Genomic DNA, 72,089 nt, shown 5'->3' with positions numbered 1-72,089 from the left:
TCCCCTGCATAAGACATCAAATTCGAATAAGAATGCGTCCGGGTCTTCTGATGTCAGTCCATGAAATGTAGGAATGTGTTGAAGGGGAATTGCTTTCATAGGAGCATTTGCTGCAGAATCCACTATAGGATATTGTAATGTAGAAGTTTGAGTATTGGGCTGATTCTGCGCCATCAGATCGAATATGTGCCAATAACCTTCAAGGATTTCTAAAAGGGTATTCTTAGGCTGAGAAGGTACGATTTTGGTTGTCTTAATAGCACTTCCTTTGTCCGGAATAATGGAAGCTCCTGCTAATTCAGGAGATTGAATCCCTTCAATGATTTTTACAGCGCTCCCTTTATCTGGGCTTTCTAATTGATGGATTATCCTAGGAGATCTTGGTTCTTCAACTTCTCCTGTTTCCCCTTCTCCTTCACAAAGATTGCTTAGATTCCCTTCCTGCAGTCGTTCTGGAATAGAATTTTCAATTCCTTGAAAGTCCTGTTCATCAGTCTGACTATGCACCTCAGTGAAGGCTACAGATGGTGACCCTGTGGCCTGAAGGGAACCAGTAGGCTGCTTGGAGTTGGTTTTTCTAAAACCTCCTGATGGCTGAGATTCAGTTTTCTTATAGATTTCGTCTATGAAGGTCGTTCGGCCAAGGGTTACCGGCCCTTTGGCTTTTTCGGGTTTGAATGGAGGTTTGATAATTTTTTCTGGCTTTTTCTGCTTAGTCATTCATTCTATAAACTACCAAATTCTATTCAACCCACAATTCTGCCAGGAAAGCGGACGGTGGAGCAGGGCTTTTACATGCTCCGTACGCAGGTTCTTACCTTCCGTTTTTAAAATCCAACTCTCCCCTAGCAGATTCGTACACTACTCTGTAAAAGACAAATGGTTATACTCTTTCCCCGGCAACGGCGCCAAAATGTAGGGCTGTAACAAGGGTCTCTTTCACCTCTAGTTATGCTACATTAATAAGTCAATCCAGGAACGCTTTTTTATTGCAAAGAGTAGCTCAATCCGAGGCTATTCGTCAGAGTAATGCTTCGTAGTACAGTATATAGAAAATACAAGAGTAAATGGATGCTAAGCTATAACTAATTTGCTTTTAAAAGAAAGGAATCACACCAGGCAATTTATCAGTCAAGGGTGCGGAAGCAATAACCCATCCCTCTAGAAACTGATGGAAGGAAAAATAGAGTATGGACCAAAGATCTGGGAGCTAAGCAGCGACTTGCTGACTCACTATAGCTTTCGACCTCCTCTCACGCCAAAACAGTAAATGCAGGAAAATGGAACAGCAGAAAGTGAAATGGAACAGCAAACGGAAAATGGAACAACAAATCTGAAATGGAACAGCAGTAAATGGAACGGCAATAAATGGAACAGCAACTCAGTAAACTAGATCTCGCGAGTTAGAACTGAACTCTCATTCCGCAATCAAACAACAATCGTCAAAAGCAATTCCAATGAACCTTACTTTATGAGGAGATATTCACAAATGAATTATGGAACAACATTTATCATATATACACAACACACTTATTATAGCAATCTGATGCTCCCAAAGAACATGAATTCTGTTTCCAAATGGAATAATATTACTTTCAGGTTCCCACGAATAAGAGTTCAAATGAATCCAATAGCAATATTTAATATGAAAGCTCTGTAATAGAAACAATTGGCTTAAATAGTGAACATGCAATCAACTCTGAAGAGATTCATTTACACGATACAGAGTTACTTACATAAATCTCCTGAATGAAACCATTAATGAAGTAGTCATAACAGAGCATGGAACAGCATATGACAAACACGTCAGATTACCAAATTATACAGACAATCCACACAGAAACCAAATTATAATGATACAAAAGCAAGTGTCCTTCGGAGCCGGGCCCTTAGCTTCCAAGGATACACTGCCTTAGATTACTCCAGTCGCAGAGATGAAATAAAGCACCAAGTCTTTCGTATTAATGCATCAACAAAAGTACAGCAAAACAAGTCTTAACGAGACTCGATGATCAAAGTTCAAACTGAGACTTAAATTTACATATATGAAAAAAGGTCCCCGAGCTTAACACTGCTGCCCCTTTTTATAAGAGAATTGGCGGAGGTATCTAGATAGCAAAAATAAGCAAGACAACGATCCCTCAGGATCAAAGATCCTGAGGGATTCGCCAAGCCGTTACTCCTTGATTTTCCTTTCCCTGCTTCGTCGACTCGATAATTCTTCTTTCTTTCCCGGGTCGTTCTGCTTCGATCCGCTTGATCTTGTTCGCATCCGGTTTCCTTCCAAAGGGACAGCAGTTACTCTTCCTTTGTCTTTTCCTCTTAAACAGTAATCCTTCGTTTCCACCCTTTCCTGCATAGAAAAATAGCAATTATTAATGATTAAGCTTTTCATACTAATTCTCACATATTCTACTAAAAATGCTTTATCTCTTTAAATTCATTATGCCGAAAGGGTTACAATTACTACCGAAAAGTCACTAAATTTTTGGTCAAAAACATACCTTTCCAGAGCTCCACAACCTTGAGAAAGTCAACATGCATTTGGAGAGTCTCTTGGACAAAGCAAACAGGGAGAAAGACATGCTGAGGAACTTGACTCATCACTACTAGGCCCGCAACATGAGTTCCAAGGCAAGAATCAGGAGCCTAAAGGAAAAATTGAGCAAAGCAAGAAAAGAGGCAAAAGAGGCGAAGGAGGCAAAGGAGCAAGATCAGCTTTGAATCTTGGTTGAGGCTTCCTTGGCACAGTAAAGCACTTCATAGGGAACCTCCAGCCCAAATTTCAAAAATTTTGGGCAAATTTTGGTCACAGGCAAAATTTTTGGGCACAAAATAGGAAATTTCTCCCTGTGCGTCGCGCCACTAGCACGACGCTAAAATTAGAACTCATATTGAGGAATGGCTTGCATATTTAGATTCAGCATCAAAAAATACGTCTGTTGGTGTTCGGGATAGAAATTTTGACAAGTTTTGGGTCTCCGAAAGGGCAAAAAAACACCCAAAAATGGCCTCTCTGCCACCTTTTGGACGCACAGAAAGCAGTCTTGGGAGAATGAAGTTTTGGAGGGGAAAATGAGCTTCAAATTCAGAAATTCAAGCTGGGTTGGAAAGTAGACAGGACAGGCTGTCTAACAAGCCCACTTGGGCACATTTTGGGCACCTGCAAGTGCCCCAAAACAGACTCCAAAGTGGCGCGACGCACAGGGAATTTGGCGCGGCGCACAGGGGAAAAAATTGCCAAATTGCTCCCATTTCGTGAAATTTCGTGTCGCGACTTATCCAAGTGGGCCCGGTCATTTACTCTTTAGTTTTTTGGCACCAACGATGCCTTTTAAAGAATTTTCTCTCCAAGTGGGAATCTATCCAAGTGGCAAAAGAATGCAAAGGGTCACCCCAACCAAATGTCATGCTTTAGAGCGCTGCACCTGTAGCTGATGGTTGGCCCTCCATTTCCTTTTCGAAATGATTTGAGTAACTTCCCAACCCCTGGATTTTCCATCTCTTCTCTACACTTTCTATATATTGTATGCATTTTATTTGCAAAGGGTTGGCTAGGTTGTAACTTCTGAGAGACTGTGGGAAAGAAACTTTGTTTCTGCACTGTGTATTTTTGACAGAGAATTAATGAAAGGCAGTGGCTCTGTTTCATGAGATTCTTGTGGTTGTGAGTGTAGCAAATGCTTGAGATCGCTGCACCTGTAGCTGATGGTTGGCTCTCCATTTCCTTTTCGAAATGATTTGAGTAACTTCCCAACCCCTGGGTTTTCCATCTCTTCTCTACACTTTCTATATATTGTATGCATTTTATTTGCAAAGGGTTGGCTGGCTTGTAACTTCTGAGAGACTGTGGGAAAGAAACTCTGTTTCTGCACTGTGTATTTTTGACAGAGAATTAATGAAAGGAAACGGCTCTGTTTCATGAGATTCTTGTGGTTGTGAGTGTAGCAAATGTGTTCTTATGTTCCATATGTATCTTGTTATGTTTCATAATTCATTTCATGTTTCATTTCAGTGAAATTTTCTAAGTGAGATTAGGTAGAATTCAATTTATATTGCTTTTCCTGTGGGAAAATTTCATGTGCAGTGTTATTCTTCTGTTGAAAAGGATTCATGCGACCATGCCCTTTTCACTATCTTCAGCAATCTTTCCATTCTGCGTCACCTTAAGTTGAAATTGCTGTGCTTCCCACCTACCTTGCCTCACGAAATAATCTGTGCCTTCATTCTCAATTCTCTGTTCTTTGCTGAGCGCCAGTCCCATATACATCTCAGAAGTTCAGACACTTCAAAAATCTTTTCCAAAATCCTTTTTCACTTACTAGCCTAAGGTAAACATCGCATTGTAAGTCATCTCAGACCATTTTTCTTATCCATTCGCTGAGTGTGACTCGTAGAGAGCCCTCTCCTACTCTGGTAGGGCTAGCTACCAGACTGAGCGTGGTTTGTGGTTACCCTAAATTTTGCCTTCCTTTAGCCTAAGGCAAATTTAGGTGCTAACATAGTGGCGACCATACTGGGGAGTTAAGTTGAAAATCAAATCCCCTTGTTTCATAAGAATTCTAGGCTCCCGGATGACGAACTTAGGATTGGAAAGGCTGAGTAAGTTGGTTGTGTCCCGTAATTCCTCTCAATAGCACGCTGGATTCAAGAGGATATACTAGAGTGAATCCGGACCCGGACCCTCCTCACATTTACGAAAATCCAAATTTGATCCCAAGACTCCTTCGTCAAGAAAGCACCATAACCCCCGTGTTCAAATCCCATTCATGTCCCTACATTTTTGAGTATCTTGAGGAGCTTGAGTTTGACGAACGATTTGAGATATCACTGTTTGAATCTAAATCCGAAAAGGCTATTGATTGCACCGTCCCCGATCCGCAATTTCTTGTAGACCTTGAGACGGAAATAGCTAATAGATTAATTGATAATTATATTGCCACACAGCCCCAAACTCCAAGTGCAAGCCCCTTGCAAAATGTGCACACTCCTTTAACACCTCCAAGGCCAAATCCACCGAGAATGATGGCTGCCCGTTTCACACCCATTGTTTTGCCCCAAGTCCTAGATGACATGCCAAATGACTATCAAAGTAAAATTCCATTTTTTGATGGCACTACTAACGGTATTACAGCTCAACAACATGTGGATAAAATGGTAGACTTCTATGAACTTCATGAGATCGATGCGGAGAACGTGGCAATGATGCTCTTTGTACAAAAATTTGCAGGTGATGTGAGGAAATGGTTCAGAGGTTTGACGGTTGCAAGCATCACCACCTTGGCTGAGCTACAAAGAGAATTTTTGAACAGGTGGGAAGTGAAAAATAATCCCCTTCAAATTCTGGCCGAGTATGAGCAAATCAAAAGGAATGCCGGTGAGTCGGTCCAAGATTATTGTGTTAGATTTAATGCAGTCTGCAACAACATCCCAGACCATCTAAAGCCACCTATGGGACTAGCAATGATAAAGTTTCCGGATGGTTTTGATGCTGACATGGCGTACCAATTGAGAGAGAGAGAACCGACTACAATGGAAGATATGCAGAAAATTGCAGTCAGCGTTGAGGCTAACCTGCTGTCCAAAAGAGCAAGAGCAAAAGTAGAGAAGAAAACCATGGTGAAAGAAGAATCTTCTTCAATGGATCAGCTACTCAAGAAGGTAGAATAGATGCTTGAAAGGGTAAAACTTGACAAGCCAGAGACACAAGTTAGGAATCCTAACTTTCGTGGCCAACAGCAGCCACTATATAGGATAAGGCAAAGAGATCAGCGAACTCAAGAGTAGGCAGCACAACAGCCGATACAAACACCTTTGTAGCAGAATTTTGTACATGGACCGGAATCGGATGAGGAAGGGAATGTAATAGGCGAGGAAAACCATCTCTTCACTCCAGATGAGCTGCCTACTTACATCACCTAAGAGGAAGAATGTGAAGTAAATTCAGCTACACACCGAGACACTGATTTTATTCTAGCTAACGAAACCGTGTTGGAAGAAGAGTCGGAAGAATACCAAAGGGGGTATATGAATGCATTGTCCACACAACAACATCGATATTCCCTTAGAAACATTGATGTACCGGCCAAACCAATTCAGAAAAAGGAGGGTGAAACAACAATGAATGATCCATTAGCTACACAAAGAAAGGGAAAGGACGCGGTTGTCCCTGAGAGCAGCAAATCGAAATCAGCAGAACAATCACAGCAACCAGCCACCTCAAAAGAGAAGGAAAGGAAAGAGATCCTAGTCAAAGAGGTAGAAAGAACTCCCGCTTTCAGCCTAGAGAATGAGGTTTATAAGCTAAAGGTATCCATCCCTTTGACTGAAATCATGAAAAACAACAGTTATAGAGGACAGATTTCTAAAATGTTGAATTTGGACCCAATGTCCGACATGGTAAACGTGGAAGATGATCAACCCGAGATGATTTTTGGACCAACAAAAAATGGTGAGTCTGTTGGGAGCGAGGTGCCACCCTTCTATATCAGTTTACGCTTGCATGACTTTGTGCTACACAATGCCATGTTCGATTCCGGAACCTCTCACAATCTCATGCCCAAGGCTATCATGGATAAGCTTGGTCTGGACATCACCCGCCAATATCATGATCTCTATTCATTCGACTCCAGCAAAGTAAGGTGCATAGGGCTCATCAAAGACTTAGTTGTGAGTTTGGATCAGCTTAATATGAAAAATGTTCTGATGGACGTAGTGGTAGCAGACATTCCTCCAAGGTTTGGCATGCTTCTTTCCAGGTCTTGGGTAGCAAAATTGAAAGGGACATTACAGCTGGATTTCTCCTATGCAACAATCCCTGTGTTTAGACAAATGAGGATGCTATACCGGGAACAAAAGATGAAGTATATGATCAAAAGCAAGGAGAAACCGATAAATCATCCTGTAAACTATGTACATACAGATTTAGAGTCTTTTGTTTTGTTTTCAGATAGTTTAAATGAGATAGATAGTCAGATAGTAGAAGCAGACAACATTCCAGAGATAACAGAAAATTTTAGAGAGATTTTGAAGAAAGAAAGACAAGAAAAGCAACAAAAGATTAGGCAATCAGCTGAAAACGATGGATAGCAAACAAACAATGGACAGAAAAAAGATTTTCAACACTTGCAAGAAGAAGAAGAAGGCTTATGGAGCATGGATTTCGATGGAGCAGTAGGGAATGATGGAGCTGGTATTGGTATTTGGGTACGCAGTCCTTTCTCCGCCCAAAACAAAGTACCTAGCAGCGTGAGAGTTTGCTCCTACAAGCTGGCCTTCGAATGTTCCAATAATGAAGCTGAATATGAAGCTCTAATTGCTGGCCTGAAGATTCTTAGAAAGCTGAATGCAAAGAGGATTTCAATATATGGTGACTCCGAGTTGGTGATAAAACAGGTCAGAGGTGATTATCAAGCAAAACATCCTAGGATGCGGGCCTATCGTAATGCAGTTTTGGACATATTGAAGCTATTTTCCGAATACACCTTGAAATGTGTGCCACGAATACAAAATAGCATTGTTGATGCTCTTGCCAAGGCAGGGAGCAGCTTGAAGATCCCCATGAACTCCAGCAACAAATTTGAAATCCATGTCAAGCATCGTCCAACCATTCCAGACAATCAGTGACATTGGCAAGTGTTCCAAGATGATGAGGAGATTAAGGATTTTCTGCTCAACGAAGGTAAGTTCAAAGAAACCTTAATCGATGTGGAAAACGATGAGAATAAAGGGAATGGTACAGAAGAAGTACAAATCAATCAAATGGACGTATTGCAGCTAAAGAACAACATCATTCCTAAAGGCTTGATACCCCAGGAAGAACTTTTCGATCAAGATGATGTAGCCCGCAAGCCAACTTTGCAGCCAATAGAGAAAGGAGTGGAAGAAGTCAACATTGGTACAGCTGCAAATCCAAAATTGGTAAATTTGTCCAAAGCATTGCTGCCAAAGATCAATGACAAATATATTAGTTTTATGGCTTCATTTGCAGATGTATTTGCTTGGGATTATTCTGATTTAAAGACCTATGATGCGAACATCATTCAGCACACCATACCTATCAAGCCCAATCAGAAACCATTTAGACAAAATATGAGAAGGATCAATCCAAAGTTGCTGCCATCCATTGAAAAAGAGGTAAATAGGTTGTACAAGTCAGGTATCATTGTGCCTATCAGATTTTCAGATTGGATATCTAACTTAGTGTCTGTACGAAAGAAGACCGGTGAGATCCGCCTATGCATCGATTTCAGAAATCTAAACAAGGTCTCATTGAAGGACAACTATCCGCTGCCCAAGATGGACCATATACTTCAGCGAGTAGTGGGGGCATCTCGTATGTCACTGCTTGATGGTTATTCCAGATATAACCAAATTTCAGTCCATGAAGATGATAGGGATAAGACAGCATTCACAACTCCATGGGGGACATTTCACTATGCCAAAATGTCATTCGGTTTGAAGAATGCAGGTGCCACATTTCAGCGTGCAATGGACTTGGCGTTTTCAAATGAAAAAGATGTGTTTTTGGTGGTGTACTTGGATGACTTGACGGTGTTTTCAAAATCGGATGAAGAGCAAATGCATCACCTAAAAATTGTCTTTCAAAAATGCAGGAAATATGGTTTATTGCTGAATCCTAAGAAGAGCATGCTTGCCATGGAGGAAGGAAAATTACTTGGGCATATCATTTCAAAAGATGGCATCTGTATAGACCCAGCACGTGTCCAAGAAATTCAGCAAATCGATCTGCCTAGGAACAAAAAGGAGATACAGTCATTTAATGGTAAGATGAATTTTCTGCGTCGCTTTGTGCCTAATCTTGCAGAACACTTGAAAGAAATGACCAACATGCTTAAGAAGGAAAACCAGGTGAAATGGACGGATGAGGCTATAAAATCTTTCAACTTAGTCAAATTGGCCCTCTCTTCAGCTCCAGTTCTAGTCAGCCCGGATTACACTCAAGATTTCATATTGTTTTCATTTGCTTCTGAGCACACTATGGCAGCGGTATTGTTGCAGAAGAGGGATGATCATGAAATACCCATTGCATTCTTCAGCAGGGCTATAAGGGATGTAGCTTTGAAGTACAACATCATTGAGAAGCAAGCCCTGGCATTGGTGAAGGCACTGAAGGATTTCCGAGTGTATATCTTACATTCATATTCTGGCCTATGTTCCTAATACTTCTATGAAAGATGTTTTAGTGCAGACCGATCTGGAAGGGAGAAGGGGCAAATGGATCGCAGCCTTGCTAGAATACGATGTGGAGATAAAGCCTACAAAGCTGGTCAAAGGACAGGGGTTGGTGAAGCTAATGTCTGAATCAAATTTGCATGCATTGGACATAAATCTGATCGCTGCATTGTCCGAGGAGAATGATGAAGGAACTTCAGTTCAGGTATCCGAAATGTTTTCTTTGTCCCCATGGTATTCTGATATAATATATGTGTTGAAAAATCTATCACCACCGCCTGACATGGCTAGAAACAAAGCAAGAACACTTAAAATGAAGGCTGCCAAGTTTTGTATCTTGAATTCTGCACTGTATTGGAAAGATCCCAGTGGCATTTTGCTAAATTGTCTGGTGGAAGAGGAGGCAAAGAATGTCATGGAGGACTTCCACGGAGGAGAGTGTGGTGGACATCTTTTTTGGAAGTCAACAATGAACAAAATCTTGAGAGCGGGGTACTACTTGCCTACTCTGTTTGCTGATGTGCATAAGATGGTAAAGCGCTGTCATAAGTGTAAAATTTTCGAAGGAAAACAGAAACTACAACCTTTGCCACTCAAACCTATCGAAGTGAGCACTCCATTCTAGCATTGGGGGATGGATTTCATTGGGGAAATTCATCCCACCTCTTCCAGACATCCTAGGTGGATCCTTACAGTGACGGACTACTTCACAAAATGGATTGAGGCAGCCCCTACCAGACAAGCAACGGATACGGTAATCATCTCATTTCTCGAAAATAACATCTTGTCTCGCTTTGTTTGTCCAAACAAAATAATCACTGATAATGCAACAACTTTTAAATTGAAAAGGATGGTAGAATTTTGTCACAAATATTACATAATTTTGGGTTATTCAACTGCCTATCATCCGCAAGGCAATGGATTGGTGGAATCTTCGAATAAATCTTTGGTCAACATCATCAAAAAGCTACTGGAAATGAATAAGAAGAGCTGGAACAAGAGGCTGGTACATGCACTTTGGGCAGATCGAATCAGTCAGAAGAAGTCCATTGGTATGTCACCGTTTGAGCTGGTTTATGGAGTGGACACAGTATTTCCCGCTTCTCTTGCTGCCCCGGTGGTCAAACTTCTTCAAGAGGCTGGCAGTGAGGAAGATCCCATGTAGAGAAGGCTGAATCAAATGATCCACTTGCAGCAAACAAGAGAAGAAGTTTTCAAAAACACATCCAAGTTACAGGAGAAGATAAAGAAAATCTATGACAGAAAAGTAAAAGCGGATAAATTTCAGTTGGATGATGTGTTGCTGAAGTGGGATGCAAGGAATGAGGAGAAAGGCAAGCACAGAAAGTTCGAAAATCTATGGAAAGGTCCTTTCAAGATTGCAACATACAGGGGTCAAAATGCCTTTCTTTTGAAAGAAATGAATGGGGAAGACTGTCCTGGAGGGCTGATCAATGGTCGGCTGCTCAAGCGGTATCATTGTTGATCTATTAACACTGCTTCCACTATCATTGTAAATACCATTTTTATTTCATTTTGGTTTTAGTATGTACAGCTAGTTTTTGAGTTATTCCAATTTTCAAGTTTGAGTCAATTTCTTGGTTACTCCAGTTTTGTAAATAAGTCAGAGTCTTGTGTTGTTTATCAAAATGATGACTCCATAGCCCAATGGACCAAGAGGCACTGTCTACCTCCTCCAGAGATCTTCTGTTATTGGCACCTCCAAGGAGCTACCATCCCCCATTGGAGCCAATGTTAGAGTCGGTCTAGTCAGCCCTCCATCAGAGATCAAAGCTCTTTGTGCATTTCAAATTTAGGTGTCCCGCTCCATCCACTCAGCTGCATTTCGCTAGGGACATGTCATGGTCTGACGATACAACTGCGGTTCAGAAAGCTTCATCATCACTTGAAGAGACATCGACTCTTCTTCAAAACTCTGTTCTCAAGAAAAGTCAAACAAGGCCAACTATGACAAAATTTTCCGAAAATTGCCAGTTGACATTTTCAGATGCAGTCATGGATTTCAAAGCCAGAGGACCAGTCACACAGTCCCCGCAAAGAACCGCCGAAAATTTCATCATGAGAGCCAAAATTTCAAAGAAAAAGGGAAAAAGCAGATTGTTTTAAAGTCAATAAAAAGTGCAAACATAAACATTATATAGTGGGTTTGCAAAGAAGAAAAAATCAAACTCACCTCTCCCTAGCCTATATATACATGTTATGGCCCAAAACAAAAATCATTTGTGCTTTGGCAAGCTTGGAGAGAAATGGAAAAGTGAGAAATCAAATTCATGAGGGTTTGAGTGGAGGAGAGCTGGTTTCCAAAGGACGGGGCGCATACACCAGGGTGCGCGGCACACACAAAGGGTGCGATGCATTGGCAGCCAGCCCACAGTGCAAAATCCACAAGGGCTCGATGCACTCAGGGTGTGCGGCGCACTGGGCTTGGAGCGGTCGCACACAGCCAGGTGCCTAAAAAACATTGAAATTCATCTCAAATCTCGGTGAAGTCAGCGGATCAAGAGATTTTCAAAGAATTCATCAGTGTCATTGGATTCAAAGGGCATCATTAAACTCAGGGTACAAGCAGCGATGATGGCATCAGAACATTCATCAGATTATGAGGGGGATACACACAGTGACACATCTTCAGGAGAGAGGGCCCATAGGAGACATCACCGGAGTGGTAGACATCTCAGAGATGAGCCCAACACCCTCACAGAGCTACAGGCATGCCCACTTGCCATGTCTTGTTTCCAGCACTTGGAATGTTATGAATTTTGCCAAAGGGTGGCAAATGTCAAAGTACATCATGAGTTGGCCCGCCTTTTTGCACTTCATCTATAGGGAGGCCAATCTGTCCTGGCTGGGGTCACTTTCACCTTGACACCGGAGGCTATATCAGTGGCAACAGGGATACCTAACGTTGGGGAGCAGTGGCATCAGAAAAAGAAGGTGGAGAGGCATCACTATGAGCCCTACATCAAGAACAACTGCTTGAGCCAACTCACTAGAGTGTTTCCATTCAGGTTTTTGAGAGACGAGTATGCCCCACTCATGAGATTGATCATGAAATATTTCAGTTGCGAGGGGAGGTTTTCTTGCCTTTATGCCTATCACATCCGCTTGCTCATGCACTTCACCAGGGTGAAGATGATGAGCCTCCCATTTTTTATCTGCAACAACATTGAGAAGATGAAAAACTTCATGCAGCGCAAGACCCCACAACAGCAGCTAAACAGTGTGTATCATTTTGTTGTCATCCGGATTTTAGTGGACCATCAGTTGAATTGCAGGGTATTGCTTGGGAAGACTTCATCTCCCGTGATTTCTTCAGTGCTCCACCGGTGATATCAGAGGCAGAACATGAGGTAGGAGGTCCTTCACATCAGTTTGAGCATGACACACGAGGTCTGTCACATCAGTTTGAGCGTGAGGTGGAGAGTCCTTCACATTAGTTTGAGAGTCATGAGACTGCCACCATGCCAGTTTTCATCACATATCAGAGAGGCTATCCAAAATGCACCAGACCGTTGTTTGTAGCAGCAAAGCGAGTGTTATCTCCACCCGGGGTGGAAGGGGCCTCGCTTCCGCCATCAGCACCATAGGAGCAGGGTAAGGGCAAGGATTAAGTGTAGGAGGAAGGGCCATCAGGTGAGCAAGAGACTGAGTTTGTTCTCCTCCAGGATGATGAGACAGATGCAGAACCCACCAATGAGGAGCTTATAGAGATCATCAAAGAGCAGCAATCAGAGATTGAAGACTTGACCATTGATCTAGAAAGGGCTAAGTGGAACATGAACTACCTGGAGTGAAGAAACAAATAGCTTGAAGACCAACAGACGATCATGGAGCTGCAGAACATCCACGAGCAGCACCAAGTTGCTCAAAGAAGAAGAGTTCCGCTCACCTTTTTGGAGCAAGAAATCAATGAAGACCGAGAGTCCAACCTTGAGAGAGTCAACATGCATTTGGAGAGGCTGTTGGACAAAGAAAACAGGGAGAAAGACATGCTGAAGTGCTTGACTCATCACTACCAGGCCCACAACATGAGTTCCAAGGCAAGAATCAGGAGCCTAAAGGCAAAATTGAGCAAAGCAAGAAAAGAGGCAAAAGAGGCGAAGGAGGCAAAGGAGCAAGATCGGCTTCGAATCTTGGCTGAGGCTTCATTGGCACAGCAAAGTACTTCATAGGGAACCTCTAGCCCAAATTTCAAAAATTTTGCGCAAATTTTTGGGCACAAAACAAGAAATTTCTCCCTGTGCGCCGCGCCACTGGCGCGACGCTAAAAATATAGAACTAAAATCGAGGAATGGCTTGCATATTTGGATTCAGCATAAAAAAATACGTCTATTGGTGTCTGGACTAGAAATTTTGACAAGTTTTGGGTCTCCTAAAGGGCAAAAAACACCCAAAAACGACCTGTCTGCCAGCTTTTGGACACACAGAAAGCAGTCTTGGGAGAATGAATTTTTGGATGGGAAAATGAGCTTCAAATTCAGAAATTCAAGTTGGGTTCGAAAGTAGACAGGATAGGCTTTCCAAAAAGCCCACTTGGGTACATTTTAGACACATACAAGTGCCCCAAAATAGGCTCCAAAGTGGCGCGACGCACACAGAATTTGGCGCGGTGCACAGGGGAAAAAACTGCCAAATTGCTCCCATTTCATGAAATTTCGGGTCGCGACTTCTCCAAGTGGGCCCGGTCATTTACTCTTCGGTTTTTTGGCACCAAGGACGCCTTTTAAAGAATTTTCTCTCGAAGTGGGCATCTATCCAAGTGGCAAAAGAATGCAAAGGGTCACCCTAGCCAAATGTCATGCTTGAGAGCGCTGCACCTGTAGTTGATGGTTGGCTCTCCATTTCCTTTTCGAAATGATTTGAGTAACTTCCCAAAACCTGGGCATTCCATCTCTTCTTTACACTTTCTATATATTGTATGCATTTTATTTGCAAAGGGTTGGCTGGCTTGTAACGTCTGAGAGACTGTGGGAAAGAAACTCTTTTTCTGCACTGTGTATTTTGACAGAGAATTAATGAAAGGCAGCGGCTCTGTTTCATGAGATTGTTGTGGTTGTGAGTGTAGAAAATGTGCTCTTATGTTCCATATGTATCTTGTTATGTTTCATAATTCATTTCATGTTTCATTTTATTGAAATTTTCTAAGTGAGATTAGGTAGAATTAAATTTATATTGCTCTGCCTGTGGGAAAATTTCATGTGCAGTGTTATTCTTTTGTTGAAAAGGATTCATGTGACCATGCCCTTTTCATTATCTTCATCAATCTTTCCATTCCGCGTCACCTTAAGTTGAAATTGCTGCGTTTCCCGCCTACCTTGCCTCACGAAATAATATGTGCCTTCATTCTCTGTTCTTTGCTGAGCGCCAGTCCCATACACATCTCAGAAGTTCAGTCACTTCAAAAATCCTTTCCAAAATCCTTTTTCACTTACTAGCCTAAGGTAAACATCGCATTGCAAGTCATCTCAGACCATTTTTCTTATCCATTCGCTGAGTGTGACTTGGAGAGAGCCCCCTCCTGCTCTGGTAGGGCTAGCTACCAGACTGAGCGTGATTTGTGGTTACCCTAATTTTTTCCTTCCTTCAGCGTAAGGCAGATTTAGGTGCTAACATAAGGATTGGAGGTGTACATGGACGATTTTACACCCTACGGGGATGACTTTGATCAAACATTGCATATATTGGAGAAAGTCCTAGAACGGTGTATTACTACTAGGCTATGCTTGAGTCATGAGAAAGGTCATATGATGATGACAGAGGGCCTGATTCTGGGTCATTACATTTCAGCAGCTAGAATTCAGGTAGATGCAACAAAGATACATGTAATCCTCTTATTAGCTACCCCCTACACTCAAAGATACGTACGTAGTTTTTTAGGATTTGCCGGATATTATCATAGATTTATAAATAATTTTTCGCACATTTATGCACCTTTATATGTCTTGATAGGGAATGTTGATTTTATATGGGATGATAAATGTGACACTACCTTCACAGATCTTTAACGATTAGTATCGACAACACCAATATTACAAGTCCGAACTAGGATATACCTTTCCAGATTTCATCAGACGCATTAGATACATGTATTGGAGTTGTTCTTAGCCAAGAATATAAGAAACCCTACTCTATATATTACATCAGTAAAAACCTAACTCCTACTTAGTTGAACTATACAGTCACGGAAAAAGAGTTTCTAGTTGTTATTTATGCTATAAACAAATTTAGACACTATATAACTGGATATCTTGTCTTTTTGTATACTGACCAATCTGCTATTAAATATTTAGCCAAAAAACCTATCACAAATGGAAGAGTGACACGTTGGTTACTACTTTTATAGGAATTTGACATAACTATAAGGGATCGACCAGGGAAGGAGAACTTTGTTGCAGACTTCCTCTCCTGAGTACCATGAACAAATGATTCAATCGCGGTGGAGGATCAGTTCCCAGATGAACATTTGTTTATTGTGGCCATAAAAACACCATGGTATGTAGATGTGGTGAACTACTTAGCAGTGCAAAAATTACCCAAACATCTAATGTCCAGAGAAAGGAAATTGATTGTGTAGCGCAAAAATCGTTTCTCCTGGATTGGCAAATATCTTTTCCACACAGGGGCTGATATGCACATCCCTAGGGGCATCAGGGAGGACAAAATTTATGATATCCTAAAAGCTTGCCATGAAGGACCTTGCGGTGGACACTTTGCAGACCGCAGAATTGGACATAAAATTCTACGGATAGGCTACTACTGGCCCACTTCTTTTAAGGATGCTAAGAAATTTTCTCAGGCAGGCGATAACTGCCAAAGGATGGGCCGCCTTGGGCAATCTGATCAAATGCCCCTGCATCCACAGCTGGTGATGGAACCTTTTGAGTGTTGGGCATTAGATTTTGTTGGGCCATGTTGAAGCCCCGAAAATTGGGTCTACAAAAAGGGGGATACCCACCCGGTCCGGACCTTGGTTAGCAGGTCCTTTTCCGTTTGGTATAGTGGGTCCAACTGGAGATATGGGACCAGTTTCCCAGTTTATGTGTGTGTGTGATGGACTGATATTTCTCTTACTAATAGTTTCTAAATGTAATACTTTTACTCTAACTCTAATCTAATAATATAGAAATTGCATTTTAATAAACAGAAATATCTAAGTCTACACTAACCCGGGGTGTAACCTTTCTTTTATGCGATCTAAAATGATTTCAAATAACAACTGGTAATAAAGATCATTCAAATGTTATGAGAAAAGAATTCAATAAAGATGAACCATTTCGTATAAAAAGTTAGACGAAACAGTTGTGAAAAACATATCGCATAGTAAGCTATTCATACATTAAGCATAAATAAATAGCTATCATCATACAAAAGTGCCAAATGATAACTCAGGCATTCATACATCAATATATAAATAACTGAAAATGAAAATCACTTTAACACAAGGGCAGAAATAGTTAAGAGATAGAAGTACCATTTATAACTAGTCCTACTCATGAGATTCAAGCGATAATGATTTATCTCTTCTTGATCTAACATCCACTAAGAGTACAAAAGTGCAACATTAGTAGTAGATATCAAATGCAAATATCAATAAATACTATTCCATTCATTCATCAAAACCTCCTCAGAGGGTACAGAAGTGCAAGTTATGGGGATAAGTTTTTGACAAATTTTAGGACCCTTCTCTAAATGCATGAGAAGGGCTTAAATACTACAAACTAAATCTAAAAATAAATTATTACAAAATGTAGAATGCGGTTTAAATGACTGTCCTCATTTCAGGAACATAAAACAAAATTAAAACTAAAATTTAATCTAAAATTAAAACTACTTCTGTATCTGGTCCTTGAAATCGCACGCATGCAACATCTATTTGAGAAGAGTCGACTGGCTGACTTCCAATTTTAGCTGGGCTGGGAAAACAAAATCGAAAAGAGTTGGTGCCATTTTTTCGGCCGTATTGATAATACACTTAAGAGTCATCCACTGGCTATGTGGCTTTACCAAGTATGCCCAGTAATAATCCCAATTCAACTAGGTTAACCCTTGGATTTCTTCTGCCTTTTCTTGAGCATCCTGCTTCCAATTTGTCTCTATCGTTGCTTTCTTGCAATTTTCGGGGCTTGCAGGTGACTGGGAAATTAGCAGCTTTCATTTTCGAGAAATTTTTCTCAGCGATGCGCGATTAGGCACTAATAGCACATCGGAAACTGCCTATGTTTCTTGGTCCAGACCTCTTTCATGCGTTTTTCGCCTTTTGTGCTTTTTCCCTTTAGCGGATATAAAGCTAAAAAATTGTAAAAATAATAATTCCGTAAGCTCTTGACCCTGAGTTTTAAACTGTCTATTTCTGATATCAACGTTGTCTAGTATCCACTTAACCATCTCCGTATATGGGAGAATTTTGGGCCTTGCTGCTATCCGGTGCAAGAATGAGCAAGCTAGCTCTGTGATGGATGCCTCAGAAGAACTATGTGAGCCCACAGTAGCAATAACTTCCATTACTCTGGGATTCTCCTCCTCAAGCAGATTATACATGCCTTCCCACGTAGCAATTCCTGCGTCTCTGTTACAGGCTGTGTCTGTATACAAGGGCACCATTTCTTTCTCTTCAGAGCTCGAAGCTTTGCTTTTCTTTCCCATTTTATCCTGCGTATTGCTTTGTATCGTTCTCTGTTCTTCGTTCCTGCAATTCACAAGTGAAGTGAAAATAATGACAAGGAAGGGTGATGGGAAAGTTTTAAATGCCGAAGATGCATAAAGTAAACCACCTTATGTGAGATGATTTTTCGATAAGCACAAAACCATATTCCATTAATAACTGGAAACTAACTGATTTATTAGCTTTAAAGCGCATAACCAAGTTTCGTTTTATGGAAAATACTTTTTTAAACCACGCGCCCGAAAGATATGCGATGAAGCGATTTTGCTATTTGCTTCAGAATATCACAAATCGCAACATCGCAGAATCATAACATCACTGAGTTGATCGCTCGTGACATCGCATTATCGCATTGTCGCTGATATCACGAAATCGCAATATCGCAATATCGCAGATTGCAGGAACGTGATATATGACAATCTTTGTTATTCTGTTTTCTGCGAAATGCGATTTGCGATATGCATCATCGCATATCGGCAGTTTAAGATGTTTCAATACAAGTTGTGCTTAATGTATGTGATGTGATATTTTATTATCGCATATCGCGATCTCGCAATGTTGGAATTCGGCTCATAAGGTGGTATCCTGTAATCTTTTTTTTATGATGTGATATTTCCTAAGGAAAGATTTTGTCTTACCTTATCATAAAACTTAGATTTTTAGATTTTCCAAGGGGATTTCCTAAGTTTATGATGGTAAGTTTTATTCGAAAAGGAGATTTAAGCACTAATTGATTTTTGAAGTTTTTAACTAAGGGTCCCCACTTATTTAGCATTAGGAATAATACTAAATAAGAAGGGGGGTTGTTGCTGGCCACAACAATTGGTAATTCACTTGGGAGAACTAGTTATCTCTGCTGTTCTTTTGAATTTTCAAAACTTTCAAAACAGAAAATTTTCCAGAAAATTAAACTTTACTATAGAAAGACTAGGTACATTATGCTTTTGCCTATTAATGATATTTTGATTCTTCTTTTTCCCAGCTTTGATTATTTACTCCCTCAAGCCAGTCTTTGTATCTACATCAGTCATTACTTGGTTTATAAAGATAAAAACAAAGTCTTCTCTGTAAATCAGTTTAAAATATGCTCATTTGTCGTAGGTAGAGCCTCTGCAGCCAGCAAGTGTTTATAGCTTCGACAGGGCTACCTGTTACCTAGCAATGATCCTGTATCATACTTAGAGAAATTTACAATTTTCAAAGAAAAATCCATTTCCACACTTTTTCTTTCATTTTATTTTTAACCTTAAAGAACAATGTCTCGGTTTGGTAGCCAATTCATGACACATTCATTCACTGATTTATAATTTTGCTGAACAAGCTGGCTCGTGATGAGACCCCTTGTCTTTTGATTGCAACAAACTTGAGTCATTGCCCTGTTGTGGTATGCACTAATGGCAAAGTCAGCAAGCTATAATAACTATGATCATGATAATTTGGCTCGTGTTGAGACCTCTTACTCTTTAAGTTAAAGTGTATCTTTGGATCATTGTCTGAATATTGTAGTTTCCTAGATGGGGAGGAAGTCATTGTTTCCTTAAGACAGCTCTCGACGACAATGATAGAGTTTTTTGGAAAGAGCCTTTCTACAGAGAATCTTTATTTTGTTATTGATACCTTTCATTGGACTGAAATAAAACAATTTCTAACTAAAGGTGGCTTTTCGTCAAAATTTACAAAGTCGAAACTAATATCATTTCTAGGTCTAGAGTCTTTAACTGTATCTTTCAATAGTAATGATTAAATTTTTCAAAAAGAATTCTATTTATACAAGTGAAAAGACAAAATCTAGAAGAGAATTTGTGTCTTTTTCGTGAATCTCAAATGTAACCATTTACAACTGGTTTTATTATGAAAAGAAAAACAATTACTTCTACAAAAATAGAAGAATGATCTTCTATGGAAAATATTTTTTAAGATCCTGACCATTAACAGGTAAAGAATCTCTTTTCCTTGTTAAATCTTGTAACATAAAGGTAGATGGACCTATGACTTCTATGATTTGAAAAGGACCAAGCCACATTCTTTGAAATTTTGTATGTTTTCCTTTTTCCTCACGAGCCTTGTCCCATTTTAAAACTAGATCTCCCATTTGAAAATCTTTTCTGGATATCATATTGGAATCAAAAGAGGCTTTTACTAATGCTTGGTGATGAGTGTGAGTTATCTTAGCCCGTTTTCATTGTTCTTCTAACTTAATTAATTACTCCTTCCTTAGTTGTAAGGAAGAAGCTGGTGCTTCATCAATATATTGAACTAAGGCTAAAGAAGGAATCGCCAGATGTGTTGGAAGAACCACTTCTTTCCCATAAACTAAATTAAAGGGAGAAGTGCCGATAGAGGCTTTCTGCATTATTCGATTGCCCATAAAGCATATATTAAAGACTTATGCCAATTTTTATGATTTTGGTCAATGGTTCGCTTAATGATTCTAATTAAGTTCTTATTTGTAGATTCAGCTAACCCATTCCCTTGTGGGTAATAATTGGCAGAGTATTTAAGCTTGAAACCCCTTTTGAGTGCAAATTGAGTCATTGCATTACCAGAAAAATATGATGCATTATCAAACATTAAAGCAGAAGGTAACCCAAACCTGGTGATTATGAACTGATCTATGAACTCGATGATATTTTCAGTGTTATCCGTCTTGAGTGGAACTGCTTCTACCCATTTATTAAAGTAATCTGTTGCTGTAAGGATATATCTATGCTGCTTAGAAGAGTGAGGAACGATCTCACCTATTACGTCTAATCCCCACTGATCGAAAGGTTGTTCAATGTTAACTGGTTGCAGTGGCAAGGATGGTTTCTTTTGCCTCCCAGCAGCAGTTTGACAGACTTGACATTTCCTTACGTAGTTATGTGCATCTTTGAATAATGTAGGCCAGTGATAGTCTGCGCGTAAAATTTTGTGAGAAGTAGCGTCTCCAGCGTAGTGTCCGCCTGCTGGCCCATCGTGGAGTTCCTGCAAGACTTTTTCAGCTTCAGATTTCTCAAGACATCTAAGGAGAACAAAATCATAATTTATCCTCAAAAGAACGTCATTCACGAGTTGATATTGTTTGGCTTTTAACCTTAGAGCTCTTTTCTTGGTATGGTCGAGATTTGAAGGAGCATACCCATTCTTTAGATAATAAATAATATGAGCGTATATTGACTCAACATCATTTAGGCTTACCTCGTACACTTGTACCTCTGTAGATGGATTTTTGGACATTAGCGATGCTCTCGCCAGCATTTTGCAAAAGCCTTGACCTTTTACAATATTTGCTGGTTTGATTTCTACATCATATTCCTGTAAGGCTGTAACCGAATTAGCACTTTTCTCACCCACATCCTTCTGTACTAGAATATTTCTTACCGCTGGAAACGACACTATGATTTTGGTATGTGTTTTGAGTAAAAAATGTCTGAAATATTTAATTGCTTTGAAAATAGCATAAGCTTGTTTCTCCACATCTGAATAATTCAACTCAGCTCCTTGTAAATTGGAACTGAAAAAAGCAATTGGGGCTTCCACCTTTTCTTGATTTTCTTGAGTGAGTATCGCAGCATATGATTTATCCGAGGCAAATGTATAAAAAATAAAAGGATCGGAAAAATTTGGAGTGGCTAAAGATGGAGCATTAATTATTGCTTGTTTGATTAGATTGAATGCCTCATGTTTGTCTTGGCCCCATTTAAAATTTGCATTCTTTTTAATCATTGCTTGTAAAGCAGACACAATTCATGAAAAGTCTAGAACAAATATCTTTACAAAGTTAATCTGGCGAAGGAAAGATTGCATGGCTTTCTTGTTGTGAGGTAAGGGTACTGCGAAAATTTCCTTGATTCTGTCAGGATAAATGTGAATTCCAGATTTTGACACTATGAATCCTAGGAGTTTTCCTTCACTTAACGCAAAAAAGGATTTTTTCGGGTTAAGTGAAATCCCATACCTTAAAGAATGTTGGAAGATTTGTTTTAAATCTCTGAGATGGTTGTTTCGTTTCTTGGAATACACAGCTATATAATCCAAATATATCATCACTGATTTATTAACTAACCCCTTGAATGCGATGTCCATGGCTCTTTGAAATGTTGCACCTGCGTTAATCAATCCAAATGGCATCTGTTGATATGCGTATGTGCCCCATTTAGTTCTAAATGTAGTTTTTAATTGATCATCGGGATGTACCAACACTTGATTGTATCCTAAGAATCCATCCAAGAATGACATTAATTCTAAGCCCGCGACTGCCTGCAGTATTTGTTCCATGGGGGGCAAAGGAAAATTATCCTTTTGGCAGGCCTTGTTAAGATTTCGAAAGTCAATGCAGATTCTAATATCTCCGTTTTTCTTTCTAACATGCACCATATTGGAGACCCATTTAGAATTTCTAATGGGAAATATTATTTTGGCTTTCAATAAGTTAGTGAGTTCAGTTTTGATCTGATTTTCTAAATTGGGATGGATTTTTCTCAACTTTTGTTGGACATGTTTTTCATTATCGTTCATTGGGATAGTATGTTGGATGATGGAGGTGTCGTATGTTTTGAGTTTGTCATAATTCCAAGCAAAGAAACTTTTGTATTGTCTCAAGAGACAAATATACGCTAATTTTTCTTTAGGGGCTAGTCCAATGCCTAGGTTGATATTCTGTAATTTGGCCTCAGTTCCTAGATTTACTAATTCATAATTCAAATTTGAACTTTGGAGTTTTGAATTGGTAGATCTTTTGAATCGATCTTTCAAATCATAAAGGTCTTCTAATTTGACTACTGATTTAGGTATAGCATTGTTAGTACTATCCTGTTGCAATTGTTGGTCATGTTGGTCTTCGTCAATTATTTGATTGGTGTAGGATCCTTTAGATGTTAGAAAACTCACAATATCAGGATCGTCGTTGAAAATCCTCCAATTAGTAATGTTATCATGAATAGATGGTCTAAAATTTAACTCAATTGAAAATCGGTTAGGGCTAAAATCTTCTGAAGGAATGGCCTTGGAAGCTACGTTGGCTAAGCGGTCTGCGCTAGCATTCTAGAGTCTAGGAATTGATGAAATATTAAATGCTATAAAGTGTTCAGTCAGATATTGAACTAAATATTGGTAATGCTTTAAATGACCTGATAAACAGTGTATAGTGTTACGTACCTGTCTGATTACAATTTCAGAATCTTCGAAAACTTGAAGGTATTTGACGTCTAATTTGATTGCCTTGTATACTCCTTGGATTAAAGCCTCATATTCTGCAGTATTGTTGGTGCAATCAAATTCGAGTCTACAAGTTAGCATAGTTTTATCTCCCTCTGGGCTTACTAACACACACCCTGCTCCTGCTCCTTCGTTAGACTTAGAACCATCAAAAAATAGTTTCCAAAACAAAGATTTATTTACAGGACTATCTATAGAATTAATACATTTAGAACTATCTGTTTGAGAGAAATTTTCTACTTGAGATAAAATAGAATGTTCTAAGTAAGGTGAAGTATGAGCATTAAAGTTTCCTAGGAAAAAATCTATTGAATAGTTGCTGATGATGTTAGAATTATATGCTACTGGTTCATTTTCTCCCTCGAGTTCTGTTACTATTTATTTATGATGTCGTTCGCGTTCAACTTTTATTTGGTTGGGTTTACCATTGTAAGGGAGCCACATATGCGACCAATCAGTTGCAAAGTATCCATGAATTTTTTCTGACTAGTCTCTGCTAAGAATTAAGCCATAAAATTCTGGAATATCAGCAACTAAAATGTCGATAACTTGACATACCTTTGGGTTGGATGACAACCTTATGGTAACCTGATTTAATTCGCCAATGACTTCAACTTGCAATCGATCTAGCTAAACTATGTGCACAATGGATTTCTATGGTTGAACGTTCAATTTTGCACATATTGATCTTGGTAAAATATTCGATGAAGCTCCATAATTGACTAAGAAATTATGCACGTTTTTATTGAAAATTTCATAAGTAAGGAGAAATGAGGGAGTATTAGATTTCAATCTTCCTCCAATTAAGGAAATATCATTTGTATCTACTTTATTCATCGCATTAGTTGGAGGTCTTCCCATGTCATGGGAAGCTTGATAGATTACATCGGCTGGTAAAGGTGCAACTGGTACAACATGTAATTCTTTCAAAGTACTTTTTGCTGGTGGTTTAACTTGCTCAATTCAAAAAGAGTAATATTGGCCCTAGTCTTTTTCATATCTTCTATGATATTATACTCCATTTCGTCCAAAATGATTAGCGTTTTAGATGGAGTTGATGTGTCTGTTTGGACTGGCCTGGTTTGAGTCGCTTTAGGTGATGTTTTCTTGGCTGTGACTTTTTCCTTAGTCATCGAGCTTGCGCTCTTTGGCTTAGGTGTAGGTTGAGGAGGATCAAGTTGATTTCTGCTATGAGTACTGACCGTGAATGCCTCTTGATCCTCTTCATTTGGGAGGATGAAATCCCACATACCTTGTAACTCTACAACTTCCTCTTCATCGATATGTTGTTCAGTAGCGATTTCCTCTTCTTCTTCTTCTAATTCAGCACTTGTGATTGCGTTAGGGGGTTTGGAATTAGTTGAAGGATTTCTTTTAAAAGGCCTGTACAGTTTTTTAGAAGAATTTTCTGCTACTTGTTTCTTAATGTCGACCATCTCGTTAGACATGGTCTTCAAAACTTTTTGTAATCCTTCTAAATCGAATGGATCTTTCGGTTGTTTTTTCTTGGGATCTTCTTTGAAATACACCTTCTTATATCTTCGTTCTTCTATCACATTTTTCTTTTCTAGGGCCATAATACATTTCTCTACTACTATCACTTCTTTCATATTTTCAACTAAGGTTGTTTTGTTAGCCTTATCAACAAAGATTGCTATGTTTGATGTGTTAGCGCTTGAATCTGCCTCAGGCTGAAGGAAGGTGAGGTTCAAGGCAACATCAAACCAAGCTCAGCCTCATAGCTAGCCCTAAGAGGACAGGAGAGGGCTCTCTCCGGGTCTATCTCAATAAAATGATCAATAGAGTCCGAGATGACTTAAAATGGGAAATGATTTTAGGCTAGTAAATGAATTTGAATGAGGGATATTTGATTTAATGACTAAGTTGCTGGGCTGTGTGGGAGAAGGACAGCATGAGCAAAGATTTAACCAAAGGCACAGGATATTTCATAAGGCGAGATAAGCATGAGATTTTAGCAATCGAATTGAAATTAAATGGGGTGAAAAGACTGTTTAAGAACGCTGAAAAGGGCATTAATGTATGAATCCTTTCCAGGCAGAAGAAAACACATAAAGGCTGAACACTTCCTTAAGGCAGAGCAATGATTGAATTCTACCTTTCTCACTTAAGAGTATTCAGCTGGAAACGATCATGAATGAACTGCAAAACATCACAGGATACATATGAAATAGAAAAAAAAAAAAGACACATGCCAAAACTCATATCGCAAGAATCTTATAAATCAGAGCTGCACCATTTAGTTATTTCTCTGTCAAAACTGTACAGTGATAGTGCTGGGTTTTCTTTTCCCACACTTTTTCTCATAACTTAGAACCATTTACACATAATTTTCATACAATAAATAGACTCAGGAATGGGAAAACTAATCGATTTGAGAATAGGGGCCGTTTCACCTAAAATCATGAGAATAGGAAAGGTCTGCTCTAAAAAGGAGTAGCGTTACATTTGTTTGTTGATGGCCAATTAAAAGACAGAATCTGGAGTGTAGACCCTTAGAATTTCAACTGCAGTTAAAAATATACCATCGGTTCCTATCTTTCTGCTGCGGTGACTCTTCACCTTACGCTAGCCCTTTGAATCAAAAACTAATTTTCAATAAACGGTTTTCCACTAAAATTTTGCCTTTAATGAACGCACCCAGCTACAATTTGCTAAGCTCAACACGTGTCTCCATTTTTCAGAAATTACTTTTATCACTGATCTAAGAGAGCCGGTCTAATGAAAGTGTAACAATGACCACCTAGCACACCTCCACTGTGAACCAAAACACTATGAAGAGTATATAAATCACGCACACTTCTATCAGCATCTGGAGAGAGATATTTGCCATTGTCTCTGTCTGAGTCAAGTGAAGTAGAAATTCATTTCGATCATTTATCTTGACCATTGTGTCTCGCATGAAATCATATTCAACGCTTCACTGAAGTTGTGGTACGGGGAAAACCGAGGAAAAGAACACCTTTTCTTGCCTTCTGAAGTCCATATTGCTCTACGCGATATTTGTTATCACCATCAAGTTTTTTCAACTTCAACATACTTATCAAATGAAGCATAGACATCTCGGCAGCCTTTAACATCAAGCTGTAGATCATATAATGATTCCTTCCTTGTAGATTTATAATCCACATTTACGCACTCGATGTAGTTCAAATGATGTCTTTCAAATAGATGCTTTATTGTATCCTCACCAGCTATGCCCTTCATTTATCTTCTAATTTCTCGCAAAGTACTTGGTTTAGCTCCTGCAAATCCTCTGTTGTAGTGTGCTCCACTTCCATGCTACAGAGAGGCATAGAGAAATCTATATCATGCTTCTTTAAAAAAGCTCGAAGCCCACGAGTGGATCTTGTGAGATATGCAGCACATGTATTCTACAATTTCGCATTTAAACTACCTCCCACAAACATGACTATAAACTGTTGAGTGCAAAAATAAATTGTATCACATGTCCTTTTCCTAAACATGTAATATATGGAACGAAATGAATCTTCCCAGGCTGATTATCGTTTTGACAGGAACTCATTCTCTGCAACATAGTATTATTCAACATCCGGCACCAGTTTAAGTGAAGAGGAAGAAATTAGGCGCATATTAACTTTGAAGCTCAAATCCGAAGGTACTTTATCTCGAGCCATTGGAAAATCATGTCCACAACTGTTAGCATGCAAGGATGATCCTAAATTTCCCAATAAACCTGTAGAGTCATGAGGTTGAGCGACAATAGTTGAGGCCTTATTATTTGCCAATCCCTTAAACGCCTTGGTCATATCAACAGTCGTTCTTGAAGACCAAGCAGGAGAACTCGAAGAGCGCTCAACAACATTAGGAAAGTTGTTATATTCTTTGACACTCAGCCTTTAATTCAACGTTCTTGTTTGCATATGCACTATTTATGGAGATATCTGGATTACCAGATGAAGCGTGATTTCCATTCGTTCTCCAAATAAATTTTGATGAAAGCTTCACATCAGACGGTGTGGAACATCGGTTGCTCTCTTTTATTTGTTTCTTTGCCACAGTAGATGTCTTTGTGGCATTTCATGCTTTGACTTATCACCTTTCCCGTTTTAATCAAAACCAATTTTTTATACTCAGCATCCAGATGTCTAGTTTTGCAAGCATATCTCCCAATGTGTCCTAAGAGCATTTCATAGCCGCTATATGCTCTATATTATTTCCATTCTTTCTGCTGTGGAAATTCTGTAGCTTCTCCAAATTCCTCTGGAAATTCAACACATCTGTCATTGTGCGACAGCTGTAGTCTTCCCAAATTAGGAAATTTTTTGCAGTCCTTTATAAACATTGGCCATGGAGTCATCGTATTGTAACTCCAGGTCCATGAGGTTCTGAAGTCCAAATATCCATTTGGGTACCACGCATTTAGTCAGACTAACCATTTCAAGGCGTTCCATGACTTCCAAGAAAAAGGATTCTTCCAAAGCTAGGTGCAGTACTATTACCGGTGGCATTGAGGAATACTGTAAGCTTCTGGGTCTCCCAATGTGAAATTGTAAATGATGTGGGTGCAACAGAAATAGAAACTACCAAATGGCGCACTCCAAAGAGCCTTGTAACTCTCATTTACTGCTATATTCAGAAAGCTCCTCTCAATGGTATGAGAATTGATCAAACTAGCTACAGTGATTGAAGGAACGTTGAGGTCAGAACTAATTCCAACGTTTGAACTACATACAGCACCGATGTAATTGAGAACAAGAGGTTCAGATCCATTTATGGTACATAGGAATGCAATATAATTTTCATAACCTGCATCGAAGATGAGTCCAGGATCCAAGGCAGCGGTTGGATTCACAAATCCACTTCCCATGTCAAAAGGTGTGGCTGGAATTGCATCAACATCTGGATTGCTGTAGGAATGGTGTGCCATAATTGGTAACCCTTGATTGTCATTGAGTGATGCAGTGGTGGATAGTACAGAAGCAATGGCTGCTGGGTTAAATTTGGGGTATTTTTATTTCACTAGTGTTGCCACTCCCGCTATATGAGGTGCTGACATGCTTGTTCCCGATAACATTGCAAAATTCTCACCATCAAATTCAGCTGAATCTGTGCCAACAGAGTTTCAAGCAGCCCAGATGAGATTACCAAGAGCTATTATATTTGGTTTCAGTATATCTGCTACATCGAAGATTGTCCTGCGGATTGGGCCCCCTTGAAGAATAATACACGACTTTGGGTGCGTTCTCGCTGTAATCTGCTTTCAATCCTCCAAGGACTCTGGAAACTCCTCCAAACTTAACAATGTTGTTAGATTCATCTCTAGTTATGGAGTCACTGTAGTATTTCAGAAAAGTATTAGAATAATCTGAAGAGGAAATGATCAATCTCGGCATCGTCAAAGGGACTGGATTGAATGGAAACCCAACCACAAAAGGGTCTGTGTAGAAGATGATGTCCACTGCACTCAAATTGTTAGTAGTCATAACTGCTTGTCTCACAGAATACAGACCAAGGAAAAACCTTATTGTGTAGCTACAGATCAAGATGTTTCCTTCAACTAGATGTTGTTCCAGCTCGTTGGGATCTTGGCATTCATTGGCATACATATCATCAGTTCCATTCTTCTGGGCATGAGTTGCAGCAACTAGACTGTACATATCATCATCATCTGTTCCAGGAGCAAGTCCAACTCCTGAGATTGTGAGATTGTTGCCAAGAACTATAGAATTATTATAACTACGATCATCAGCAGCAGCTCCCGCTGTGAATATCCATGGGCCGAAGGACCAAATAATCCTTGGAGAAGGTCCAACGTTTCCTGCAGCTTGAACGACAAATATTCCAACTTTCATAGCGGACATCAAAGCCATGTCTATTGGGTTAAATAAAGTCGCAATCCGAGAAGGTGGCCTGTTAGGTATGATTGCCAGAGACAGTATATCAACCCCATCTTGAGCTGCCTGGAATAAACATGTGCAAAAAATCGCCAATTCATACTGTTGTCTGTCAAGAAGACGTCTACTGATCTATAGCTGCCACAATATCTGCATTCTAATTTTGGCTTTCGGTCCTTTCACCATTTAAACTCTAATGTTTTCGCTTCTAAACACATCATACATGAATAAAATCACTAAACAGGCCCTATCGACTTATTTGGAGAAGAATTGAGCTCAAACAAATTGAGTTTTTGATGAACTTCGGCCTTAGGGCTCTGTGCACCACACGCACTCCCAGTGGGCCGCGCCAAGTGAGTGTGTCACGCCAGCGTTAATTTTACACTGCGGAGGAGCACCCCATGTGCCGCGTGGCCCATGTGCGCCGCGCCTTCTTCCTATGCGCCGCGCAACTCTGTTTCAACACAATTTCGACCTCCAACATTGAATTTGCTTTCTCCATGTTTTCCCTTCAGTTCTTTGACGTTATTTGGTGTGAAAATGAGATGTTAGAACACAAAAATGTCCCTTATGATAGGGATTTGACTTTCGATTTGTGCACACAAACTGAACTTCCGCACTTTTCAATTTTAATACAAACTCTGTTCTGCAAGTTTTCCTTTTCGATTTTATGAAATTGAAGGATAGCCTCTTGGTTGATTCGTGCAAGAATGATGACCTTTGGACTTCGGCAAAGGATCAGGAGAGGCTGCACGCGAAATATTCCATGATAAAATTACCAACTCATTACAAACATTAAAAATTGATGATTTCTTCTTCAAAACAAAGTTTTGAAGAAGAAATATTTGTGAGCATTAATGATGATGCAACTCTTGAAATAAGAAACTTATTGAACCTCCCTCTGGCATGCAAGCGTTATTTCACACTTCTAGAGACAAAATCATGGACTCAAGAATTAAAATGACTCTTTTTGACCAAAATGGCATTTGATGACGAGAAATGAACCTGCGTGAATTTGATTCTGACAGAGGACTGAGAAGACTGAGTCTAACATGATGGTAAACGAGTGATGTACCATTCACTTCACACTTCTTCGCTAGGCTGGGAAGTAGTAGGAATTTTGTTTAAGATTTTATTGAAACGTAAATTGAAATCTTTGATAGGTTCTCTTGACTCGGACCTAAGGTTAGACAAGTCGTTGATCAGTGTTGCCGTAGACCTGTCATCACCGAACTTGGTCAGGAATTGTTCTTGGAAGATATCCCAACTAGTAATAGATCCAGATGGTAATGAGAAATACCATGATTTGGCTGTTCCTTGTAGAGTATAAGGAAAAAGTCGAACAACAACATCTTCGTTAACAACTCCATTGAGATTTATGGATAGCATATAGTTATTTATATGTTCTTCCGCTAGCATGCCTGCCTCAGGATTAAACTTAGGCAGCCATTTTTCAGGATGGTACGGTAGCTGACTCAAGGGTGCAGGCATTAAGACTGCCCCTGGGTTATTCCATGGAGATTGAGCCATCGCTGAACTATTAACAGAGGAAAGCGCAGAAGATGATCCCTGCGGTTGAGAAGATGAGGATATTATGGCTCCAGATGGTTGAGAAGGAGTTGAGGAAGTTCCAGTAGGCTGATGGACAATGATCTGAAGTGGAGGAGTGGATGGTTGACTTCGCGGTGAAGAGGTTGAGATGGATGATGATGATGAAAGAGTCTCACTATCGGACCCTTTAGGAGACTTCCTTGCTCTCTTCCTAGTAGGTAGAGGTAATTCGGTTGGCTGAACACCAAACTTTTCGCTCTTTAACCTGGTAAGAGGATGAGCAGGGTTGTATTGCGAAGTCACGCTGCCTTGAGATTTATCAAATTTCTGAGGAGATATAGAAAATCGCTGAAGTTTGTGAATCAAAGATTCAACGTCAGGAGGTTCAATGGTAGATTGTTCTGAAATGTCAGGGTTTTTGGCAGCGGCTGTTGCTCTAGCGACTTCTGACTCTGGATCTAAAGATTCAAAATGCAATGGAGAAGTCGGGGGAGATGGTGAGGGCGATTTAATCTCAGAATGGTATTTAGATTTAGATTTGCTTGCCATTCACAGTTAGAGGCCCTCCTTCTAGCGCCAAATATGTTGAAGCCCTGAAAGTCGGGTCTACAACAAGGGGGATACCCACCCGGTCCAAACCTTGGTTAGCAGCTCCTTTTCCGTTTGGTATAGTGGGTCTGGCTAGAGATATGGGACCAGTTTCCCAATTTATTGGTGTGTGTGTGTGTGATGGACTGATATTTCTCTTACTAACAGTTTCTAAATGGAATACTTTTACTCTAACTCTAATCTAATAATATAGAAATTGCATTTTAATAAACAGAAATATCTAAGTCTACACTAACCTGGGGTGTAACCTTTCTTTTATGCGATCTAAAATGATTTCAAATAACAACTGGTAATAAAGATCATTCAACTGTTATGAGAAAAGAATTCAATAAAGATGAACCACTTCGTATAAAAAGTTAGACGAAACAGTTCTGAAAAACATATCGCATAATAATCTATTCATACATTAAGCATAAATAAATAGCTATCACCGTACAAAAGTGCCAAATGATAACTCAGGCATTTATACATCAATATATAAGTAACTGAACATGAAAATCACTTTAACACAACGGTAGAAATAGTTAAGAGATAGAAGTACCATTTATAACTAGTCCTACTCATGAGCTTCAAGCGATAAGGATTTATCTCTTTTTGATCTAACATCCACTAAGAGTACAAAAGTGCAACATCAGTAGCAGATATGAAATGCAAATATTAATAAATCTTGTTCCATTCATTCATCAAAACCTCCTTAGATGGTACAGAAGTGCATGTTCTGGGGATAAGTTTTTGAAAATTTTTAGGACCCTTCTCTAAATGCATGAGAAGGGTTTATATACTACTAACTAAATCTAAAAATAAATTATTACAAAAATGTAGGATGCGGTTTAAATGACCGTCCTCATTTTAGGAAAATAAAACAAAATTAAAACTAAAATTGAATCTAAAATTAAAACTACTTCTGTATCTGGTCCTTGAAATCGCACGCATGCAACATCTGTTTGAGAAGGGTCGGCTGGCCGACTTCTGATTTTAGATGGGCTGAGAAAACAAAATCGACAAGAGCTGGCGCCATTTTTTCGGCCGTTTTGATAATACACTTAAGAGTCATCCACTGGCTATGTGGCTTTACCAAGTATGCCCAATAATAATTCCAGTTCAACTTGGTTAACCCTTGGATTGCTTCTGCCTTTTCTTGAGCTTTCTACTTCTAATTTGTCTCTATCGTTGCTTTCTTGCAATTTTCGGGGCTTGCAGGTGACTGGGCAATTAGCAACTTTCCTTTTCGAGAAATTTTTCTCAGCGATGTGCGATTAGCACCTAGGAAACTGCCTCTGTTTCTTGGTCTGGACTTCCTTGATGCGTTTTTTGCCTTTTGCGGTTTTTCCTTTTAGCGGATATAAAGCTAAAAATTTGTAAAAATAATAATTCCGTAAGCTCTTGACCCTAAGTCTTAAACTGTCTATTTCTGATATCAACGTTGTCTAGTATCCACTTAACCATGTCCATATATGGGAGAATTTTGGGCCTTGCTACTATCCGGTGCAAGAATGAGCAAGCTAGCTCTGTGATGGATGCCTCAGTAGCAATAACTTCCATTACTCTGGGATTCTCCTCCTCAAGCAGATTATACATGCCTTCCCACGTAGCAATTCATGCGTCTCTGTTACCGGCCGTGTCTGTATACAAGGGCACCATTTCTTTCTCTTCAGAGCTCGGAGCTTTGCCTTTCTTTCCCATTTTATCCTGTGTATTGCTTTGTATCGTTCTCTGTTCTCCATTCCTGCAATTCACAAGTGAAGTGAAAATAATGACAAGGAAGGGTGATGGGAAAGTTTTAAATTCCGAAGATGCATAAAGTATACCACCTTACGTGAGATGATTTTTCGATAAGAACGAAACCATATTCCATTAATAACTAGCAACTAACTCATTTATTAGCATTAAAGCGCATAACCAGGTGTCATTTTATGGAGAACACTTTTTTGAACCATGCGCCTGAAAGATATACGATGAATCTATTTTGTGATTTGCTTCGCAATATCGCAGATCGCAACATCACAGAATCATAGCGTCACTGAGTTGATCTCTCATGACATCGCATTATCGCATTGTCGTTGATATCGCGAAATCGCAATATCACAATATCGCAGATCGCAGGAACGTGATATATGACAATCTTTGTAATTATGTTTTCTGTGAAATGCGATTTGCGATATGCATCATCGCATATTGGCAGTTTAGGATGTTTCAATATAAGTTGTGCATAATGTATGTGATGCAATATTTTATTATCACGTATCGCGATCTCATAATGTTGGAATTCGGCTCATAAGGTGGTATCCTGTCATTTTTTTTTTGCGATGCGATATTTCCTAAGGAAAGACTTTGTCTTACCTTATCATAAAACTTAGATTTTTAGATTTTCCAAGTGGATTTCCTAAGTTTATGATGGTAAGTTTTATTCGAAAAGGAGATCTAAGCACTAATTGATTTTTGAATTTTTTAACTAAGGGTCCCCACCTATTTAGCATTAGGAATAATACTAAATAAGACGGGGGGTTGTTGTTGGCCACAATAGGCTGACCAAACCATCACCCAACCAGAAATCGTATATATTGGTTGCAACAGAATATTTAACTAAGTGGATGGAAACAATAGCGTTACCAAGAGCAATAGATCAAACTGTTATTAACTTTATTTTCAAAGTTTTTGTGTGGTATGGTTTACCTAGAGAAGTGATTACTGATGGGGGGCCACAATTCATGGGTCACAACATTGCTGCTACACTGAAAAATCATCACATTACACACATAATTACCTCTTCGTATGACCCACAGGCGAATGAGTAGGTATAGAGCACCAACAATGTTATCGAAACTATTCTAACGAAGACAGTCTCATTGCATAGACAAGAATCGACTACTAGACTACTAGAGGCCTTGTGGGCGTATCACAAAACTTGGAGAAACACTACTGGATACTCTCCATATCGGTTGGTATTTGGTAAGGAACCCATTTTCCCCATAAAATTTTAAATACAAACACTAAGGATAGCCTAGGAGGTAGGACTGGAATTAATTGAAGCCTAGGTTAATAGGTTACAACAAATGAATGAATTAGATGAAATTTGTCTATTGGATCTACAACATATTGCACTTATTCAACAGAAAAGAGCCAAATAACACGATGCCCTTATTAAGAAAAAGACATTTCATGAGGGCGACTGGCCACTTCTATATGATTTGAGGTTCCAAAACTTCCCTGGAAAACTGCAGACTAGATGGCTAGGCCCTTATGAAATAAAGAAAGTACATGACAATGGCACCCTTACATTGGCCACCATTGATGAATTTGGTTCTTCTTTTAAAGAAAATGGGCATTGGGTACACCTCTACCAAAAACCATTTACCAGAGAACCTTTCTACCAGTAGATATTTGAGGACCCCACCATGCAAGTTTTAGCTTAAGAGGGAAATCCCTCGGCATCTTCATAATGATAAAAGTTATTTCTTCATTGTACAATATGTAAATATGGTTGCTAATTTGATTTTCTTTTCTTTCTTTTTTCTTTCCTCTATTGTTCAAACTTTTGAACAATACTTTTTTGCACACTTTTGCTGTTCAAACTTTTGAACAACATTTTTCTTTGTGTTTTTGTTCAAAAATTTGAACAACTGTTGTTCAAACTTCTGAACAACACTTTTTTCCGCATTTTTGTTGTTCAAAGTTTTGAACAACATTTTTCCTCGTGTTTTTACTATTCAAACTTTTGAACAACACTTTTTATCGCATTTTTGTTGTTCAAACTTTCGAACAACACTTTTCTTCGAACTTTTGCTGTTCAAACTTTTGAACAGTTGCTGTTCAACCTTTTGAACAACACTTTTTCCCACATTTTTGTTGTTCAAACTTTTGAACATCACTTTTCTTCCATGTGTTGTTGTTCAAACTTTTGAACAACACCTTTTTATTTTTGTTGTTTAACAACACTTTTTGTGTATTTGGCACTGCTATTCAAACTTTTGAACAACACTTTTTCTTTCGACTATGTTGCTGTTCAATGTATTGAACATCACTTCTTTTCCTTTTGTGTGATTTCTCTTAGCTTATCTTAGCCCCATTTTGTTTTCTTTTCATGGCAGAAAGTACACTACTTTCATGAGGGCAAGAAGTATGGATCCCATTGAAGGGAGTTAATATTAATAACGTTATGATCTTTAATAGGACAACCTCTTGATCATAGATTCCTTTCAAGAAAAGGGGCACAATTATCTAGATACTACTCTATTGCATTGTCTTCTCATGTACCTGATATTCATGGATCATCTTGAATACCATGCTGGTTCTACTTCTCCTACTCATAAATTTCTCTGTCTATAATAAATAAGACTATGGGCATATTTTTTTCTATTGTCATATTCAACTTTTCCCACTATCCTTGCTCTTAAGGAGTACTGAGACTTCCTTTACTTATCATAAAAATATGTAGCAATAGTAAAATTTTGTTTGCAGATAGAGGATAGGGGGTTTCATTAAGAGCCAACCTACCATGTTCATAAGGCTATAGAAAAGTGGGATTCCCACTATGGCTACCACATGAGGGTTATGATCCATTGGACAGCTAGAATATCCTTAGAACATGAGGTCTCATCACGAGTTAGACTGAAAAATTTTGCTACATCCCAGTGAATGGAGATGTGGTCATCTGGTTACCACGCCAGCACATTGATCTCTTCTGTAGAACAACAATGGAATTTTCCACTTATGAATTGAGGATCCTAGCTCATAAGGGTTAAAAAGCAATCCTGCCGAGGCTATGGATGCCTGTTAAAGCAGAGGCTTTGCTTATGGTATTGAAGTGATATTTTGATGTCAATAATCATTATAATACCATCTTCTTATTCTTTCTTTTTTGGAGAATTTTTTCCCTAATTTTTTTTACAACCTTTATGCATGAGATAATGTTTTTTTTTATCAATCATATCATTCCTAGCTAAGGTAACGTCAGTATAACATCTCTTTTCCATATTGCTGTCCTTTTTCGCACATCCTATCATCAACCCAAAGTGTCTTATCTTTTATTTCATAACTACATTTTTACACTCCACTCTCATTATAACCATACCTCTTGACGTCCTGCCATTGATATGCATACTCTGTCTCATTTACTACCATACCCTTCACCCTCTTGCCTTGACGTTAGAACAACACATCCCTATCTATTTGGTCATAGGCGACCTCTCATTTGAAGGTGGGGGAGGACTCCCATTACACCCTTGCATGCACTATATTTGTTTTATTGGATTTCATAAGTTGCTACGGTATCCCATGATGAAATGGCATGTGGCAATATGATGGTCCTTGCATTAATAATATTAATTATCAGGGAAATGTCGCTTAATGAAACCTAGCCATTACATCTGCTTCTTGTTCTATCTCACCATTGTTGTTCTCTGTTGTATGTTTCTTGCTATTACTGTTCTCTACTGCGTTTTTCTTTCCTATTAATCTTTTTGAAATTGTAGGAAGAATTCAAGCATTATGGGTGGAAAATCAATACTCCGAGAACCTTTAGTATTGGAAATTTTGGATAGAACTAGGGAGATTCTGGTATGCGCAGGATGGATGTCATACTTCACCAAGCTTTAGGCCCCTAAAAGTGATGTTGCTATCGAATTCTTACAACATTTACGGAATGGGTTGTCCCTGGTGAAAGGAAGAAGAATCACAGTATCAGAAGCTGTGATAGCTGAAGTATCTGGGCTATCGGCGGAAGGAACTGTATGGCCTAAAAACACATAATGTTACAAGATGTGGTGGAGATTTTCAGAGATGTAGATGAGGAATTAACCATAAAAGGAAAGGGCATCCAACCGTCTTCTCTAGGAGAACCATGGTGTGAGTTGGAAAGTGTTGTCTAGAGGTACATTTCCTGTGATGGACGGAGAGATGTGGTAAGACCACGAAAACTCAAACTCTTAGCTATTTAAAACAAAATCTCACTGTTAATCTGCCATCTTTCTTGAATTTATTGCTACATGATACCACTGATAGAAGAAGACAGGCTAGGCACTTGGAAACTGTAGTTATCCACCATGGTTTGATTAGACAAATTGTTATCCATAATATTGTTCAACAAAACTTAACATGGGATGGTCTCATAACACCCTTAGAGATTAGTCAAGACCCTGTAATCCAAAACTCTGCAATCTTGGAAATGAGCCAGCAGAGCCCTGTTCCGAAGAGGAAAAGGATTTCTCACTCAAAAATTGAACCACATAAGCACAGGCGGTCTAAAAGGTTAAAACTAGCCCAGGGGATGTTTGTAAGTCCTCAAGGTAGCGCCGAACGACTAACAGAGCCATCCATACCAATTAATGTACAAGACTCTGAGTCAAAACCAGAGGAACAATGCAATTCTGAGCCAGAACCAGAAGAAAAGGATAATTCAGAGACCAAGGCCAAGGAAGAGTACAATTTTGAACCTGAACAGGGGATAAAATGTCATTCTGAATCGAAAACTAAAGAAGAAGCCAATTCAAAACAAGAATCTGAGGAAGAACATAAGTTAGACTTAGAACAAGAGGGAGCAGAGTATTTTGATGATGAACCAGGAAATGAAGGAGGACCTCCTTAAACACCACCTCTAAACCCCCAAGATGATCTTTTGTAGCATTTTGAGGAAGGGATGGCACAGGTCCTGGCAAATTGAATGCATACATGCAACCTGGAGGATCACTTGATCCTAACCTTATGGAAGCATAATCCTTAGGAGATTCTGGTCATTATAGAATTTATTATAGAATTTAGACTTCTGTGATCCATAATATGTTTGTGAGAATAATTTCGGCAAAATCACATAAAAGGCCTTCTCCAGAAGCTGCAAACCAAGAAGAGGGCGTAAGCATGGAAATTATTCTCAAATCCGATAAACAATCTGGTGACACAATTATACTGGAGCACACCCATGATGAGCACCAAGAGCCCTTAGATACATAGGGTATTGATAAACCCGTTCTTACAAATAAAGCACCTCAGAAACAAAACTAAAGAAGTTGAGGAAGAAATACCAAAAGATCAAGAAGACAGTTAGAAGGCTACGTTAGAAATTGAACAAAACTGCAAATAGAGAAGCCTAAAGCACTGCTCCTGAGGTAGTCACGGTGGCCACACAAACAAAAATATGTGAGCGCAGGGAAACTGAAACCCAGACCAAACCTATTTTTACTCATACAGTAGCCACCCAAACAAATTTGCATGCTGACTTAATTTATACAAATGTTTAGATGGAGGGTTGGTCCCCCCATAATAAGAGAACTCAGACCGAGAGCATAAGCTCTCATAGCACAAGCACCCAAACTAAAGAAAAATTTAAGGACACCCTTTCAAGCAGTGATATACTCTTTGGAAGTTACAGGAGGAACTGACACAAGCCCAGCTTGCTTTAAAGCAATATAGGTATGAGACAATTCCTCTACATAATTATCAAGAGTTGGAAAAGCAATTCAGAATGTTGACTATCACATAGGATGAAACGTTTTCTCGGTTTAGACAGGTGGAAGAAAGGCTAAAGAAGGTAAAGATTAAGCTGGACAAGGTCATGGATCAGATTGACACCATTTTCTCGCTATATTCGATGTCTTATCTTGTAGGTCTCCTGCTATGAACTATGCCTTGTTTCTATTTGAAAGATACTTATTATTGAAGATTAAAGCCATAAAGGCCGGAAAACCAATATAATTAAAAAAAACTGAAGAATTTATAAGTTGTTGTAAAGAACATGGCGTAAAAGTTCATCGAATTATTTGTGAATTTTATTTACATAATTTTGTATTACAAGAATAGGTAGATAAGAATACTAGCCCTTTGTTGGGGACATTCAGTTTCAATCTTTTATTTCCTTCACAGTTAATCAAATTAGGTGTTTTAAAGCCTATAACTCTTTCTAGAGCAAAGAACATGAAATGGATTTATGGGTAAGAAGCGAGCCTACTCACCCATTGCAACTGTTTATTAAGCACAAAAGGCTTATGTCATAGGAGGACGTAACTAAGATTTTTGGGTCTATACATAGGGAAATCGTGCAAACAAGAAGGGCATATTTCCTCTCCATTCAAGAAAGATCCTTGATTGCATCCAAGATGAGATGGAAAATCTGAACTAATAGTGTCATGAAAAGAGAACCATTTAACTATAGGAACTTCAAAGCTACTGCAAGCTGCTTGGTCACATACAACAATATTATCCTAAGAGAAGGACCATATTGGTTATGATGTCGATATAGGAGCCCTATTATTTGGTACCCTCTTGAAGGATATCGTTTCGACTATGAGTTGCCTAAAGGACAGGAAGAAACAACCTTTTCCAGTTGGATACAACAACACGGTTTTAGGTCTGATAAAGAAACAAGTTTTCCATCTTACTCTCTAACTGCACTACATAGGAACTACTTGTTTTTCATGAGGACATGAAACAAGGTAAGAAGGGGAGTATGCTAGGCCATATAATGTGTATAAGTTTACTCTTGATTACACTGTCTTTTTCCTTCTTCCTTTATGCATTTGTGCCATGATATAATAAGATGTTGATAAAACTTCAATGAGAAATGAATAAAATTTCTTTTGATATGGTTCGACTAAGAAAAGCTAACTTTCGTTGTTTTTATGCAGAAATTGGCAAATGGAACAGTTGAAGTTCAGAAGATGGAACAACAAATTATAGACAGAGGAAAAGGAGCACGTCTTATGTAGACGAATCAAGGAATAGATCAAGAGGATCAACACAAGTTGAAATGTTGTCTGATAAGAGAATTTAGTTGCTAATCAAGGGAACTTCTCACCCTTTTGAAGGAGATATATACAAAGTGTAATTTTGAAGAACACAGCAAGTTGTAATGACATTTGAATTCGATGATTAATACATGAATTGAGTTATTGTTCCCTCGTGATATTCTGAAGTAGTTAAGCAGTATTCGCTAGCGGCTTGCGCCCGGTCACTAGTGGATTCCACTGCTATTCCCTGTGTTTTTACTTTTCCTTTACCACAAGTTTAATTACGCTGCTTTACAATTTTACAGATGATTTACTTTCACTGGTGTGGAATTCGTGTATGTATTTTATTGCTTCTTAATTATGTCAATCAATTTCATTTACTTATGTTGTGGATTGAATTAATCATTAGGAGAGAGTTATTTCTAGTTCATTAAAAGATAGAAGCGTTATTGATTGAATTGAATGCTTTATTCCTCCACAGTAGTTTAGAATCAGCTAGAAGAGCTCTATTATTGCTATAGGCACTCAGTGGATGCAATTCCAATTAGAACCTCTTTATTAAGATTGAGTCTTGTTTCTGATTAAAGTTGAGTTTTGATGCTTAGATGGATTATTTTTCCTGAAGTTACAATCTTGAGATTTGTGATTTAATCCATTTATTGTTGTATTGAATTTAATAAACTATCTCAAATCATTACTCTCCATAGTTCTAGCATTTTCATATATTGTGTACACTCTTGGAACATAAAGATGTACCCAGGTTGATGATTAATGTGAGGCAATTAGGAGTTTTTAAAGACACCCTATAACACCCAACAGTGAGCAATCGAAAAAAAAATGGAACCTGACTATCAAGCTTCCAAAGGCTTAGATTCTATGGTACCATTATCTTGGGTTAAGAATGAAGCTATATTGTATTAGGATAGGGTGGAAATATATTCCTTCTAATACAGAGGTAAATAAATCCATATCTTATCCAATTTATTTGGTGCATCATAGGGAGTTCCCTATCCATTTAGAAATTTTGAGACATATTCCAGAATAAAGCAAAATTTGATATTTTTTCTCGGGTAGTGTGGTTATCTAGTAATATTTCCATTCTGTTGGATATCGATTTCCAACTTAGAAAATCGGTTTAGATAGCAGTCAAATCTATCGCATAAGAAATAAAGGTGGTGCTTTTTAGGTCAACTCAGTTTCAACGTATTTCCTCTTCATCTAGCTTGCATCTTGGCATCTTCTATTCATGGATTCCAACTTCGAGTCTAACTCCTCAGCTTCAACTGTCTATGACCTGTGCCGAAAGTCATGTGCAAAAATGAATGCAGAAAGTTATGACTTCTAGGGTCTATTGTATCAACAGTATAATTTGGATATATCATTAGTAGAAATAGTAGAGGTTTAGAAAAAGAGAATCGGTCCTTTGGAGGACACGATGGAAGCCCTGCGTAGCATTATCATGGATTGTTTTTACAAATCAATCATCCAACGAGCCTAACACGGGAAACTCCTAGGGACATGGAGCCTAATCACCTTTCTGAGGTATCTAATCAAATATAATTGTAATGGTCATAGTTAAATGTGTAATGTTGTTGTTCAAATTTCGTCGCATGTATACTTATAGTATAATAAGATTACTTTTATGGTTTGGGGACTTTGTTGTAACCAGGGATGGGGTAAATAGATGTAAATAGAATGTGCAGTAAATTCAGCTACACACCGAGACACTGATTTTATTCTAGCTAACGAAACCATGTTGGAAGAAGAGTCGGAAGAATACCAAAGGGGGTATATGAATGCATTGTCTGCACAACAACAACGATATTCCCTTAGAAACAGAGATGTACCGGCCAAACTAATTCAGAAAAAGAAGGAGGGTGAAACAACAAAGAATGATCCATCAGCTACACAAAGAAAGGGCAAGGAGGTGGTTGTCCCAGAGAGCAGCAAATCGAAATCAGCAGAACAATCACAGCAACCAGCCACCTCAAAAGAGAAGGAAAGGAAAGAGATCCCAGTCAAAGAGGTAGAAAGAACTCCCGCTTTTAGCCTAGAGAATGAGATTTATAAGCTAAAGGTATCCATCCCTTTGACTGAAATCATGAAAAATAGCTAGAGGACAGATTTCTAAAATGTTGAATTTGGACCCAATGTCCGACATGGTAAACGTGGAAGATGATCAACCCGAGATGATTTTTGGACCAGCAAAAAATGGTGAGTCTGTTGACAGCGAGGTGCCACCCTTCTATATCAGTTTACGCTTGCATGACTTTGTGCTACACAATGCCATGTTCGATTCCAGAGCCTCTCACAATCTCATGCCCAAGGCTATTGTTGTGGGGAAAAGTATCCGATGCGGATGACACTAACCCTTTCTAAAGGTGACAGTCTTTAGCAACAACTGAATGATAAAGTTTTCATGTTCCACTTTATGAAAGCACAGAGAGAATGGAAAGAGGGTCAACCAACCTGGTGTCTTGCGCTTAGTCGATCCTTGTCCTTCTCTCTTTATATCCTGCTCCCAGCTCTTTGCTCTCCAAGCCGATCCAGCTACACACAGAACCTGCACAACAAAAGAGAGCAAACTACAAGATACAAGCACTCATAATTGAAGCATGGATTAGGTTGCATCAAATATACATGTAAACACAAAGCATCTATGTAAAACAAGTATATAGGAGAACATGCAAACTTTATTGATAGAAAGTAACAGGGTTCCAGAGGAAGTTACAACCAATGATGTTGGCTCCAATCCAGCAGCACCTCCTCGGCAGCAAGAACTCTCTTCTTCACCTCTAGTAAAACAATCACCCAATAATCCTGGCGGTATACCAACATCACCTCCTTGCTTATACAAAATTCCAGCCTCCCTAGACCTCATAGAAGAGCTCTATATATAGGAGGGAAGAGGAAAGGATGAGTCAGCTGGAGGCTGGCATATAGCTGACTAGTGTCCTCTCCATCTTCAGTTAATCTTCAGTTCCTGTGTCCACTTGGAGATCCTTGCTTACACATGGTGATCAAGAACCTCTTACTCATCACAGGGCGAATCTCATGACCCAAGTGTCAGTTTGGAAGCTTCCTGGGCAATTGACACCTTGCAGGATGACTGTGCCACTTGGCCAATCTCACCCAGCGCAGGTAGCCTTCATTGTTTTTGACTTTCAGCGCAGGTACAGAGTGGGACAGTTGCAATACAGCGCAGAAGCTCAGTTAAGCAGCTGACATGATCCAAAATAAGCCTGTTCTGAAGTGTTTTCAGGTGGAGAACTGATTGGAAGTGCTGTTGATTGATGACCTTGTTCTTTTAGGGGTAAGAACAACATGTTTAGGGACTGAGGATCCCTGTAATTATCAACATTCCCTGCTCCTTGACGAGAGGCACAAAAATGTCTATAACAGTTGCCCCCTAAAGTATGAGGCCGTTAATCGGGTGAAATGCTTTAGCTAGAGGGTCCGAAGTTCGTTCCAGTGCTGAGGAGAGTGCCCTGTAATACAATACAATGCAATACATTATCTTTCATTCAATTTCATGGTCTAGCTAAGGCGGGCATTCCCATGCTCAGCGTTTATAAATACATTTTGATACATATGACAGACGATCGTCTGATGACAGACCGATAATCTTCCGCTGAAATTATCATCCTTTGATAGGATGATCATCTGCTGCAATGATGTACATGGAAAATGTTTTTATATTTCCTGAATATATATCACAGCCCGGATGGATGAAACTAAATCCGGGGTCTTCAAACTCGTTCGATCTTCACTCTAAGTACAAGTCGATCCATGTGAGAATTTCGTTGAAGTCGAACATGGAAAGACATCGCTTGATTACCGGTCAATAATGAAAACCGTTAACAAGCGCGAGAGGAATCACCAATAATGACAATGACCCTCAAGGTACTGCAGTACAATTCACGTGGCGTGAATAAAGGACTTGGCGTCGAACACCACGCAAAATCTTCTGGTCGAAGGTCATTGAGGTATACCTGTCGCCGGAAGTGAGAAACTTGCCATTGAGGCATGCAAGCTTCAAAGTACTGACGGGGGTGTTCCTAGATCAACTTCTTGGATAATGAGCTGATGTCGACAAGAAGCGATCCATCAAAGGAGGGCCTTAATGAATCCCACATCAATGACACGGGACGGAGCTAATGATTTAATGGAGGTGGAAACAAACTGTGACATATGATTCAGGGTGGCGATCATGAAATGGATGAAGGATAATGTATGGCAGTGGATGGGACACGGTTGACACTTTCTGAATGACCCCTCTTGAACATATAACGACACTGATGCGATGGATCGGTAGCATTACCCCAAATGGATGGTGTGGCGAGGACCATGGTGACGAGACCGGTGAATGAAACAACCCAACCCGATGTGGTACGGAGGAAAAGTGTCATGTTCAAGAGTGACTTGCTACCTCTAAACTTTGATGTTTTCCCAATTTTTCCCCAGTCATTTCTGACCAGTACCTCTTTATTTTTGTCAAGCTTGAGGAGGATAACATATGCTTGTTCTATAACCTGCCCTTCGGGCAAGCCCATCGCTAAGATTTAACGAGCCTAGCGATAGGGAAACTCGTTCTCGTCTAAAGACAAGTTTGTCGCTACTTAATTATTTTAACGAGTCTAACGACAAAGAAAACTCGGTCCTTTTCATTTTTAGAGAGTCTGAAAAGGTACAGAAAGCCAACTCCATAATTCCTTTTTCGTCAGCATATCCCTTAAGTCCGAAAAAGTATAAAACAATACAGAAGGGATGGCTGTTCGGTACTTTTAACGAGCCGAACAAGACAAGCGCTCGATCCTTTTGTGCAATAATCCCTCAGGTCCAAAAAGATTAAAATTTAGAGGAGGGATAGCGTTCCGGTCCTTTAATGAGCTGGAAGGCCAAAACTCGGCAAACTTTTCATATTTTACGAGTCAGTGAAAAGAGCTGAAAGAAGACTCGTCTTTTGAGGAACGAGTGATAAACAGGGATAGCTACAGATTCCAGGTACAGGTTGGAATTTCCCAATCACGGCAGTGTCACAAGGATGGCTAAGTGAAATCACTCTTCGCAGCTGTTCCTCAAAATGGGTAAACAAACAAATGGAAGTGAATGATCGGCCAAATGAAAAGTGGAGGTGACGATGCACAAACACGACCAAGGCTTTTATGGCTGATGAATTTACGATCTCAAAAGGTTATTTACCGGTACTGGGTTCATTTTTTAAAGAGCTTGAATGCGCCAAAACACTGCTCAAAAGCTTATGTTTATTTTTTAACGAGCATGAACTATGTGCTAAAACTGCTCGGATATTGCGCATGCCCCCAGCATCATAATGACGCATGTCAAAGGAGGGTGCCCCCCAAGCTTCATTGCAATCAATTCGGTGGTTGGAATGAAGGTTTACCTTTGAATTTTGAAAAGGGGATTTGTTTCATTTTTTTAATGAGGTTGACATAGTATAAGAACCATCCTCATGACTCCTTGTTTCAATTTTTAACGAGGTTGGCACGAGATAAGAACCGTCCTCGGGGCCCACTGTATTTACAGTATTTCCATTAGGGCGATGATCCATGCTGACAAAATGTTTAGGAATCTTCCGAATCCATTAGATATAGAAGATTTCATATTGTAGGTTTCCACTGTGGCCACTTCCGCCAGATTTCTTGCAGGCGGTAGGGCAAAAGTACCCATTAAGGCAGGGTCTTTTAGGAGACCTACTCCAATATTTTGAAGCGAATGATCGCTTCCATGGATCATTGGAATGCTTCCCGTAACTTGTGAACTGTCGGGGAGGAAAGTTTGTTGGTCGACGACTGTAATTTTTCCTTGAAAAGGAAATACAATCCTCCTGAAGTAGGTCGACACAACTGCGGCCATGGCATATATCCAGGGCCTTCCCAGTAGGATGTTGTAATCGAGATTTCCGTCGATTACTTCAACATCAACTTCTACTGTTTTTCCCCCCAGTTCAACTTGCAAGTTACTTAGAATCCCGTATGGAGTATATGATCGTCCATCAAATGCTTTTAATGTCGTCGACGATTTCGACAAGGGTGGTGAGCCTAAATTTTTCCAGCAACTCATCGACATAAGACATGTAGATGCCCCCTCATCAATAATTGTTCGATGAACAGTTTTGTTGAGGGCTTTCACTTTAATAAGGAAAGCTTGTTGAGCTGGTAACTGAGGGTCATATCCTTTATGATCAAAGGCCACAAGATTGGAATCCATTGGGCCAATCCCACCTATTGCTGATAATAAAGCTTGCTCTTGGGAGGTGCAATTTTGCATTACCTCAGGTGTCGACATAGCGGACGATGATTGAGCCAGGTCCTCTATTATATTATAATCCTGTGTTACTTTTGCACGAGGATTAAATGTCGATTTGTGTACTACTCCCTTTGGCGAGTTTATTATTGGCTTAGGAACGATGGGCGGCATAACTTCGTTCAAAGTTGTTGTCGAACTACTAGGTTGTTTATCAGCCTTGTTATTCGACCGATGTGGATTCTGGTAATCTTTATTCCTTGTCAAAGCATTATTCTGCTGCTTTGAGGTGGACAACATAAGCACTTGGGATCGGGAAGCATTATGATTAGCAACCATATTTTGACCTGGATTAGGAAACGGATCAGTCAATACTGCTGGGTTTTTTGAACTCTTGAAGAGTTTCTTAACTTCAGCTATATGTGGACAATCTTTCGTCCAATGATCCTCATCGCATATATGACACCCTGTCGGGGGTCTCCCTTTCCTTTTCTTTATCTTCTTGCCCCCTGGTTGCTTCAGTTGTTTGCCCTTGTCGGTCGACATGGCATTTACTTCTGAGGCAAGAAGTCGCTCATTTGCATTTTGACTAGAATTTTTGCGTTTGTCAGTCACGCCATTACTGGAGTGAGAGTTGGTATGCGATCCAGGAGGGGGAGGAATTAAAAATTCAGGTCTAGGGGCGTCAGGTATTTTGTCGTAGAGCGTGCCCGACTGAGTATATACTAAGTCTAAATATTGAGCACGAGCAATGACTTGCTCCTCTGTTACGACTCCTCCCTTGGCCACATCTTTCGTTATAGCTGGAAGTAACGACTTTATAAACCATTCAGCTAACAGCTGATCGGGAACGTAAGTTTTCACCATTCTACGACGACGTCGCCACTCATGTATATGATCAGATATGTGAGTGGTCGTTGTCTGTTTGAAGTTGGTAAGGAGTTCTGTCCCTGTTTCATACCTTATCGGTAATTGAAAATGGGTTAAGAAAGTCGTGGCTAAGGAGCTGAAATTGTCGAAAGAGGCTCTTGGCAATTCAATGTACCATTTAGCCGCTGGACCTGTCAATGTCCCCTGGAAGAGGCGAAGCCTTATCGAATCATCATTCAAGGTATTCGACGAACACCACAGATGGAATGTCATCACATGATTCGACGGGTCTTCACCCGGATTTCCATTAAATTTAGGAATATCTGACGGAAGTTTATGAGGAATCGCTGGCCACCAAGGGGCATAAGTAATTGGATCATTCGTCAGCCGGTTTAGATCTGGTAGTTCTAGAGTTGCTACAAAGGGCAACTGTTGGTTCAGGTTAGGCGAAGCATATCCAGGATAAGATGGTATCGCCTGAGCAATGGGTCTTTGCAGAGCAGCATTATGCTGACAACTTTGACAAGGTTGATGGGCGTAACCATTATAGTATGGTTGCCCATGACTTACAGAGACATGTTGCTCAGGTACTTGATATGATTGCTGGAAATGTGGTTGTTGAGATTGAAGCAGCTCTGGTTGTTGGACCATTTGCTGTTGACCAATACTGGATGATTGACCAGGATGAGGAGTCACAGTACTTGTTTGAGCCTGAGTCGCTCCGGATAAGGAGGCATTACCCTGAGATTGTGATTGAGTCGCTGAGCCAAGAGGTTGTTGTATTACAATAGGTAACGCTTGTACTTGTGACACATTCGCCATAGCAGGTGTGGTGGTAATATTCGACACAGGGCGGACTGGTTGCATAGAATATACAACTCCTGGTTGTTGAGACAGTATTGGTACCCAACTGCTGGATGTAATTCCAGTTTGACCTGAACTTTGTTGTGAACTCACGGATGGGCATCCTCCCGGAGGAGGTAATGAAAAGGCATACTGCCCCCCATATGGTATCAATCCGGAACTTAAGGGGATCGATTGCCCAGGTTGACCTCCAAATGGATCAATTTGGCGAGTTTCAACATAAGAAATACCAGATGATAATCCGGACGAAGAAATAGGAACTAACCATGTCATCGTCCCTGATGGGACTCCGGCTTGTTGTTGACAACTTGCCAGGACAGATGGTATACCAGCGAACATCGTTGGAGTAGCAGTAGGAGCCTCTGCTGCTGCTGTGTCAGACGACACAGTCCTAGATGTCGATGGTTGTTCAGACATATCTAGTCTATCCAAAAGATTTTTTTTTAGCGATTCTACAGGGACTTCCACTTGTTGTGGACTAACTTCGAAGATCAACGAGGGAATGGTGATGATTATTCCGCTTAAAATAAATTTTGTTAACGACGCTTTTAGACACAAACTTGCTTTTTCATGTTTTAAGAGTCGAGAAAAAGCTAAAGATGACTCTAGTCTCCTTCGATGTATTAACGAGCCCAAAGTGACAAATGCTCGGTTGGACTTTTTCAGTTATAGAGTTTGAAAAAGGCCAAAAGAAACTGCTCTGGAGATCTAGGCAGAGGGTGTGCCAAACCTTTCGCGAAACCACAGAATACGTTTTACGGTACGGGTGGTCGATCTTCGTGAATGCTGTGTTCACTGCATCGCGATCAGTAGGGCGGCCGACACGGTTTCCTAAGGATAAAGGATAAAAGCCTATAGGGGTCTCCCAATATACTCGACGGTACGCGGGAGCTCAAGTCCGTGTTAGTGCCACCGACTCTCAGGAGGAATCACCCACCTTCGTAGAGATCGACAGTCACTATGTTTAACGACGCCGGAACACGTCTCTACCTAGACCCCTAGATGTTTGCGTTAAGTTACAAAGCGTTGTTATGTAAATTGGGTTTATTTTAATGTTGATCTTGCTTAACAGTTTGTCTTTCAGGATCACCACGAGATGTATTTGTACAAATTCCTAAATGCAGCTAAAATGATAAGCAAGCTTTTACAATCTTTTTAGCTTTGAAAATCCTAACTACTGAGGGGAGAGAAAAACTATATCTTTCCACACAGAGCACAAAGCACAAACTAATGCACTTTCTCCTAGATCAGACACCCAAACTTATCAAAAATGCAAATGCAAGATGCATGTATTTCTTTTCTTTTCCTTTAATGTTGATGCTAACAAAAGGAAATTGGTTGTGTAACTTTCGAATTCAATTTGAAGCGTAAACAAACAAGTTTCGTCTATAATAAAAAGACACCTTACAGGTACTCGTTTCAACACTTAAAATATGTGAATTCAAGCCATAATATGAACAGCAAACAAACTCAAACAGGCATGAACAGTAATACAACTAACTCATAAGATCACAAAGGCACTTTTACAGTTCAGGATCTAAGAGGTCACAGCTATACTGGTTCGCTTTTCAAGATGGGAAACTGGAACTGAAACAAGAAATACTGAAAGAACATTCACAGTTTCATCACACAACTGAGGCGGAATAATGTCAAGGAGAAGTGGTCTACAGTAAGTACAATGACCAGCAAGCAATCAGCAAGGAAAACAGTGAAAACAGGGCCAAGACACAAAGGAAGAGCTGAGCTAGACTAAGGCTAACTGGACCAACGCAGGTGCTAGTCTGCCAGTTTCACTCTCAGCGCAGTTCCCGAAGGGACTACCTGCGTTGTAATGCAGACTGCCTGTGGACAACCTGCACTGACTTACGAGAGTTACGTCTGCTAAGAATTCCGGGTCATAAAAAGCTCAAAAATGCACTGTTTTTGCTGAAATAAAAAGCTATAGGTCAAGTACAGGCTAAGGGATGATCAAGAGGATGAAGATCTATCACAAAGAGTAAAGATTCATCTGTAGATTAGCTCTTTAAATCTTGAATTTGCTCAGCAAAGGAGCAAGAGTAGCAGACCCTCTACTTCGCTTTTGATATAGTCAAAAGCTTTTCGATTTGGTACTCTTTTCTTCAAGAAATGAATAGCAAAATACTACAAACAACAACAAGATACTAGGCTCCCCAGCGGAGTCGCCAGTTTGTTGTGGGGAAAAGTATCCGATGCGGATGACACTAACCCTTTCTAAAGGTGACAGTCTTTAGCAACAACTGAATGATAAAGTTTTCATGTTCCACTTTATGAAAGCACAGAGAGAATGGAAAGAGGGTCAACCAACCTGGTGTCTTGCGCTTAGTCAATCCTTGTCCTTCTCTCTTTATATCCTGCTCCCAGCTCTTTGCTCTCCAAGCCGATCCAGCTACACACAGAACCTGCACAACAAAAGAGAGCAAACTACAAGATACAAGCACTCATAATTGAAGCATGGATTAGGTTGCATCAAATATACATGTAAACACAAAGCATCTATGTAAAACAAGTATATAGGAGAACATGCAAACTTTATTGATAGAAAGTAACAGGGTTCCAGAGGAAGTTACAACCAATGATGTTGGCTCCAATCCAGCAGCACCTCCTCGGCAGCAAGAACTCTCTTCTTCACCTCTAGTAAAACAATCACCCAATAATCCTGGCGGTATACCAACAGCACCTCCTTGCTTATACAAAATTCCAGCCTCCCTAGACCTCATAGAAGAGCTCTATATATAGGAGGGAAGAGGAAAGGATGAGTCAGCTGGAGGCTGGCATATAGCTGACTAGTGTCCTCTCCATCTTCAGTTAATCTTCAGTTCCTGTGTCCACTTGGAGATCCTTGCTTACACATGGTGATCAAGAACCTCTTACTCATCACAGGGCGAATCTCATGACCCAAGTGTCAGTTTGGAAGCTTCCTGGGCAATTGACACCTTGCAGGATGACTGTGCCACTTGGCCAATCTCGCCCAGCGCAGGTAGCCTTCATTGTTTTTTACTTTCAGCGCAGGTACAGAGTGGGACAGTTGCAATACAGCGCAGAAGCTCAGTTAAGCAGCTAACATGATCCAAAATAAGCCTGTTCTGAAGTGTTTTCAGGTGGAGAACTGATTGGAAGTGCTGTTGATTGATGACCTTGTTCTTTTAGGGGTAAGAACAACATGTTTAGGGACTGAGGATCCCTGTAATTATCGACATTCCCTGCTCCTTGACGAGAGGCACAAAAATGTCTATAACAGCTATCATGGATAAGCTTGGTCTGGACATCACCCGCCAATATCACGATCTCTATTCATTCGACTCCAGCAAAGTAAGGTGCATAGGGCTCATCAAAGACTTAGTTGTGAGTTTGGATCAGCTTCCTATGAAAAATGTTATGATGGACGTAGTGGTAGCAGACATTCCTCCAAGGTTTGGCATGCTTCTTTCCAGGTCTTGGGTAGCAAAATTGAAAGGGACATTACAGCTGGATTTCTCCTATGCAACAATCCTTGTGTTTGGACAAATGAGGAAGCTATACCGGGAACAAAAGATGAAGTATATGATCACAAGTAAGGAGAAACCGATAAATCATCCTGTAAACTATGTACATACAGATTTAGAGTCTTTTGTTTTGTTTTTAGATAGTTTAAATGAGATAGATAGTCAGATAGTAGAAGCAGATGAAATTCCAGAGATAACAGAAAATTTTATAGAGATTTTGAAGAAAGAAAGACAAGAAAAGCAACAAAAGATTGGGCAACCAACTGAAAACGATGGACAACAAACAAACAATGGACAACAAAAAGATTTTCAGCACTTGCAAGAAGAAGAAGAAGGCTTATGGACCTTGGATTTTGATGGAGTAGTAGGGAATGATGGAGCTAGTATTGGTATTTGGATACGCAGTCCTTTCTCCGCCCCAAACAAAGTACCTAGCAGCGTGAGAGTTTGCTCCTACAAGCTGGCCTTCGAATGTTCCAATAATGAAGCTGAATATGAAGCTCTAATTGCTGGCTTGACGATTCTTAGAAAGTTGAATGCAAAGAGGATTTCAATATATGGCGACTCCAAGTTGGTGATAAAACAGGTCAGAGGTGAGTATAAAGCAAAACATCCTAGGATGCGGGCCTATCGTAATGCAGTTTTGGACATCTTGAAGCTATATTCCGAATACACCTTGACATGTGTGCCACGAATACAAAATAGCATTGCTGATGCTCTTGCCAAGGCAGGGAGCATCTTGAAGATCCCCATGAACTCCAGCAACAAATTTGAAATCCATGTCAAGCACTGTCCAACCATTCCAGACAATCAGCGACATTGGCAAGTGTTCCAGGATGATGAGGAGATTAAGGATTTTCTGCTCAACGAAGGTAAGTTCAAAGAAACCTTAATCGATGTGGAAAACGATGAGAATAAAGGGAATGGTACAGAAGAAGTACAAATCAATCAAATGGACGTATTGCAGCTAAAGAACAACATCATTCCTAAAGGCTTGATACCCCAAGAAGAACTTTTCGATTAGGATGATGTAGCCTGCAAGCCAACTTTGCAGCCAACAGAGAAAGGAGTGGAAGAAGTCAACATTGGTACAGCTGCAAATCCAAAATTGGTAAAATTGTCCAAAGCATTGCCGCTAAAGATCAAAGACAAATATATTAGTTTGATGGCTTCATTTGCAGATGTATTTGCTTGGGATTATTCTGATTTAAAGACCTATCATACGAACATCATTCAGCACACCATACCTATCAAGCCCAATTAGAAACCATTTAGACAAAATATGAGAAGGATCAATCCAAAGTTGCTGCCATCCATTGAAAAAGAGGTAAATAGGTTGTACAAGTCAGGTATCATTGTGCCTATCAGATTTTTAGATTGGATATCTAACTTAGTGCCTGTACAAAAGAAGACCGGTGAGATCCGCCTATGCATTGATTTCAGAAATCTAAACAAGGTCTCATTGAAGGACAACTATCCGCTGCCCAAGATGGACCATATACTTCAGCGAGTAGTGGGGGCATCTCTTATGTCACTGCTTGATGGTTATTCCGGATATAACCAAATTTCAGTCCATGAAGATGATAGGGATAAGACAGCATTCACAACTCCATGGGGGACATTTCACTATGCCAAAATGCCATTCGATTTGAAGAATGCAGGTGCCACATTTTAGCGTGCAATGGACTTGGCATTTTCAAATGAGAAAGATGTGTTTTTGGTGGTGTACTTGGATGACTTGACGGTGTTTTCAAAATCGGATGAAGAGCACATGCATCACTTAAAAATTGTCTTTCAAAAATGCAGGAAATATGGTTTATTGCTGAATCCTAAGAAGAGATTGTTCACCATGGATGAAGGAAAATTACTTGGGCATATGATTTCAAAAGATGGCATCCGTATAGACCCACCAAGAGATTCGGCAAATCGATCTGCCTAGGAACAAAAAGGAGATACAGTCATTTAGTGGTAAGATGAATTTTCTGCGTCGCTTTGTGCCTAATCTTGCGGAACACTTGAAATAAATGACCAACATGCTTAAAAAGGACATCCAGGTGAAATGGATGGATGAGGCTGTAAAATCTTTCAACTTAGTCAAATTGACCCTCTCTTCAACTCTAGTTCAAGTCAGCCCGGATCACACTCAAGATTTCATATTGTTTTCATTTGCTTCTTAGCACACTATGGCAGCGGTATTGTTGCAGAAGATGGATGATCATGAAAGACCCATTGCATTCTTCAGCAGGGCTATAAGGGATGCAGCTTTGAAGTACAACATCATTGAGAAGCAAGCCCTGACATTGGTGAAGGCACTGAAGGATTTCCGGGTGTATATCTTACATTCTCATATTCTGGCCTATGTTCCTAATACTTCTATGAAATATGTTTTAGTGCAGACCGACCCGGAAGGGAGAAGGGGCAAATGGATCGCAGCCTTGCTAGAATACGATGTGGAGATAAAGCCTACAAAGCTGGTCAAAGGACAGGGGTTGTTGAAGCTAATGGCTGAATCAAATTTGCATGCATTGGACATAAATCTGATCGCTGCATTGTCCGAGGAGAATGATGAAGGAACTTCAGTTCAGGTATCCAAAATGTTTTCTTTGTCCCCATGGTATTCTGATATAATATATGTGTTGAAAAATCTATCACCACCGCCTGACATGGCTAGAAACAAAGCAAGAACACTTAAAATGAAGGCTGCCAAGTTTTGTATCTTGAATTCTGCACTGTATTGGAAAGATCCCAGTGGCATTTTGCTAAATTGTCTGGTGGAAGAGGAGGCAAAGAAAGTCATGGAGTACTTCCACGGAGGAGAGTGTGGTGGACATCATTTTTGGAAGTCAACAACGAAAAAAATCTTGAGAGCGGGGTACTACTAGCCTACTTTGTTTGCTGATGTGCATAAGATGGTAAAGCGCTGTCATAAGTGTCAAATTTTCGAAGGAAAACAGAAACTACAGCCTTTTCCACTCAAACCTTTCGAAGTGAGCACTCCATTCTAGTAGTGGGGGTTGGATTTCATTGGGGAAATTCATCCCGCCTCTTCTAGACTGCATAGGTGGATCCTTACAGTGACGAACTACTTCACAAAATGGATTGAGGTAGCCCCTACCGGACAAGCAACGGACACGGTAATCATCTCATTTCTCAAAAATAACATCTTGTCTCGCTTTGGTTGTCCAAACAAAATAATAACTGATAATGCAAAAACTTTTAAATCGAAAAGGATGGTAGAATTTTGTCACAAATATCACATAATTTTGGGTCATTCAACTGCCTATCATCCGCAAGGCAATGGATTGGCGAAATCTTTGAATAAATCTTTGGTCAACATCATCAAAAAGCCGCTGGAAATGAATAAGAAGACCTGAAACAACTAGCTGGTACATGCACTTTGGGTAGATCGAATCAGTCAGAAGAAGTCTATTGGTATGTCACCGTTTGAGCTGGTTTATGGAGTGGACACAGTATTTCCCGCTTCTCTTGCTGCCCCGGTGGTCAAACTTCTTCAGGAGGCTGGCAGTGAGGAAGATCCCATGCAGAGAAGGCTTAATCAAATGATCCACTTGCAGCAAACAAGAGAAGAAGTTTTCAAAAACACATCCAAGTTACAGGAGAAGATAAAGAAAATCTATGACAGAAAAGTAAAAGCGGATAAATTTCAGTTGGATGATGTGGTGCTGAAAGGCAAGCATGGAGAAAGGCAAGCATGGAAAGTTCGAAAATATATGGAAAGGTCCTTTCAAGATTGCAGCATACAGGGGTCAAAATTCATTTCTTCTTAAAGAAATGAATGGGGAATACTCTACTGGAGGGCCGATCAATGGTCGGTTGCTCAAGCAGTATCATTGTTGATCTATTAACACTGCTTCCACTATCATTGTAAATACCATTTTTATTTCAGTTTGGTTTTAGTATGTACAGTCAGTTTTTGAGTTATTCCAATTGTCAAGTTTGAGTCAATTTCTTGGTTACTCCAGTTTTGTAAATAAGTCAGAGTCTTGTGCTGTTTATTAAAATGATGACTCCATAGCCCAATGGACCAAGAGGCACTGTCTAGCTCCTCCAAAGATCTGCTGTTCTTGGCACCTCCAAGGAGCTACCATCCCCCATTGGAGCCAATGTTAGAGTCGGTCTAGTCAGCCCTCCGTCAGAGATCAAAGCTCTTTGTGCATTTCAAATTTAGGTGTCTTGCTCCATCCACTCAGCTGCATTTCGCTAGGGACATGTCATGGTCTGACGATACAGCTGCGGTTCAGAAAGCTTCATCATCACTTGAAGAGACATCGACTCTTCTTCAAAACTCTGTTCTCAAGAAAAGTCAAACAAGGTCAACTATGACAAAATTTTCCGAAAATTGCCAGTTGACATTTTTAGATGCAGTCATGGATTTCAAAGCCAGAGGCCCAGTCACACAGTCCCCGCAAAGAACCGCCAAAAATTTCATCATGAGAGCCAAAATTTCAAAGAAAAAAGGAAAAAGCAAATTGTTTTAAAGTCAATAAAAAGTGCAAACATAAACATTATAAAGTGGGTTTGCAAAGAAGAAAAAATCAAACTCACCTCTCCCTAGCCTATATATACATGTTATGGCCCAAAACAAAAATCATTTGTGCTTTGGCAAGCTTGGAGAGAAATGGAAAAGTGAGAAAACAAATTCATGAGGGTTTGAGTGGACGAGAGCTGGTTTCCAAAGGACGCGGCGCATACACTAGGGCGCGCGTCACACACAAAGGGCATGACGCATTGAAAGCCAACCCACAGTGAAAAATCCAGAAGGGCGCGACGCACTCAGGGCGCACGGCGCACTGGGCTTTGTGCGGTCGCACACAGCCAGGTGCCTAAAAAACATTGCAATTCATCTCAAATCTCGGTGAAGTCAGCGGATCAAAAGATTTTCAAAGCATTCATCAGTGTCATTGGATTCAAAGGGCAGCATTAAACTCAGGGTACAAGCAGCGATGATGGCATCAGAACATTCATCAGATTATGAGGGGGATACATGCAGTGACACATCTTCAGGAGAGAGAGCCCATAGGAGACATCACCGGAGTGGAAAACATCTCAGAGACGAGCCCAACACCCTCACAGAGCTACAGGCATGCCCACTTGCCATGTCTTGTTTCCAGCACTTGGCATGTTATGAATTTTGCCAAAGGGTGGCAAATGTTAGAGTACATCATGAGTTGGCCCACCTTTTTGCACTTCATCTATAGGGAGGCCAATCTGTCCTAGCTGGGGTCACTTTCACCTTGACACCGGAGGCTATATCAGTGGCAACAAGGATACCTAACGTTGGGGAGCAGTGGCATAAAAAAAAGAAGGTGGAGAGGCATCACTATGAGCCCTACATCAAGAACAACTGCTTGAGCCAGCTCACTAGAGTGTTTCCATTTAGGTTTTTGAGAGACGAGTATGCCCCGCTCATGAGATTGATCATGAAATATTTCAGTTGTGAGGGGAGGTTTTCTTTCCTTTAGGCCTATCACATCCGCTTGCTCATGCACTTCACCAGGTTGAAGATGATGAACCTCCCATTTTTTATCTACAACAACATTGAGAAGATGAAAAACTTCATGCAGCGCAAGACCCCACAACAACAGCTAAACAGTGTGTATCATTTTGCTCTCATCCGGATTTTAGTGGACCATCAGTTGGGATTGCAGGGTATTGCTTGGGAAGACTTCATCTCCCGTGATTTCTTCAGTGCTCCACCGGTGATATCAGAGGCAGAACATGAGGTAAGAGGTCCTTCACATCAGTTTGAGCATGACACAGGAGGTCCGTCACATCAGTTTGAGCATGAGGTGGAGAGTCCTTCACATCAGTTTGAGAGTCATGAGACTGCCACCATGCCAGTTTTCATCACATATCAGAGAGGCTATCCGAAAGGCACCAGACCGTTGTTTGTAGCAGCAAAGCGAGTGTTATCTCCACCTGGGGTGGAAGGGGCCTCGCTTCCGCCATCAGCACCACAGGAGCAGGGTAAGGGCAAGGATTTAGTGCAGGAGGAAGGGCCATTAGGTGAGCAAGGGACTGAGTTTGTTCTCCTCCAGGATGATGAGACAGATGCAGAACCCACCAATGAGGAGCTTATAGAGATCATCAAAGAGAAAAAATCAGAGATTGAAGACTTGACCATTGATATAGAAAGGGCCAAGTGGAACCTGGAGCGAAGAAACAAATAGCTTGAAGAACAAAAAATGATCATGGAGCTTCAGAACATCTGCGAGCTTGCCAAGCTACTCAAAGAAGAAGAGTTCCGCTCACCTTTTTCAATGAAGGCCGGGAGTCCAACCTTGAGAGAGTCAACTTGCATTTGGAGAGGCTGTTGGACAAAGCAAATAGGGAGAAAGACATGCTGAGGTGCTTGACTCATCACTACCAGGCCCGCAACATGAGTTCCAAGGCAAGAATCAAGAGCCTAAAGGAAAAATTGAGCAAAGCAAGAAAAGAGGCAAAAGAGGCAAAGGAGCAATATAGGCTTCGAATCTTGGCTGAGGCTTCCTTGGCACAGCAAAGCACTTCATAGGGAACCTCCAGCCCAAATTTCAAAAAATTTGGGCAAATTTTGGTCACAGGCAAAATTTTTGGGCACAAAACAGGAAATTTCTCCCTGTGCGCCGCGCCACTGGCGCGATGCTAAAAATCTAGAACTCAAATCGAGGAACGGCTTGCATATTTGGATTCAGCATCAAAAAATACGTCTACTGGTGTCTGGGCTAGAAATTTTGACAAGTTTTGGGTCTCCTAACGGGGAAAAAACACCCAAAAATGGCCTCTCTGCCACCTTTTGGACACACAGAAAGAAGTCTTGGGAGAATGAAGTTTTGGATGGGAAAATGAGCTTCAAATTTAGAAATTCAAGTTGGGTTCGAAAGTAGACAGGACAGGCTTTCTAAAAATCCCACTTGGGCACATTTTAGACACATACAAGTGCCCCAAAATAGGCTCCAAAGTGGCGCGACGCACACGGAATTTGGCGCGACGCACAGGGGAAAAAACTGCCAAATTGCTCCCGTTTCACGAAATTTCGGGTCGCGACTTCTCCAAGTGGGCTCGGTCATTTACTCTTAGGTTTTTTGGCACCAAGGATGCCTTTTAATGAATTTTCTCTCGAAGTGGGAATCTATCGAGGTGGCAAAAGAATGCAAAGGGTCACCCCAGCCAAATGTCATGCTTGAGAGTGCTGCACCTGTAGCTGATGGTTGGCTCTCCATTTCATTTTCGAAATGATTTGAGTAACTTCCCAACCCCTGGGCATTCCATCAATTCTTTAGACTTTCTATATATTGTATGCATTTTATTTCCAAAGGGTTGGATGGCTTGTAACTTCTGAGAGACTGTGGGAAAGAAACTCTGTTTCTGCACTGTGTATTTTTGACAAAGAATTAATGAAAGGAAGCGACTCTGTTTCATGAGATTCTTGTGGTTGTGAGTGTAGAAAATGTGTTCTTATGTTCCATATGTATCTTGTTATGTTTCATAATTCATTTCATGTTTCATTTGAGTGAAATTTTCTAAGTGAGATTAGGTAGAATTCAATTTATATTGCTCTGCCTGTGGGAAAATTTCATGTGCAGTGTTATTCTTCTGTTGAAAAGGATTCATGTGACCATGCCCTTTTCACTATATTCAGCAATCTTTTCATTCCGCGTCATCTTAAGTTGAAATTGATGCGCTTCCCGCCTACCTTGCCTCACGAAATAATCTGTGCCTTCATTCTCAATTCTCTGTTCTTTGTTGAGCGCCAGTCCCATATACATCTCAGAAGTTCAGTCACTTCAAAAATCTTTTCCAAAATCCTTTTTCACTTACTAGCCTAAGGTAAACATCGCATTGTAAGTCATCTCAGACCATTTTTCTCATCCATTCGCTGAGTGTGACTCGGAGAGAGCCCTCTCCTGCTCTGGTAGGGCTAGCTACCAGACTGAGCGTGGTTTGTGGTTACCCTAATTTTTGCCTTCCTTCAGCCTAAGGCAGATTTAGGTGCTAACAGAAGGATTGTAGGTGTACATGGACGATTTTACACCCTACGTCGATGACTTTGATCAAGCATTTCATATATTGGAGAAAGTCCTAGAACGGTGTATTACTACTAGGCTATGCTTGAGTCATGAGAAAGGTCATATAATGATGACAGAGGGCCTGATTCTGGGTCATTACATTTCAGCAGCTGGAATTTAGGTAGATGCAACAAAGATACATGTAATCCTCTTATTAGCTACCCCCTACACTCAAACAGACGTACGTCGTTTTTTGGGATTTGATAGATATTATCATAGATTTATAAATAATTTTTCGCACATTTATGCACCTTTATATGTCTTGATAGGGAATGTTGATTTTATATGGGCTGATAAATGTGACACTACCTTCATAGATCTTAAACGATTAGTATCGACAACACCAATATTACAAGTCCGAACTAGGATATACCTTTCCAAATTTCATCAGACACATTAGATACATCTATTGGAGTTGTTCTTAGCCAAGAATACAAGAAACCCTACTCTATATATTACATCAGCAGAAACCTATCTCCTACTTAGTTGAACTATACAGTCACCGAAAAAGCGTTTCTAGTTGTTATTTATGCTATAAACAAATTTAGACACTATATAACTGGATATCCTGTCTTTTTGTATACTGACCAATTTGCTATTAAATATTTAGCTAAAAAACCTATCACAAACAGAAGAGTGACACGTTGGTTACTACTTTTATAGGAATTTGACATAACTATAAGGGATCGACCAGGGAAGGAGAACTTTGTTGCAGACTTCCTCTCCTGAGTACCAAGAACAAACGATACAATCGCGGTGGAGGATCAGTTCCCAGATGAACATTTGTTTGTTGTGGCCATAAAAACACCATGGTATGCAGATGTGGCGAATTACTTAGCAGTGCAAAAATTACCCAAACATCTAATGTCCAGAGAAAGGAAATTGATTGTGTAGCGCAAAAATCGTTTCTCCTGGATTGGCAAATATCTTTTCCACACAGGGGCTGATATGCACATCCCTAGGGGCATCAGGGAGGATAAAATTTATGATATCCTAAAAGCTTGCCATGAAGGACCTTGCGGTGGACACTTTGCAGACCGCAGAGTTGGACATAAAATTCTACGGATAGGTTACTATTGGCCCACTTTTTTTAAGGATGCTAAGAAATTTGCTCAGGTAGGCAATAACTGCCAAATGATGGGCCGCCCTGGGCAATCTGATCAAATGCCCCTGCATCCACAGCTGGTGATGGAACATTTTGAGTGTTGGGCATTAGATTTTGTTGGGCCATGTTGAAGCCCCGAAAATTGGGTCTACAACAAGGGGGATACCCACCCGGTCCGGACCTTGGTTAGCAGCTCCTTTTCCGTTTGGTATAGTGGGTCCGATTGGAGATATGGGACCAATTTACCAATTTATGTGTGTGTGTGTGTGATGGACTGATATTTCTCTTACTAATAGTTTCTAAATGGAATACTTTTACTCTAACTCTAATCTAATAATATAGAAATTGAATTTTAATAAACAGAAATATCTAAGTCTACACTAACCTGGGGTGTAACCTTTCTTTTATGCGATCTAAAATGATTTCAAGTAACAACTGGTAATAAAGATCATTCAACTGTTATGAGAAAAGAATTCAATAAAGATGAACCACTTCGTATAAAATTTTAGACGAAACAGTTGTGAAAAACATATCGCATAGTAAGCTATTCTTACATTAAGCATAAATAAATAGCTATCACCGTACAAAAGTGCCAAATGATAACTCACGCATTCATACATCAATATATAAATAACTGAAAATGAAAATCACTTTAACACAAGGGCAGAAATAGTTGAGAGATAGAAGTACCATTTATAACTAGTCCTACTCATGAGCTTCAAGTGATAATGATTTATCTCTTCTTGATCTAACATCCACTAAGAGTACAAAAGTGCAACATTAGTAGCAGATATCAAATGCAAATATCAATAAACACTATTCCATTCATTCATAGAAACCTCCTCAGAGGGTACAGAAGTGAAAGTTATGGGGATAAGTTTTGACAAATTTCAGGACCCTTCTCTAAATGCATGAGAAGGGTTTAAATACTACTAACTAAATCTAAAAATAAATTATTACAAAAATGTAGAATGCGGTTTAAATGACTGTCCTCATTTCAAGAAAATAAAACAAAATTAAAACTAAAATTGAATCTAAAATTAAAACTACTTCTATATCTGGTCCTTGAAATCGCACGCATGCAACATCTATTTGAGAAGAGTCGGTTAGCCGACTTCCGATTTTAGCTGGGCTGAGAAAACAAAATCGACAAGAGCTGGCGCCATTTTTTCGGCCGTATTGATAATACACTTAAGAGTCATCCACTGGCTATGTGGCTTTACCAAGTATGCCCAGTAATAATCCCAATTCAACTAGGTTAACCCTTGGATTTCTTCTGCCTTTTCTTGAGCTTTCAGCTTCCAATTTGTCTCTATCGTTGCTTTCTTGCAATTTTCGGGGCTTGCAGGTGACTGGGCAATTAGTAGCTTTCATTTTTGAGAAATTTTTCTCAGCGATGCGCGATTAGGCACTAATCGCACATCGAAAACTGCCTATGTTTCTTGGTTCGGACTTCTTTGATGCGTTTTTCGCCTTTTGCGCTTTTTCCCTTTAGCGGATATAAACCTAAAAATTTGTAAAAATAATAATTCCGTAAGCTCTTGACCCTGAGTCTTAAACTGTCTATTTCTAATATCAACGTTGTCTAGTATCCACTTAACCATCTCCGTATATGGGAGAATTTTGGGCCTTGCTGCTATCCGGTGCAAGAATGAGCAAGCTAACTCTATGATGGATGCCTCAGAAGAACTATGTGAGCCCACAGTAGCAATAACTTCCATTACTCTAGGATTCTCCTCCTCAAGCAGATTATACATGCCTTCCCACGTAGCAATTCCTGTGTCTCTGTTACAGGCTGTTTCTGTATACAAGGGCACCATTTCTTTCTCTTCAGAGCTCGAAGCTTTGCTTTTCTTTCCCATTTTATCCTACGTATTGCTTTGTATTGTTCTTTGTTCTTCGTTCCTGCAATTCACAAGTGAAGTGAAAATAATGACAAGGAAGGGTGATGGGAAAGTTTTAAATGCTGAAGATGCATAAAGTATACCACCTTACGTAAGATGATTTTTCGATAAGCACAAAACCATATTCCATTAATAACTGGAAACTAACACATTTATTAGCATTAAAGCACATAACCAAGTGTCATTTTATGGAAAATGCTTTTTTAAACCACGCGCCCGAAAGATATGCGATGAAGCGATTTTGCGATTTGCTTCGGAATATCACAGATCGCAACATCGCAGAATCATAACATCACTGAGTTGATCGCTTGTGACATCGCATTATCGCATTGTCGCTGATATCACAAAATCGCAATATCGCAGATTGCAGGAATGTGATATATGACAATCTTTGTTATTCTGTTTTCTGCGAAATGCGATTTGCGATATGCATCATCGCATATCGACAGTTTAAGATGTTTTAATACAAGTTGTGCTTAATGTATGTGATGTGATATTTTATTATCGCATATCGCGATCTCGCAATGTTGGAATTCGACTCATAAGATGGTATCCTGTAGTCTTTTTTTTACGATGTGATATTTCCTAAGGAAGATTTTGTCTTACCTTATCATAAAACTTAGATTTTTAGATTTTCCAAGGGGATTTCCTAAGTTTATGATGGTAAGCTTTATTCGAAAAGGAGATTTAAGCACTAATTGATTTTTGAATTTTTTAACTAAGGGTCCCCACTTATTTAGCATTAGGAATAATACTAAATAAGAAGGGGGGTTGTTGCTGGCCACAACAATTGGCAATTCACTTGGGAGAACCAGTTATCTCTGCTGTTCTTTTGAACTTTCAAAACTTCCAAAACAGAAAATTTTCCAGAAAATTAAACTTTACTATAGAAAGACTAGGTACATTATGCTTTTTCCTATCAATGATATTTTGTTTCTTCTTTTTCCCAGCTTTGATTATTTACTCCCTCAAGCCAGTCTTTGTATCTACATTAGTCATTACTTGGTTTATAAAGATAAAAACAAAGTCTTCTCTGTAAATCAGTTTTAAATATGCTCATTTGTCGTAGGTAGAGCCTCTGCTACCAGCAAGTGTTTATAGCTCCGACAGGGTTACCTGTTACCCAGCAATGATCCTGTATCCTACTTAGAGAAATTTACAATTTTCAAAGAAAAATCCATTTCCACACTTTTGCTTTCATTTTATTTTTATCCTTAAATAACAATGTCCTGGTTTGGTAGCCAATTCATGACACAGTCATTCACTAATTTATAATTTTCCTGAGCAAGCTGGCTCGTGATGAGACCCCTTGTCTTTTGATTGCAACAATCTTGAGTGATTGCCCTGTTTTGGTATGCACTAATGGCAAAGTCAACAAGCTATAATATCTATGATCATGATAAGTTGGCTCGTGATGAGACCTCTTACTCTTTAAGTTAAAGTGTATCTTTGGATCATTCTCTGAATATTGTAGTTTCCTAGATGGGGAGGAAGTCATTGTTTCCTTAAGACAACTCTGGATGACAATGATAGAGTTTTTTGGAAAGAGCCTTTCTACAAAGAATCTTTATTTTGTTATTGATACCTTTCATTGGACTGAAATAAAACAATTTCTAACTAAAGGTGGCTTTTCGTCAAAATTTACAAAGTTGAAAATAATATCATTTCTAGGTCTAGAGTCTTTAACTGTATCTTTCAATAGTAATGATTAATTTTTCAAAAATAATTCTATTTATACAAGTGAAAAAACAAAATCTAGAAGAGAATTTGTGTCTTTTTCGTGAATCTCAAATGTAACCATTTACAACTGGTTTTATTATGAAAAGAAAAACAACTACTTCTACAAATATATAAGAATGATCTTCTATGGAAAATATTTTTTAAGAACTTGACCATTAACAGGTAAATAATATCTTTTCCTTGTTAAATCTTGTAACATAAAGGTAGACGGACCTATGACTTCTATGATTTGAAAAGGACCAAGCCACATTCTTTGAAATTTTGTATGTTTTCCTTTTTCCTCATGAGCCTTGTCCCATTTTAAAACTAGATCTCCCATTTGAAAATCTTTTCTGGATATCATATTGGAATCAAAAGAGGCTTTTACTAATGCTTGGTGATGAGCGTGAGTTATCTTAGCCCGTTTTAATTGTTCTTCTAACTTAATTAATTCCTCCTGCCTTAGTTGTAAGGAAGAAGCTGGTGCTTCATCAATATAGTGAATTAAGGCTAAAGAAGGAATCGCCAGATGTGTTGGAAGAACCACTTCTTTCCCATAAACTAAATTAAAGGGAGAAGTGCCGATAGAGGCTTTCTACGTTATTCGATTGCCCATAAAGTAAAGACTTATGCCAATTTTTATGATTTTGGTCAATGGTTTGCTTAATGATTCTAATTAACTTCTTATTTGTAGATTCAGCTAACTCATTCCCTTGTGGGTAATAATTGGAAAAGTATTTAAGCTTGAAACCCCTTTTGAGTGCAAATTGAGTCATTGCATTACCAGAAAAATATGATACATTATCAAACATTAAAGTAGAAGGCAACCCAAACCTGGTGATTATGAACTGATCTATGAACTCGATGATATTTTCAGTGTTATCCGTCTTGAGTGGAACTGCTTCTACCCATTTATTAAAGTAATCTGTTGCTGTAAGGATATATCTATGCTTCTTAGAAGAGTGAGGAACGATCTCACCTATTACGTCTAATCCCCACTGATCGAAAGGTTGTTCAATGTTAACTGGTTACAGTGGCAAGGATGGTTTCTTTTGCCTCCCAGCAGTAGTTTGACAGACTTGACATTTCCTTACGTAGTTATGTGCATCTTTGAATAATGTAGGCCAGTAATAGTCTGCGCGTAAAATTTTGTGAGCAGTAGCGTCTCCAGCGTAGTGTCCGCCTGTTGGCCCATCGTGGAGTTCCTGCAAGACTTTTTCAGCTTCAGATTTCTCAAGACATCTAAGGAGAACAAAATCATAATTTATCCTCAAAAGAACGTCATTCACGAGTTGATATTGATTGGATTTTAACCTTAGAGCTCTTTTCTTGGTATGGTCGAGATTTGAAGGAGCATACCCATTCTTTAGATAATAAATAATATCAGCGTATAATGACTCAACATCGTTTAGGCTTACCTCATACACTTGTACCTCTGCAGATGGATTTTCGGACATTAGCGATGCTCCCGCCAGCATTTTGCAAAAGCCTTGACCTTTTACAATATTTTCTGGTTTGATTTCTACATCATATTCCTATAAGGCTATAACCCAATTAGCCCTTTTATCACCCACATCCTTCTGTACTAGAAGATTTCTTACTGCTGGAAACGATACTATGATTTTGGTATGTGTTTTGAGTAAAAAAGGTATGAAATATTTAATTGCTTTGAAAATAGCATAAGCTTGTTTCTCCACATCTGAATAATTCAACTCAGCTCCTTGTAAATTGGAACTGAAAAAAACAATTGGAGCTTCCGCCTTTTCTTGATTTGCTTGAGTGAGTATCGCAACATATGATTTATTCGAGGCAAATGTATACAAAATAAAAGGATCAGAAAAATTTGGAGTGGCTAAAGATGGAGCATTAATTATTGCTTATTTGATCAGATTGAATGCCTCATGTTTGTCTTGGTCCCATTTAAAATTTACATTCCTTTTAATCATTGCTTGTAAAGCAGACACGATTCTTGAAAAGTCTAGAACAAATCTCTTTACAAAGTTAATCTGGCCAAGGAAAGATTGCATGAATTTCTTGTTGTGAGGTAAGGGTACTGCGAAAATTTCCTTGATTCCGTCAGGATCAATGTGAATTCATGATTTTGACACTATGAATCCTAGGAGTTTTACTTCACTTAACGCAAAAAAGGATTTTTTCGGGTTAAGTGAAATCCCATACCTTAATTTTTTTTGGAAGATTTGTTTTAAATCTCTGAGATGGTTGTTTTGTTTCTTGGAATACACAGTTATATCATCCAAATAGATCACCACTGATTTATTAACTAACCCCTTGAATGCGATGTCCATGGCTCTCTAAAATGTGGCACCTGCGTTAATAAATCCAAATGGCATCTTTTGATATGCGTATGTGCCCCATTTAGTTCTAAATGTAGTTTTTAATTGATCATCGGGATGTACCAACACTTGATTGTATCCTGAGAATCCATCCAAGAATGACATTAATTCTGAGCCCGTGACTGCCTGCAGTATTTGTTCCATGGGGGGCAAAGGAAAATTATCCTTTTGGTAGGCCTTGTTAATATTTCGAAAGTCAATGTAGATTCTAATATCTTTGTTTTTCTTTCTAACAGGCACCATATTGGAGACCCATTTAGAATTTCGAATGGGAAATATTATTTTGGCTTTCAATAAGTTAGTGAGTTCAGTTTTGATCTGATTTTCTAAATTGGGATGGATTTTTCTCAACTTTTGTTTGGACAAGTTTTTCATTATCGTTCATTGGGATAATATGTTGGATGATGGAGGTGTCGTATGTTTTGAGTTCGTCATAATTCCAAGCAAAGAAAATTTTGTATTGTCTCAAGAGACAAATATACGCTAATTTTTCTTCAGGGGCTAGGCCAATGCCTAGGTTGATATTTTGTAATTTGGCCTCAGTTCCTAGATTTACTAATTCATAATTCAAATTTGAACTTTGGAGTTTTGAATTGGTAGATCTTTTGAATCAATCTTTCAAATCATAAAGGTCTTCTAATTTGACTATTGAGTTAGTTATAGCATTGTTAGTACTATCCTGTTGCAATTGTTAGTCATGTTGGTCTTCGTCAATTATTTGATCGGTGTAGGATTCTTCAGATGTGAGAAAACTCACGATATCAGGATCGTTGTTGGAATCCTCCAATTGGTAATGTTATCAGGAATAGATGGTCTAAAATTTAACTCAATTGAAAATCGGTCAAGGCTAAAATCTTCTGAAGGAATGATCTTGGAAGCTATGTTGGCTAAGAGGTCTGCGCTAGCATTCTAGGGTCTAGGAATTGATGAAATATTAAATGCTATAAAGTGTTCAGTCAGATATTGAACTAAATATTGGTAATGCTTTAAATGACCTGATAAACAGTGTATAGTGTTACGTACCTGTCTGATTACAATTTCAGAATCTCCGAAAATTTGAAGGTATTTGACGTCTAATCTGATTGCCTTGTATAGTCCTTGGATTAAAGCCTCGTATTCTGCGGTATTGTTGGTGCAATCAAATTCGAGTCTACAAGTTAGCATAGTTTTATCTCCCTCTGGGCTTACTAACACACACCCTACTCCTGCTCCTTCGTTAGACTTAGAACCATCAAAAAATAGTTTCCAAAACAAAGATTTATTTACAGGACTATCTATAGAATTAATACATTTAGAACTATCTGTTTGAGAGAAATTTTCTACTTGAGATAAAACAGAATGTTCTAAGGTGAAGTATGAGCATTAAAGTTTCCTAGGAAAAAATCTACTGAATAGTTGCCGATGATGTTAGAATTATATGCTACTGATTCATTTTCTCCCTCGAGTTCTGTTACTATTTATTTATGATGTCATTCACGTTCAAATTTTATTTGGTTGGGTTTACCATTGTAAGGGAGCCACATTTGCGACCAGTCAGTTGCAAAGTATCCACGAAGTTTTTCTGACCAGTCTCTGCTAAGAATTAAGCCATAAAATTCTGGAGTATCAACAACTAAAATGTCGATAACTTGACATACCTTTGGGTTGGATGACAACCTTATGGTAACCTGATTTAATTCGCCAATCACTTCAACTTGCGATCAATCTAGCTAAACTATGTGCACAATGGATTTCTATGGTTGAACGTTCAATTTTGCACATATTGATCTTGGTAAAATATTTGATGAAGCTCCAGAATCGACTAAGAAATTATGCACGTTTTATTGAAAATTTCATAAGTAAGGAGAAATGGGGGAGTATGAGATCTCAATCTTCATCCAATTAAGGCAATATCATTTGTATCAACTTTATTCATCGCATTAGTTGGAGGTCTTCCCATGTAATGGGAAGCTTGAGAGATTACAACGGCTGGTAAAGGTGCAACTGGTACAGCATGTAATTCTTTCAAAAGTACTTTTTGCTGGTGTTTTAACTTGCTCAATTCAAAAAGAGTAATATTGGCCCTAGTCTTTTTCATATTTTCTATGATATTATACTCCATTTCGTCCAAAACGATTAGCGTTTTAGATGGAGTTGATGTGTCTGTTTGGACTAGGCTCGCTTGAGTCGCTTTAGGTGATGTTTTCTTGGCTGTGACTTTTTCCTTAGTCATTGAGCTTGCGCTCTTTGGCTTAGGTGTAGGTTGAGGAGGATCAAGTTGATTTCTGCTATGAGTACTGACCGTGAATGCCTCTTGATCCTCTTCATCTGGGAGGATGAAATCCCACATACCTTGTAACTCTACAACTTCCTCTTCATCGGTATGTTGTTCGGTAGCGATTTCCTCTTCTTCTTCTTCTAATTCAGCACTTGTGATTGCATTAGGGGGTTTGGAATCAGTTGAAGGATTTCTTTTAAAAGGCCTGTACAGATTTTTGGAAGAAGTTTCTGCTACTTGTTTCTTAATGTCGACCATCTCGTTAGACATGGTCTTCAAAAATTTTTGTAATCCTTCTAAATCGAATGGATCTTTCGGTTGTTTTTTCTTGGGATCTTCTTTGAAATACACCTTCTTAGATCTTTGTTCTTCTATCACATTTTTCTTTTCTAGGGCCATAATACATTTCTCTACTACTATCACTTCTTTCATATTTTCAACTAAGGTTGTTTTGTTAGCCCTATCAACAAAGATTGCTATGTTTGATGTGTTAGCGCTTGAATCTGCCTCAGGCTGAAGGAAGGCGAGGTTCAAGGCAACATCAAACCAAGCTCAGCCTCGTAGCTAGCCCTACGAGGACAGGAGAGGGCTCTCTCCGGGCCTATCTCAATAAAATGATCAATAGAGTCCGAGATGACTTAAAATGGGAAAAGATTTTAGGCTAGTAAATGAATTGGAATGAGGGATATTTGATTTAATGACTAAGTTGCTGGGCTGTGTGGGAGAAGGACAGCATGAGCAGAGATTTAACCAAAGGCACAGGATATTTCATAAGGCGAGATAAGCATGAGATTTTAGCAATCGAATTGAAATTAAATGGGGTGAAAAGACTGTTTAAGAAGGCTGAAAAGGGCATTAATGTATGAATCCTTTCCAGGCAGAAGAAAACACATAAAGACTGAACACTTCCTTAAGGCAGAGCAATGACTGAATTCTACCTTTCTCACTTAAAAGTATTCAGCTGGAAACGATCATGAATGAACTGCAAAACATCACAGGATACATATGAAATAGAAAAAAAAAAAGGAAACATGCCAAAACTCATACCGCAAGAATCTTATAAATCAGAGCTGCACCATTTAATTATTTCTCTGTCAAAACTGTAGAGTGATAGTGCTGGGTTTTCTCTTCCCACACTTTTTCTCAGAACTCAGAACCATTTACACATAATTTTCATACAATAAATAGACTCAGGAATGGGAAAACAGATCGATTTGAGAATAGGGGCCATTTCACCTAAAATCATGAGAATAGGAAAGGTCTGCTCTAAAAAGGAGCAGCGTTACATTTGTTTGTTGATGCCCAATTAAAAGACAGAATCTGGAGTGTAGACCCTTAGAATTGCAACTGCAGTTAAAAATATACCATCGATTCCTATCTTTCTGCTGCGGTGACTCTTCACCTTACGCCGGCGCTTTGAATCAAAAACTAATTTTCAATAAACGGTTTTCCACTAAATTTTTGCCTTTAATGAATGCACCCAGCTGCAATTTGCTAAGCTCAACACATGTCTCCATTTTGCAGAAATTACTTTTATCACTGATCTGAGAGAGCTGGTCTAATGAAAGTGTAATAATGACCACCCAGCACACCTCCACTGTGAACCAAAACACTATGAAGAGTATATAAATCGTGCACACTTCTATCAGCATATGGAGAGAGATATTTGCCATTGTCTCTGTCTGAGTCAAGTGAAGTAGAAATTCATTTCGATCATTTATCTTGACCCTTGTGTCTCACATGAAATCATATTCAACGCTTCACTGAAGTTGTGGTACGGGGAAAACTGAGGAAAAGAACACCTTTTCTTGCCTTCTGAAGTCCATATTGCTCTACGCAATATTTGTTATCACCATCAATTTTTTCAACTTCAACATACTTATCAAATGAAGCATAGACATCTCAACGGCCTTTAACATCAAGCTGTAGATCATATAATGATTCCTTCCTTGTAGATTTATAATCCACATTTACGCACTCGATGTAGTTCAAATGATGTCTTTCAAATAGATGCTTTATTGTATCCTCACCAGCTATGCCCTTCATTTATCTTCTAACTTCTCGCAGAGTACTTGGTTTAGCTCCTGCAAATCCTCTGTTGTAGTGTGCTCCACTTCCATGCTACAGAGAGGTGTAGAGAAATCTATATCATGCTTCTTTAGAAAAGCTCAAAGCCCACGAGTGGATCTTGTGAGATATGCAGCACATGTATTCTCCAATTTCGCATTTAAACTACCTCCCACAAACATGACTATAAACTGTTGAGTGCAAAAATAAATGATATCACATGTCTTTTTCCTAAACATGTAATATATGGAACGAAATGAATCTTCCCAGGCTGATTGTCGTTTTGACAGGAACTCATTCTCTGCAACATAGTATTATTCAACATCCGGCACCAGTTTAAGTGAAGAGGAAGAAATTAGGCGCATATTAACTTTCAAGCTCAAATCCGAAGGTACTCTATCTCCAGCCATTGGCAAATCATGTCCAAAACTGTTAGCATGCAAGGATGATCCTAAATTTCCCAATAAACCTGTAGAGTCATGAGGTTGAGCGACAATAGTTGAGGCCTTATTATTTGCCAATCCCTTAAACGCCTTGGTCATATCAATAGTCGTTCTTGAAGACCAAGCAGGAGAATTTGAAGAGTGCTCAGCAACATTAGGAAAGTTGTTATATTCTTTGACACTCAGCCTTTAATTCAACGTTCTTGTTTTTATATGCACTATTTATGGAGATATCTGGATTACAGGATGAAGTGTGATTTCCATTCATTCTCCAAATAAATTTTGATGAAAGCTTCACATCAGACGGTGCGCAACATCGGTTGGTCTCTTTTATCTGTTTCTTTGCCATGGTAGATGTCTTTGTGGCATTTCAGGCTTTGACTTATCACCTTCCCCATTTGAATCAAAACCAATTTTTTATACTCAGCATCCAGATGTCTAGTTTTGCAAGCATATCTCCCAACGTGTCCTAAGAGCATTTCATAGCCGCTATATGCTCTATATTATTTCCATTCTTTCTGCTGCGGAAATTCTGTAGCTTCTCCAAATTCCTCTGGAAATTCAACACATCTGTCATTGTGCGACAGCTGTAGTCTTCTCAAATTAGGAATTTTTTTGCAGTCCTTTATAAACATTGGCCATGGAGTCATCGTATTGTAACTCTAGGTCCATGAGGTTCTGAAGTCCAAATATCCATTTGGGTACCACGCATTTAGTCAGACTAACCGTTTCAAGGCGTTCCATAACTTCCAAGTAGAAGGATTCTTCCAAAGCTAGGTGCAGTACTATTACCGGTGGCATTGAGGAATACTGTAAGCTTCTGGGTCTCCCAATGTGAAA

At 39.4% G+C, this 72,089-nt stretch overlaps 2 pseudogenes; both read right to left on the bottom strand.

Moving 5' to 3' along the window:
• Positions 1 to 27,493: 27,493 nt before the first annotated feature.
• LOC149194062 (subtilisin-like protease SBT2.3 pseudogene) lies at positions 27,494 to 36,199 on the bottom strand (annotated as a pseudogene).
• A 35,780-nt stretch (positions 36,200 to 71,979) lies between these two features.
• LOC149194061 (subtilisin-like protease SBT2.3) overlaps positions 71,980 to 72,089 on the bottom strand; it is a 105,750-nt pseudogene continuing 105,640 nt past the window's right edge.

The sequence above is a fragment of the Pinus tabuliformis genome, chromosome 2_2 (assembly GCF_031772625.1).
Source record: "Pinus tabuliformis cultivar Carrire ecotype Pingquan chromosome 2_2, CPIR1, whole genome shotgun sequence".
NCBI classification, from domain to species: domain Eukaryota; kingdom Viridiplantae; phylum Streptophyta; class Pinopsida; order Pinales; family Pinaceae; genus Pinus; species Pinus tabuliformis.
The sequence above is the reverse complement of the archived record's forward strand: the minus strand, read 5'-3'. Positions and strand labels throughout refer to the sequence as shown.